Raw genomic sequence first — 68558 nt, forward strand, 5'->3', positions numbered from 1 at the left:
CAGCCCCTTACTTCCAAGTCCCTGGTCCCCCACCCTCCTCAGACCCTGGCCACCGAGGTAAACAGAGGAGATAATGGAAGAGGAGAGGATGGAGAGGAGGGCAGTGAAGAAAAGAGGAAAGAAGGAAGCGGGGAGGTGGGTGAGAGGCAGAAAGCATGTGGCTGGGGCCCCACGCCTCTGAGGAAGGAGGGTGAGGGTGACCCGGGATGCTCTTCCCTCCCCTCCCCCTCTTTCTTCCCAGGGGGTTTGCCCCCATCCGGCACAGCCCAGGCGGGATGGGGGAGGGGAGGGGGCGGCGCCGAGGGGAATGAATAATTGAAGTAGAGGGGAGGAGGAAGAAGAAGAGAAGGAGGAAGAGGAGGAGGCAGGAGCCGCCCGCACAGGGTCCTCCCCACTCCGCACCCCACCCCCTCCGCCGCCCGGAAGTCGCTCCCCGCCTCCTGCTCCGCCAACATGGCCGCGAAGTCGGATGGAGCGGCGGCCGCGGCCGGCCCGGGGCCGGAGGGGGCGGCCGGAGGAGCCCGTAGCGGTGCGGGCGGGCGCGGGGAGGCGGCGGCGGCGGCCGGGGGCCCCGGGGTGACGGGGGCGGGAGGCCCGGGGCCTCGCTACGAGCTGCGGGACTGCTGCTGGGTGCTGTGCGCGCTGCTCGTGTTCTTCTCCGACGGCGCCACGGACCTGTGGCTGGCGGCCTCCTACTACCTGCAGGGTCAGCGCACCTACTTCGGCCTCACGTTGCTATTCGTGCTCCTGCCCTCGCTTGTCGTGCAGCTGCTCAGCTTCCGCTGGTTTGTCTACGATTATACGGAGCCCGCGGGGGCCCCGGGACCCGCCGTCAGCACCAAGGACAGCGGCGCCGGCGGCCCCGCCATCAGCACCAAGGACAGCGCCGTTGCCTTCCGAACCAAAGACGGCAGCTCGGAGCTGGACCCCCCGCCAGAGCCCTCCTCGGCCACAGCCTACCGCCGCCGCTGCTGCCGCCTCTGCATCTGGCTGCTGCAGACCCTCGTCCACCTCCTGCAGCTCGGCCAGGTCTGGAGGTAGGAGAAGCGCAGGTGAAGGGAGCAGAGTTGGAGGAGTGCCGGTGGCAAAGGGCTGCCTGCCGCCCCAGCCCTGCTCTGACCTCTCCAGGTTCCCCTCCTGTCCTGACTTCTGCCCCACCCCACCCTATTGCAGTTCTAATTTCTTCTCTGCCAGCTCCTCCTTGGCCTCTGCCCTCAAACTCTGACCAACCCAGTGTCATCCTCTCTGATCTGGCCATTGAGGGAGGAGGGGATGGGGCAAGAAGAGAGAGAAACAGATCCTCAGGGATGTGTGAATGAGGAGGGCCCAGGGCTGATTGGGATGAGTGTGAAGCTTGGAAGAGGGCCTCAGGGCTCCCTCCATCCCCGACCCACTCGCCTCTGCCTGAGTGCCGAGCCCAGACTTGGAAAAGATCTCAGAAGTCCTTCCTTGCTCTCAAAGATTCTCAGTTCGGAATTATGGTGCATTCCCAACCTCCCCGGAGAAACAGAATTTGAGGCAACTAAATGAATATCCCACTCAAACTTTTTGGACTTTTGGGAAGGGGGTGCTGGAACCCACTGAGAATGTCTCTGGCTTCTTCTCTTTTCCAGGACTTCCCCAGTGGCCCCTCTCCCCAAATGGAGCCAAGGGGATTTGAGATCTTGAATCTGAGGTTAGATGGCCGCTAGCTGTCCTTTAATCTCAGGACAGTAAGACAAAACTGAGGCTTTGTAAAAGCACTTCCAGGCCTCTTCCTATGCCAAGACTGACGGTGCCTGCTGAGCTGAGCTAACTGGAGAGAGGGGGAATTCCAAACCTAGGGTTCCCCTTGAACTAGAATTGCTCTAATAGCTTAGGCTGTACTGTGCACTGACAGAATGAACTTACCTACTATATAATCTTATGCAAAGCCCCTCCTGCCTCCAAGACTCAGTTTCCTCACCTGTGAAATGAGAGAGAATCCCTACTCTTCTTATCTCATTGGTCTACCATCACATCTTCCTTACCTGTTGGGATGGTCAAGTGAGAGGTCTGTGTGAAGGCCCTGCAGACTTTAACATATTTTAGGAATGTAATAGATTATCGTGATTATCACAGATGTCAGGCAGGAAAGCTTGGAAAAGGTCAAAGTCAACTCTAGAGATGTAAAGAGTGGTTATTGCTGTTGTTATATTTATTCTGGTACTTGTTAACACGTTCTGCCTAACTCAGAAGATTCAGTTCTGGGCTGCGGGTTGGAAACAGGACTCCCAGGGTTTGTCCCAGCTGCTCACTTGCTGTGTCACCCTTGTTGTGTTGCCAAATCTCTCTGCCTTGGTTTCCCCATCTACGCCTTCCAAGATGATGTGTATATTCCATTTAGCCCTGGGGAAAAAGGGGGGTGGAGCTCTATCCACACAAGGTGGTGTTATTATTATTAGCTTGACACATAAAAATATTCATGTCTACATCCAGGAACTAATCTGCATTTATCATTCTGTGCCGGAGTGGACAGATGGTGAAAGATATTTTTAGATTCTGAAATGGTAACTTCCTATTCTTGGTAGCCAAAGCTTCATTCCCCTTTCCCTTCAGCCTAAAGTGGGCCAGCTGCCCCTTGACTCATTGGCTATCTCAAGCCCCCTTCTTCCGCTTGTTCAGAATCCACCTACAAGAAACTAATATTTCTTTCTTTAACATTAACTGAATTTCCCTCAAACAGGGCAAAAAATGACCAAGGGGTGGGGGTGAGGGTCTCAGGGGAGAGGCTGAGATTGCTGAGGGTCCATTGAGCTCCCTGGTTTCTTAGATAAAAGGACTAGCTATTTCCACTCTCCCGTATTTGTGAAATGAGGGGGTTAGGATGAGATGATTTTGCAGGAATGACAAACTAATGGCCCTTGAGTTGAACCTGGCCTATGGAAGTGTTTTGTTTGGATTGTATAGTATTTTAAAAACCGACAGTCCCAGCTTCTCTCTTGAAAAAAACTGAATCTAGCAGTATCAGGCCAGTAACAATTTAGACAGGGTTCTATATGGTCCAGTTTGTCCAGTTCCATTCCCTATGATCACATCTGGACCATTTCACTTAGGCATTAGGGGCACAAGAACCCTAATTTACAGTTCTATAACAATTATTTTTTTAAGCACTCACTTTGTGCCAAGCCTATTGGTTGCCTTTTTAGCTGTTTCATCTCTTCTGTCTCTCTTAAGGACCCTGTGATGTGGTTAGTATTATCATTCCTACTTAATAGATGAGAGAATGGAGGCTCGGACAGGGGGCATCCTTGCCCAAGGTCACACAGCTAGGGAGTACAAGAGCTGAGACTGAAGACTCTCTGTCTTCAAAGCCCAAGTTCAATTTATCCACCCTGCAATTCTGCCACTAAAGTGTCCCCCAAGCTCAAAGAATTATGAGTCTGAGATCCCAAGATTCCAGGATGATAGAAAGTCAGGGCTTCTGCTGCACTGAGATAAGAATGTGAAAGGAGCGGGGGGTGTGGGGAGTGGTACTATGTGGATAAGGATGGGGAGACAGTGTGTCTTGTGGGGAAAGTACTGGATTCGGGGGTGGGTAGAGTGGGATCAGGAGACCTTCATCTTCATCCCAGTTTGTAATTAGCTTGCTAGGTGACCTTGGGTGAGGCTCTTCCCATCTCTGGACCTCAGTTTCCCTATATGTGAAGTGAGAAGGTTAAATTTGATGACCTTAAGAAGCTTCCCTTTTCTGGAATTCTAACTCTGGGTCTGGTTGTCAGAGATAAAACCTCTGGGCCTCTGGGTCCCAAAAGCTTTGGATTCTAAAATGGCTGAGGGCCTGGCTAAATGGAGGAAAATCCAGAGAAGGTACAGAGAAGCCACCAGGGCTGGCATTCCTAGAAATTCAGCAATGTTGGCACAACATGCTTGCTTCCCACATGAAATGTTGCCACAATGCACAGGTTCGCTGTTCAGCAGGACTTGGTGCAGATGTTCTGAGGGTGGAAGCTGGGGTGGTGAGGAAGGAAATGTGTGTCTGAGCCCTCTAGGACCAAAGCTGGGAGACTGGCCAGTCATTCACCTTCTGATCCCACGCCCTCAATTCGGAATAAAATAATTTGAATCATAAATGTATCTTTCAACTCCTCACGCTTGTACAATGCCATAAAGAAGTCGAATGCTTTGAGGAGGCAGGTAACACAGACCTGTGTCAGTAGATGGGTGTCAGACAAGAGGACATTATGGGCAAGCAGTGTCCTCGAGAAGGGGAAGCTGCCACTCGGCTCAGCTGACAGTGCCATGAGAAATCACGGACCCAGTATTGTTAAGGCTTGATTTCTCAAGAGAAATGGGAAATTGGGATTTCTTTGTGAACCCTGTCCATTTTCAACTGCTAATTAGGATTTTTTGAAATAGTGTCAACCAAAGGAAACACATTTGTGGGTCTGTCCTCTTTATAACCTCTGGTCTAGCTCTTCACAATTGAGAGGTCCTTTCTTATTCTATTCCCAAACAAACCTGTGAGATGGGTGGTGTTATTATTTTGAGTACAAAATAGGGCTCTGAGGAGGGAGAAGAGGGAAGGGGGTTCACAGACACTGCTCACCCAATGTGTCCCCAGGCCCCACGTGAGGTGCTCTAGGCTCATAATTTCTAGGCTCTCCTTTCACCCTAAAACCTTCTCTCTGGTGACAGTTGACATATCCATTTATCAGACAGGAAAGTGAGGCTCAGAGAAGTCGAGTAACTTGTGCAAGGTCAGCCGCTGAGGAAGTTGGGGAGAGGTGAGGTGCCAGCACAGCTTTGTCCAGTTCACGAGCCCAAGCTCCATGCCTGGACCAGCACACTGGCTGCACTGGGGGCACCCTGAGCAATGGCCCCGGCAGAGGCAGATTGATCCCTGAGAGAAGAGCACACAGATCCTTTGGTGGGACATGAAGCTGGCTGCAGGCTGGGCACCAACCTATGTTTTCATCCCTCCCCACCCCTCTACCCTGACCCTCTGAGCTGTTAAGCCACTCAGGGCTGTTAAGCCAATTAAAGTCCTCACCCTGTCTCCTCTGACCCTGTGGGCAGCAGAGCGGTAAGCCATAGATCCTGCTATCCCTAATCTTGAACTCACTGGGCTCCAGCTTTGCCCAGATAAGCATGGTTTGCTAAGCCAATTAGTGGGAGATGATCTGGCATGGGATTCCTCCCAGGCTGTCAGAATCTCGGGACCCCGGAATGGAGAGGGAGGGAGAGAGGCACACTGGGCTTTGAAGGCACTGCCTCTAATACCCCCTCCATATCTAGGCCCCAGCACTGCTCCCTCTGCCTCCTCACAACCCTGCACTCAAGAGAAGTTCTGAAATGAATTAGTGACCTGCCTGGTGTGAAAGTCAGGCTCTGGGTCTCCTCTCCAGGAAACTATATTCTTGGCGTAATGGTTAAGAGCGTGGACTCTGGATTTAAATGTCCTCAGTTCAAATCTTGACCCTACCACTTCCTATATGTGATCTTCACAAGCCATATAATCGCTCTGTGCCTGAGTTTCATCTCTTGTAAACTAGGGACCATAATGGCACCACCACTTGGCTCGTTTCAGGGTTTCATGAGATAATGTGTACCAAGCATTTTGCAAAGGACTGGTCCCATCTTCAAGTATTCAGAACTGTTGGCAGTGATTAGTGCCCTCAGCCTGGGCTTTATTCCTGCAGAAGGAGGTTTGTTCACTGAGCAGGTGGCCGGGGAGGGAGCAGGAGGGCAAGAGGGCCTCGGAGGCCCCTGAAGCCACAGGGACATGGCTGCTGTTCATGTAATCTTCAGTCATTCATTCAGCAAGTATTTATGGGGCGCCTCATGTATACCAGGTATACGTGCCATATACTGTATACTGAGTTAAATGCTGGGAATAGAATTGTCAACGAGAGAAAGTCGCTGCCCTCGTGGAGCTCAATAGTCTGATGCGGGAAACCAATACACAAATAAAATATAATATGTATCATATACATAATATAAAATATAATGGGTCAGATAGTGGTAAGTGCCATGGAAAAAGGGAAACAGGGCAGGGAGCTACAGAGTCCCAGGGAGGAGGGTGTGTCTTTTTGAGATAAGGTGGTCAGGGCAGGGAGGTGGTATGTAGGCAGTGGACGAGGCAAGGGCGAGCTGTGTGGAGGTCTCGGGAAGGGTGTTCCAGGCAAAGGGAGGGAGAAGAGGGAGGAGGAGACCATGTGGCAGGAACAGAGGGCGGGGTGTAGGAGAGGATGACGGACAGGTTGGCTGGGCCAGATCATGCAGGGCCTCACAGGCCCCAGGGAGGACCGGTGCTTTCCCTCTGCATGAAGTGGGAGCCCAAGAGGATTTGAGCAGAGGAGGAACAGGGTCTTGACTTACATTTGACAATGTGTGCTGCGGCTGCTGGATGGACTATAGACTGCAGGGAGGCCAGGGTAAGCCTAGAGACCCACGAGGAGGATGCTCGATGATCCAGGGGAGGGAATCTGGGGGCTGGACCAGGGTGGTAGCAGCCAGGGCAGGATCTGTCTGGGGCAGAGCAGACAGGATGTCTTTTCTTCTGTGGTCAGTTTCCCCACTGGGGCCGGAGAGATAATGGTTAGGAACTCTTACCCTAGAATCAGCCACATCCTGTGTCTGCCACTTTCTGTGATTTGGGGCAAATGGCATGACTCACCTGTGCCTTGGTTTTCTCATCTGCAAAATGGACATCCTAATCACATAAGGCTTGGGGAAGTAGTATATTAAATACTGTATAGATAGTGTTTAGGACAGTGCCTGGAACATAGGAAGTGCTCAATTCTCATTAGCTGTTACTGTTTGTATTATTGTTTATAAAACGGGTCATGGATTCGATTCCATCATGTGATACCATATATCACAGCCCTCTCACCATCATTTCAACCTGAGTATCTCTGAGTTTCTCTTTTTTGATATGTTGGTTACGTGTCTAAGATTTTGTTTTGATAGTCCTTCAGCTGAAACAAGTTTTCAACCCCGTGAACTCTGACTTTGCAGGGTTGTTCCAGTGTGGCCTCACCACGCCCCTCCTGGGAGACCCCTCTCCAGGATGCTCTCCACCCCTACTGCCCCCCTCATCCGGCAGCAACCGGCCATTAGAGCTGCTCCTAACAGACACAGCGGCGGCAGTGGGGCCCAGCGTCCCCCGTTTGATCTATAAAGACCACACAGGAGAAGCCCTAGGGGCAGGAGGGAGGGCTGCCAGGAAATGGCTTTGAACCCCCGGCAGCTGGGGCGAAGGACCCCGGGGAGAGGAAAGAGGATGGGTTGGGATCTACTCTGGCCTCTCCATTCACCACCCTGCCTTTGTTAGGGCCTCGGAATTCCTCCTCTGGGAAATCCTATCGGCCTCCAGTTCCCCCCACCCCACCCCATCCCGCCTCCACCTGCAGTCGCCATAGTTCTAAAGCTCGGGGCTGACTCTGCCACTCTGGAGCCAGAGGCCTGGCCCTGGCTGCCCTCTGCCCCTCAAGTGAGTCCAAATGCTTTAGCCTGGCATCGAGGCCCTTTGCCTCTCCCGCTTTCATCTTCTCACTGCTCTGGCCCCCCAAACACTAGCCGCACACTCCTCTCCTTCATGCCTCTGAGCAGCTGCTACAGTCCTTCCTCCAGCAACACCCTGTCCCGTTCTCCTCCCAGCGAAATTCTGCACATCCTTCAAGGCCAAGCTCAAACGCTACCTCCTCAGAGGAGCTTTCCCTGAGCAAACCCAACACATGCCCCTCTCCACCCCCAAGACCCACCTCCCGCTCTCTCAATCGGGCAAATTGTTGTTTTTAATCTAAAGTGGAAATCGCTTGATTGTTTTGTCTGTTTATAAAGGAGCTCTATGCTCTTGTTGAAACCTTGGGCAGCACAGAAAAGGGAGAAGACTCCCCTCACTCATTATCTCCGGGGGTGGAGAGGTGGGGTTCGAGGAGATTTCCACTTACTCATTAGATACTTCCTGTATTGCTTGAAGATTTTACTCTGATTTTTAATTAACCAAGAAATACAGGTATACATTCACCTGGTTTTAAACAGTCAGATATTACTGAAAAGTATAGTTGCCATTTATAGAGACTTAGATTAGATCATTCCTCTTTACAACAATCCTGTCAAGCAGAGAGTGTGGTGATGAAGAAGCACTGTAGAGCCCAAATTCTGGCTCTGCCACTGAAGAGCTGTGTGACCTTGGGCAAGTCACTTAATCTCTCTGGGCCTCAGTTTCCTCATCTGTGAAATGGGATAACAATGTTCCTACATAAATTGCCATTGTGGAGGCTTATTGAATTAATATTGGAACATCTTTGCACAGTACTCAGCATATGGTTAAGGGATCAATTAGCATTAGCTAGCAATATCGGCCCACTTTACAGATGCAGAAATTGATGCCTAGAGAGGTACCAGCCTCCCAGTTAGTAAGTAGCAAAGCCAGGATTTGAAGTGATGCAGTCGGGCTCCCAAGCCCACATGTGTAACCACCGAGTGATACTGCCTTCTGCTAGTTAAGTGTATTCTTACAAAACAATCAATCATGAATTCCTCTGGGAAGAAGGAAAAAAAATTCAGAAAAGTATTTTTAAATTTTTATTTTCATATAAAGTACCCACTGTTAACATTCTGGGTTCTTCCTCTCAGACATCCCCCCTGGGCACGATTCCTCTGCAGCCCCACAGACCTGATCATATTCTGGTGTGATCCTCTGCCCACCTGGCTGGTTTTCCCAACAGATTCCAAGCGCCTGGAAAGTTGAGGCCTCATCCTTTCTTCTCTCTGTCCCCCATGGTGACTGACCCAGAGCAGATCCTCTGTTGCTGTTGGTGGCCTTGCACCCAGCCAGCTTTGGCAAGGTCCATAGCAGGTTCTTAGAACGTGAAGTCTGTTGAAGCAGGCTCTGTGTCTGCAGCTGATGTGGGGGGCGCCAAGGCAGTGTGGGAGCCCAGGCTGGGGCTCAGTTCCCGGGAGGAAGCAGGTGTGGCTGACTTAGAAGATGGAGGAAGTCAAGTTTCTCGTATGCAGTAGGTGCTCCATAAATGTTCGTGTGAACCGAATGGAATCTTTGAAATCAGAATCTTAAGCAAGACGCTTCACTGCCTTCAGTTGCCCCAGCTGTAGAGTCCAGCTGGGAGCTTGAGAACCCTGGATGAGTTTCCCCAGGAACGGACAAGAGAGCAGAGCAGCCGAGACCTTGGGGCACTGTCGCTGCTCCTGGCTCCATGACTTCCCAGCTGTGTGCCCTAGGCAAGTTGTTTCACCGGCCAGAGCGCTAGTCTCATCTGTGAAATGGGGATAGTGAGACTCCCCACCTTTTAAGGTTCTTGCAAAGATGACTCAAGGTAATATAAATGCACAGGACTTTTACATACTATACACTCAGAAAATATTTACTACTGTGACTATTGGCCCAACTGGCAGCCTATCCTACTTGCTTAGTAACAAGAGGGTGGGTAGGAGAGGGGCATCAAGGGTCCTAATGCTTGCTAACCCTCACCCATGGACCCCCCCTTTCAAGGGAGGAGACTTGTTCTGTGGCTGCAGAGATGGTGTGAGGACAGATGACAAGCCAAGGTTGAAGGGAGGCAGAATCTGTCTGAATAGAAGCAAGAACACCCTGACAATCAAGCTGCCCAGCAGCAGAGCAGGCTGTTCCCCAGGGTGCGGCCTCCATATTGCAGATGTGTGCAGACAAAAGTGGCTGACAGTGGCGAGAACGCTGGAGCAGGGGCTCCTGCTTTCAGTTTGGAGGATAAACTAGGTGCCCTCTAAGGCCACAGAGTCTTTAAGGGTCTGTGGATCTATCTTGGGGCCTGTATGTATGATGCTTAATTGCCAGACCACAGGGTGTGAATCAGTGGCCCAAGGGCAAATCCAGCCTGAGGATGTGTTTGTTTGGCCCACACAGTATTTTGTTCCCTACTGTTTAATGAAACTTTTTATTATGGAAAAAAATTTAAATATACAAAAGTAGAGGGAACAGGATAATGATCCCCTACCGTACCACCATCCTGCTTCAACAATTAACTCCTGGCCAACTGCATTTTCCCTAGGCTGGCACCATGCAATGGAACTTTCTGCCGTGATGGACATGCTCTGTCTCTGCACCATCCGAAACAGTAGCTATGAGCCACACATGACTATGGAGCAATTGCAATGTGGCTAGCGTGACTGAGGAACTCAATTTTAAATTTTGTTTAATTTTAATTAAATTTAAATAACCAGATGTGGCCAGTGTAGGGTGCATAGGTGTGGGAGAGCATTGGTCTAGACCTCTCCTCATTTATTTCCCTTCCATGTTATTTTGAAGCAGATCTCAGACATCAAATCATTGCATCCATAAATATTTCAGTATGTCTCTAAAAAGATAGACTTTAAACATATATAACTAAAATATGTAATACTGTTATCACACCTAAAAAAAGGAGTAATACTTTCTTTAAAATTCATAGGGTAGTTTTTGAATTAGTTGCCAACATTTCCAAACTGGGGGGGGGGGGTTTTGACATAAATATCCTAATTTCTACATATTCTTGAAAAATTGAAATACCAACCACACTGACCTCCCAGGCTCCCAGGGCAGCAATTAGCTGGAGTGGAGGGACAGCTGGCTTTTTGGACAGGGCACTCCTCTATTCTTCCCCAGAGTCCCTCGTAACGATATGGCTCTGCCCCTCTCCCATCTAGGAGCTCACACCCAGACTCTGCCACCTAGGATGTCACACCCAGACTCTGCCATCTAGGATCTCACAGACCAGGGGCAGATACAAGTGATGCCTTCTCCCTGCCTTGATCTCCAAGTATCTTCCGATGCCATCAGGAGTCTAGAATCCAACCGCCTCTCCCTCACTGGCTCATGACCTCCCAACTGGACATAGAGATAACAGGAAAAGAGAGAAAGGGGGGACAGAGAGCCTTGAGCTAGAGTATGGGGTCCTGGGTTTTAGTCTCTGCTCTGTACCCACTTCAGAGATGTGGAAAGTGAGGCCCAGAGAGGGGAGGAGAGCTGGCTGCACTCATACAGAGAAGAACATAAGAGGTGGGAACCAAATGCTTTGCTGGAGAGGGGCTGCCTGCCTCCCTGCTGGGAGCAAAAGCAGCACTGGCAGGGGGCTGATGGTGGTTGGTGAGATGGGAGAGGGTCTTGGCTTTTCAGCCAGAGCCTAAAATTAGTGGCAGGGAAATATTTGGCCTTAGCCCAGCAAAAAAAGAGGCGCTGTGACTCTGTAGGGGGCTTTCTGGAGGAGTGAGACAGCCCAGCTCCCAGCACCACGCGAAACGGGAGCCAAACGTGTAAAATCGCATTCTTTACTGACATTTATGACTCATTTGGCTGCCAATCCTGGGAAGGTCCCATTTTGCATCCTTGCAGGAAGGCTCAGCATGGAGGCGGAGGACTGATGGGGAGGAGGCCTCAGGGCCATTCCCCCCAAGAGCTTCCTGGGCTACATTGCAGGTGCAGGTGAGGAAGCTGTACAACTGGGGGCCCAAAGTTTCCCCAAGAACCCACAGATTGCATCTGGGGCCCCATGGTCTGGCTCAGCTGGATCCGTACCCTGTGGTAAAATGGGGGCCTCAGCCAGTCCTGATTTGAGATGCAACTCTGTTGCCTCTGGCTGTTGACCTTGGGTAAGTCACTTGTCCAAATGCCCGTTAAATGTCTCTAGAGTCCATCCCCTTCTACCTGGGCCATCCTCACCTCTCACCTGGCAACTGGTCTCCCACCTTCCACCCTTGCTTCCCTCCAATCTGCTCCCCACAGCCAGAGTACTCCCTCTAAAATGTCTAATCCCATGGCTCCCTTGTTTAAAACCTTTCTGGGACTCTCCATCTTAAGATAGAGACCAAATCCTCCACCATGGCCCACCTCATCTCCTGCTTTCTCACCTCCTTCTCTGGGCCTCAGCCTTTCTGACCACTCACTGCTCCCTCCCAACTCGGGACCTTTGTCCATGTCGCTCTTCTGCCGGAAACTCCCTTCCCTCTCTCCTTCACCTGGCTAACTCCTGTGCCTGCCTCAGATCACGGCTCAGTAGCCACCTCCTTCGCAAAGCCTTCCCTGACCGCCACGGCCTCCCCGAGCTGGGCCAGGCCCTTCTCCAGTAGCACTGCCTTCCTCTCTGCTGGAGCACAGAACCCTGTTTGGAGCATGTCTGCCCATGGAAGGTTTGTTATTACATGTTTACATGATGATTTAATTAGTATCCACGTCCCCCACTAGACGGGACCAGATGAGCTGGATCTGTCTTGCTCCCCATTGTGTCCGCCAGCATTGTAGCACAGTTCCTGGCCCATAGTAGGTACTCAAAAATGCTGGGTGAATAAATGTCAAATGAAGCTCTTCTATTCTGACATTCAGTTTCCTCATCTGGAAAATGGGGACAATGCCCACAAAACCTCACCGGGCTGCAGTGAGGATGTCAGTGAAGCACATACGGAAGGTCCTCGATGAGTAGCAGTTATTCTTAGAGAGAGGGCGGAGACCCGAAAGAAGACTCTGCCCTGTGAACTTGCCCCAAAGGGAGCCCTCTGACCTTCTGACTCCTGGGGAGTCAAATTTAGTGGCACAGGGACAGCCAGCCCAGGAGTGGACCTCAGTTCTACCAGAAACTACACTAGAATGACAAGGCCTCCTCTTCCTGCTGGGACCTCAGAGCCACACGACTCCTTATAACCTCCCATTGGTTGAGTGCCCAGCACCTGGACGGGCACTGTGTACATATCACCACCTTCTGACATCATAGCTACCCTGGAAGGTGGGCATTGTGCCGAGGGCTTCAGAGAGGGAAGCAACTTGCCCAAGACCACACAGAGAGTAAATGAGGAAGCCAGAATCTGAACCCAGGTCTCCCAGTCTCCGGAGCCTGGGTCCTTTCCCTCTGCCCTTGACCACCTTTCCTCGGGGAGCTTATAAAGTACATTCACACTCTTCATCCATCCACTTGTTCAAGAAACAAATATGTGTGGAACATTAACTATGTGTCAGGCACCAGGGACATAGCAGAGAACAGGATGGCCATGGTCCCCACACCATTGGGGAGACAGACGATAAATATGCAAGCAAGTAAACTAGACCATTTCCGGTTGTGATATGTGTTACTAAGAAAAGAAAACAAGGTAACGTGACAGAAAGTGATCAGAGGGGTGGGTAGAAGTGCTTTGGAAGGGGGATCTGGGCAGGGCTCTCTGAGGAGGTGACACTGAGCTGAGATGGAAAGAATGAGAATTTGCCAGGCATTGGGGAAACCCTTTCCAGGCAGAGGTCCTGAGACTGGAGTGAGCTTGGGGTTTTGAGGAAGCAGCTGGAAAGGTGCAAGATGGGGAGGGCGGAGGGAGATGAGGTCCTAGACGTGGACACACACTGGATCGCACTGGGCCTCCAAAGGCGTGGTGGGGATTTTAGTCTAAGGGCAGTGGGGACTGGCACGACCTGACCTAGGATTTCACAGGATCCCTCAGGCTGCTGGGTGAAGAATAAACTCTAAGAGGCCACGGACGGAAGGAAGAAGACCGGGGGAACGGAGGGGCTGCTGCTTGGAGTTGGGTGGCCTGGACCAGTGTGGTGACACCGGGGTGGAGAGAAGCGCTTGGGTTCAGGACACAGCTGCTGGGCCTTAATATTTTCAGAACTGGATGGGGGGAAGGATGGGCCTGAGGAAAAGTCCTTGGGGAGGGTGAGGGTCAGGTTACCTGGGCCCTTTTTGTAGAGGAGGACTGAGGCCCACAGAGGGTCGGATGTTCCCAGAAAGTCCAGTGAAAGACTTGAGCCTGGGCCCCCTCACTCTCCAATATGGTATGTTTTCTCTAAACCCACATGATCCCAGGCAAAGCTTTTAGGTCCAACTCTGTCCAACATGGGTCCTCCGTGGCAGCCCTACTGCATGCCTTCCAGGTAAGCGAAGCTGCCGTGGTGGGCAGCTGGGGGACGGAACGGGCATGAGACTTGTTGACCTGCCCATCCCTTCTCTGGCGCAGGTGCCCGTGGAGAGCCAAGTCTGGGTCCCAGGTCTGGCCCTAACTTGCTGTTTGACTTGGTGCAAGTCCTAGTCCCTTTCTGGGTCTCAGTTTCTTCATCTGTAAAATGAGGATGATAATAGTACCCACCTCAAAGATTTGCTCTGAGGGATGGATAATATGTATAAAAAGGCTTAGCACAGTCTGTGATCCAGTTAGTGCTCGATAAATGTGAGCTACCATTATTATTAACACCTGCACACTGTCCCCCTCCGGACCTGCAGAGCGGTAATGGGCTCGGCTGGTATGGGGTGTCCAGCTCCTTCCCCTCAGCTCTGCCTGCCCAGCTCCCTGCTGGTCACCCTCCAGAGGTCTGCGGGCCTGGCCCACGCTGGAGACCGGAGAGCTGGCCAGGGTGGGGGTGGTTCCTGGATGGAGCGGGGGAGCCGCTGGAAGCTGCTGTGTTTTTGGCCCAGAGCTGTGAGGGGGAGTGGAGAGGGGCGAGAACACACACTCGGAAACGCCGAGACCGACAGATGGAGGAGCTGAGGATGTGAGAGACACAGACAGACAGAGAGAGACCCAGAGCTGGGGAGAGGAGGAGCAGGCAGGGGAGGACGGCCGGAAAACTGGTAGGCACGCTGAGCCACGAGCTGAGCAACAGACCAGCAGATGAACCAAGCAGCCTAGAGACTGAAAGGCAGACAGACAGACCAAAAAGCAGACCCAGAATCCAAGGGGACAGACAGGCTATCCTGACATCCAAGGGACAGACAGAACGACGTTCCTAGCTTCTAAGAGCAGACAGACAGGCTGACCTAGGACCCCAGGTTTAGGCTGACTAACAGACAGACAGAGAGACAACGTGACCCACAGTCCAAGGGACAGACAGGTGGACTGACCCAGGGTCCCAGGGTGAGACTGATTGACAGACAAATAGATTGACTGACTGACAGTAACTGAGGAACAGATAAATACATAGGCTGACCCTGCATTCAAGGGGTAGACACAATGACAGGCTGATCTGAGCCACAGACAGAGACAGTGATCCAAGATTGAGGGCAGAGAAAGGGACGGGTCCAGGCACGAGCCCAGGTCTTACCGTCTGCATGGAAACAGGCCCAGGCCAGAAACCCAGCCTAGTACCAGAGACTCAGGGTGACCCCGCAACAAAGAACAGGAGAGAGACAGGGACCCAGATGCCGGGCCCAGAGGCTTCCTGGCTTCTCAGGGCCATGGGATCCCCTCATCTTTCTCTCTTCCTTCTGCCAATTAGAGAGGGGCCCCCAACTCTGGGGGATGCTGGGAGTTTCCTGGATCACAAAGGCAGCCACTCGGGGAGAAAGGAATGAGCTCTGCCCATCTCTTGCCCCTGCTGCCTGCTCGTGGAGACAATGGGGTCCAGAAGAGAGAGCTTTTTGGGTCCTTGAGAGGAGAGATTTCACACCCTAACTGCTGGCTTCTCTCCTCTCTAGGCTTGGCTTTTTTGCTCCTAACCCCACCCTCAACAATACACATTTATCTGCTCTTCCAATTTCTCCCTGGACATCCTTTTTCTCTGAGCACAAGACTGGGAGTCAGCAAATTAGATCCAAGGTCGACCTCTGTGCACCTCTGTTTCCTCACCTGTAATATGGGTGGTAGAAGCTGTCTGTTAGCTCCCAGCTCATGCCAGCCTCAGGCAGCTTAAGGATGGGAGCTGTCAGAGTTGGGGAGGCCCAACCAGGCTGAGGAACATCAGGGAAGGCTTCCTGGAGGAGGAAGTACACAAATGAGTCAGTGAGGATAGGAGTTGCCCGTGAGATGTCCTGGCTTTATGCAAAGTCAGGCAGAGAAGCCCCAGGGCTTCCAAGGTCAGGAGGGAGACACATGCACACACTCACATTTATTCACTCAATACATATTTATTGAGTGCCGACTACATGTGCTAATACTGGGGACACGGTGGTGACCAAGACAGACAAGGTCCCTACCCTCATGGAGCTACAGTGGTAAAATAGAAAATAAATGTGTAAATTGATAAGTAAGATTACTGGATAGTGTATGTTAAGAAGAAAATAAGACAGGGCAATGTGGTAGACAAGAGTGATTTGACAAAGGTGGAGGGGATGACATGCGATGGGTGGCCTGAAAGGCTTCTCTGAGAAGGTGATGCTGGAGCTGGTGAGGAGCCAGCCACAGGAGGATCTGGGGAAGGGGGGTTCCAGGCAGAGCAAGTGGCATGTGCAAAGGTCCTGGGTCAGGAACAAGTTTCACTGGGTTCCAGGAACCCCCAGGGCATCTGGAGTGCTGGGAACAAAAGGAAAAGAAGTCTGAGATGAGGAGAGAGAAACAGGCAGGGCCAGATGGTTTAAGGCCTGCAAGCCAAAAGGAGAAGCTTGGATTTTGTTCCAAGTGTGATGGGAGGCCCTTGGAAGGTTTGGGGAAGGAGAATGACATGATGTGACAGATTTTAAAAATACCCCACTGGTTGCCATGTGGAGAATGGACTGCAGAGGGGCAGGAATGGAGGCAGAGAGCCCACCAAGAAGCCAAAAGATGACGATGGCCAGGACCAGAGTGGTGGCAGTGGAGAGAATGGACAGCCTGGGGATGCGTTTTGAAGAAGAGCAGACCCCCACGTCTGGATTCCTTTCCCTGAAATGGAGCATCCTTCTCTGGGTGATATCGGTCCCATTTGTGGTAAAGCTCAGCTTCTTCCAGGGTTGGCCCGGTGGCCCAGCGGTTAAGTGCGCATGTTCCGCTTCTCAGCAGCCCGGGGTTCGCCGGTTCGGATCCCAGGTGCAGACATGGCACCACTTGGCAAAAGCCATGCTGTGGTAGGTGTCCCACGTATAAAGTAAAGGAAGATGGGCACGGATGTTAGCTCAGGGCCAGTCTTCCTCAGCAAAAAGAGAAGGATTGGCAGTAGTTAGCTCAGGACTAATCTTCCTTTAAAAAAAAAGAAAAAAAGATTAGCTTCTTCCAACTTCCTTTCAAATGGAGTGGAATAGGGTAGGCTTCCTGGAGGAGGTTTCAAGAGGGGCTACTTGGTGATCAGGAGAGCCAGAGGCCTCCACCTAGCATATGCTCTCTCTCTCTATATGCACATCCCTCTACAGTTTACAAATGTTCACAAGGAGGAAAATGAGGTTCAAAGAGGCAGAGAGACTACCCAAGGCCACACAGCAGTCCAGGACAGGGCAGGGCAGGAAACCCACAAGCCCAGCATATTACCATCTTGCCTTTCTGATCTTCACCCTGGTGGCTGTGATGTAGGCAGGATGGCGAGTACTGGCCCCTTTTTGGTGAAGGTAAAACTGAGGCCCAGGGAAATTAGGTTGCACGTCCTGGGCAAGGCTGTTTTAAGACCTTTATAGGCCCCACATCTATCAAGCATATTAAAATGCAGCCACATCAGACATCAAATGTAAATTATATATAGCCAGATAAAAGCCAAATTACAATTGACTGGCTGATATCGTGTTCTGTTTTGCAGACATTTAATTAAACATTTATTAATTTTGATTCTGCAGTTTTTCCCTGTGTTTTGGAGCCAATTTTTTTTTTCCAGGCCTCAAACATTTTCCTAGGCCCATAAAAAGCTTGCAGGCCCTTGGCAGCGAGCATTAGTGCCGGCTAGAAGGAACAGCCACAGTTTTGGGTCCTGTTGCCAAAAGGGGCAGAGGCCGAACTCAGGCCCTTTCATCCCCAGACTGTGGTGTGGTCTTTCCACACTCCCTGCTGACCCCACGTCCTTAGGACTCAGAGCCCTCCTTTCTTCCCACGTGTCCCCCAGCCACCCGCCCCGCTCCAGCCCACAGCTGCCCTGGCCTGGGTGAGTCCTTTGTCTGCGGTTAGCTGGGGTGTGGGGCCTTGGAGCTGGCAGAGGAGGGGGCAGGAGTGGGCGGGGAGGTGGGCAGGCAGCCTGTCAGGTGGTGATGGATGCTGGCCGGGCCGGGGCCTCCCTCATGCTGACCTGCGCCAGGAAACAGATGGTCTTCCAGCCTGAGAGAAACTTCCAGGGTGTTGCCCTCCCCCAACTCCCCAGGCCCCTTCATGTTGGACCAGCTGGTCCTTCCTTCCTGTTCAAAGCCAGAGCCACAGGAATGGGGTCAGGGGGAGATGGAGGCCCAGAAAGGTGGTCTGTGTTCTGGGCCCCTCAGAAGCTCTGGGAGCCATCTTGGTCTCTCCCCCAGACTCCTACCTCTGGCCATCTTCAGCTGTGCTCTCTGTGTCTCCTCTGTGCCCTGTCATTTCAGGCCTGGACCAAATCCCAGCCTCTCCGGGCTTTCCTCCAAGCCAGCCTCCAGAGTGCGCTTTCTAAGCCACTGAGCTGATCACATCACCCCTGATTCTGGGATAGAATTCAGATTTAGAATAAAATATAAACTCTTCAGTCCAGAATTTGATGCCCTTCACACCTCTAGTCTTCTTATGCCCCTGCCCGTGAAAACCCTCCCCTCCAGGCCCAGCAAACCACTGGCCATTCCCCTAAAAGGCCATGTTCTCTCTTGCCTCTATGCCTCTATGCGTTTGCCTTGGCTGGTTCTTCCCCCTAGAATGCCCTTCCACCTCCTGTGGGCCTTCAAATGTCTGCCCATGCTTTAAAACTGAGACCAAATGTTTCCTCCTCCAGGAAGTCTTGCCTGACCCTCTCCCCCAGCTAAAGTTACCCCTCTGTTCTCTGGGTTCCACAGCATCTTAAAGCATCTGTTTCAGCTCTTATCTTGTCTCTCTTCCATGGGACTGTGGGATACTTAAGAGCACAGCCTGGCACATAGCAAGTGGTCAAAATGCACTTGCTATGTGAATGAATGATTCTGGCTGCAAGGATCCTTATGTGGGGGATAGGCAGGGCCAGCGAATGGAAGATACAGGGAGACAAATTTCTGCTCATCAGGAGAAACATGACCCAGCCCTGGAGCTGCTCAGAAGCTGAAGGCCCTGCCTCAGGACATGGGGACTCCCTATCCTGGGAAGCATGCCAGCAGAGGGTGTAAAGTGCTGATGGAATTCTAGCATCGGACGGGAGAGTCAGACGTAGGAGCCTTTGCATTTCTCGAGTCAGCTTCTGAGGGAACAGGCCTCTTCCCCCTCCCAGCTGCCAGTCCCATACTGTGTCATGTTGAGGGTATGTCTACACCATCAACTGTGCTGGAAAGACCCAGGGATGGGGAGAAGAGCCCTAAATGGGGCATTTCCAGCCACATTTTGGGAGGCGAGTTTGGGTCTGGAAGGATCTCCGAGTCATCAAGTCCATCCCTCTTGTTGGCAGATAAGAAAGTGAGTCCCAGAGAGGGCCACACCATTGCTAAGACTAGGATACTCATTTGGGGAAACTCTGGGTAGCTGCTGATCCCAAATTCCAGGGAGCACTGTGGTTCCTCCTTGGGCTGGCAACACACAGTTGAATACAGTTGGTCCCCAAACAACATCCTGGCAATGCCAGCACTTCACATCTGGGAATAGATCCCCCCACCCCCAATCCCTGGTTTCCCAATTTTGGATTCAGGCAATAGGGTCACTAGATCTGTTGGGATTTTCCCCCCTTGTTTCCGGGGCGATCACGTCTAGAGGAGCCCTCTCTATGCCTGCCCCTGAATCAGAGAATTGGGAGGTTGGGAGGGGCAGGGTCTGTGGCTGCAACAGCCAGGGCAGAGCTGCTGGACGAGGAACCAGAGCAGAGGGGAAATCAGACCTAGAGATCTGCGTGGACAGGTCTCTTGTCACCCTAATGGGCACTGCACTTTAGGGTTACAAAGTATCTTCTCATCCATTTAATCGTCACAGCCACCTTGGGAGGGATTAACGAGGTCTCGGAGAGGGTCATGCTCAAGATCACACAAGAAATTAGAAGCAAAGTCAGGAATTGAACTCAGGACTTAAGAATCCCTTCCATACCCTCTGCAGGGTTACCAGAGTTCCGTGCAATTAAACAAACTTGTGATCGTGTGCGAATTCATTCATTTAGCCAATACAGACTGAGCACCTACTGTGTGCTAAGAACCGAAGGTACAGCAGTTAGCAAGCTGACCCAGTCATCCTCACGGAGTTCACCATCTGGGGGGGATGGATGCATAACCAGGAAGTTACAACCCACTGTGACAAGTGCTGGGTTACAGGAAGCCTGGGAGAGGCCCCTACCCCAGGTAGAGGGTGGTAAGCAGAGGCTTCCTGGACACAGTCATGTTTAAAAGGTGAGCCTTGGAAGAAATGCAAGAGTTATCCAGGTTTGGGACTGGGGTGGGGTTGGGGGACAGGGCAGGGTGTTGTTCCAGGCAGAGGGAACAGTAGGTGCAAAGGCCCAGCGGTGAGGGAGAGCGCTGTGAGCTGGAATCTGTGACCTGTACAGGGCAGCTGGAGCCATGAGGTTTGATAGGAGAAGAGGCCCAAGAGGAGCAGCAAAATCTTCCATGCCAGGGGATCTGTGAGCAGCTTCCCTGGGCCCTGTGGGGAGAACTGTCACTCAGTGGTGGGTCTGAAGAACAGCCCAGGGAGCTGCTGGTGGCAACAGAACGGGGGGTTGGCACCAGGGACTGTCCCTGAAGGAACCTTTGTGTGGATGAACTCTTTATGGCTTATGGCGTACAGTGAGAGGCAGTGTTGCCTAATGGTTAGAGTATGGGCCCTGAGGCCAGGCTGCCTGGGTTTGAATCCTGGTTCCACTGCTTTCTAGCTGTGTGACCTTGGACAAGTGACATACCTCTCTGGGTCTCAGTTTCCTCTTCTATAAAATAGGGATAATCATAGGGCTACGGTAAGCTCAGTGCGCTGTGAGGTGTCAGGAACCCTGCACAGAAAGCAGGCCCCAACCTGCCCTGGCAGTAATGATGAGGACGGTGCTGTATTAAGGGCTTACTCTGTGCCAGTGCTTTAAGCTAAGGAGGCCATTCGGAGCTCCCCAACAGCAGCCCGGGGAGGTGATCCTTTCAGTAGGCCCATTTACAGCTGAGGAAAGAGGGTCAGCGCAGCGAGGGAATACACACTGCGCGCTCGCCTTTCGCTCTTGCTGGGGGCCAGTGGTGGGCTGGGAGGGGGGCGAGGGGGCCGAGCGCGCGGGAGCCTGAGCACGGCGTCCCTCCCGCAGGTACCTGCACGCCATGTACCTGGGGCTGCAGAGCCGCTGGCGTGGGGAGCGGCTGCGGCGTCACTTCTACTGGCGGATGCTGTTCGAGAGCGCCGACGTGAGCATGCTGCGCCTGCTGGAGACCTTCCTGCGCAGCGCGCCGCAGCTCGTGCTGCAGCTCAGCCTGCTGGTGCACCGCGGCGGCGAGCCCGACCTGCTGCCGGGTGAGCCCCGCCCCCTGCACCCTCGCCCCAGGGCTCTGGGGATGCCCTGCGCCCCTGCCCGCTTAGGGCTCGCTCACCTTCAGTATCCTGGCGGCCCCACTTGTCCACTCTCCCCGCTTCAGGCACCCTGGGGACGCCCCGTGTAGCCCCCAACCTCCCCCAACCCCGCCCGCTCACTGTCCGGGTTTTGGAGGCCCCGCCCCTTCTACTCTCACCACCCTCCAGGCCTCTGGGACGCTCATGTGCCCTCCAATGGCCCACTTACCCTCAGTGTTAGGAGAGACCTGGCCCCTCCACCCCGTCTCCTCCTCTCAGGCCTCCCCGCCCCGGGCGCTCCCCCCTCCTACCCTCCTCCCGTCCCATTGCCAGGGCAGACCAGACCCCATTTCTGCCAAGTCCAAAGAGGCCCTCACACTATCACCACACCTCAGACCCTCTGGGGACTCCCTGCCTCATTGACCTGTCCAATGACCAAAGGGTTCCAGAGAGCCTGTGCATCCACCCTGTTACTGCTCTTCAACCTCCCAGGGACTCCGCCCAGGCCTGGTCCTGGTCCCCATGCACCCACCCCCCACTTTGCCCCTTCCCTAACTCCACAGACCAGGTGAACCCCTTCAGTGACAGAGAAAAACCATGCCTCCAGTCTCCCTGGAGCTCCCCATGGTCCTCCCACCCAGACACTGCCCAACCCACCCTCCATGTCTGGAAAGACTCTGTCACCCCCTCTTGGCTCCCTGGGGATCCCTTGCCCAGGATATTGGGCCCCAATCAAAACTCTTCCCACCCTGGATTTTCTTCCCATGCCCTCAGCTGTGCTGAGCTTGGCCAGCCCTCTCCACAGCCCAGTCTCATCCTGGTGGCCTATAGCTTCTAATAGTCCCCTCCTGGCCCCTCCATGCCCTAATCCTGACCCCCCTACTCTTCACCTCCTTTTCTACTCCCAGAGTCCTGGACCCTAATTTCCCCCACCCACCAAGACCCCTGAACCCTACCACCCCATGCTAGAGACCTGGACCTGCCCATTATGGAGTCCCAAATGACCCCCCTTCCCTCTCCCTCTGTGCTCCCACCTCTGCGGAAGTACCCAGTCCCGCCCCCTCTCACCCCCAGAAATTGCTTTGGAAGACCACCCACCCAGACCCTCCTCACACCCCTCCTGATTTGTAGACCCTCCCCTCACACCTCCTCAGAACCCAGCTCCTGACCCAGAACCCTCCCCCTCTCCCCAGACCCCTACCCAGACCCACCCCCTAACCCGCCCACCCCACCCCCACCCTGTCTCTGCAGCCCTCTCCACCTCCGCCTCCCTCGTGTCTCTGGCCTGGACGCTGGCCTCCTACCAGAAGGTGCTGCGGGACTCGAGGGATGACAAGCGGCCGCTGTCCTACAAGGGTGCTGTGGCCCAGGTGCTGTGGCACCTGTTCACCATCGCCGCCCGCAGCCTGGCCTTTGCGCTTTTCGCCAGCGTCTACAAGCTCTATTTTGGCATCTTCATTGTGGCCCACTGGTGCGTCATGACCTTCTGGGTCATCCAGGGTGAGACAGACTTCTGCATGTCCAAGTGGGAAGAGATCATCTACAACATGGTGGTGGGCATCATCTACATCTTCTGCTGGTTCAACGTCAAGGAGGGCCGCAGCCGCCGCCGCATGACCCTCTACTACTGCATCATCCTGCTGGAGAACGCCGCGCTCACCGGCTTCTGGTACTCCAGCCGCAACTTCGCCACCGACTTTCGCTCACTTATCCTGGTCTGTGTGGTGGCCTCCAGCTTCGCGCTGGGCATATTCTTCATGTGTGTCTACTACTGTCTCCTGCACCCCAACGGGCCCATGCTGGGTACCCAGGCACCAGGCTGCATCTGCCCTGAGTCCCCAGGGCCCTGCGGCCCACCAGCCGATGCTGTCACCAGTCCCCCGAGGTCCCTGCCGAGGACTACAGGCGCGGAGCGGGAAGGGGCCTCAGTGGGAGGCGAGCGTGCCGGGACCCCCACGCCACCTGTCTTCCAGGTGCGGCCTGGCTTGCCTCCCACACCAGTGGCCCGCACCTTGCGGACAGAGGGGCCTGTCATTCGGATTGACCTGCCTCGTAAGAAGTACCCTGCGTGGGATGCTCACTTTATTGACCGCCGGCTCCGGAAGACCATTTTGGCGCTGGAGTACTCCTCACCCAGCACACCCCGGTTGCAGTACCGGAGCGTGGGGATCTCCCAGGAGCTGCTGGAGTACGAGACCACGGTGTAGGCCACAGCCCCCCCAAAAAGGGACAAGCTTTGGCTGACCCCACATCGACCACAGTGTTGAGCCCAGAATTTCAGGGCCACCAGGCTAAGGGGGAGTGGATCTGTTGGTCCAAGGGTAGAGTGGCCCCACCATTGGGTTCTTTCAGGGGAGGGGGCAGCCTGTGGAGGCCCCAGACCTAGGCCCTGTTTTCAGCCCTGTGGCCCATTTCCAAAACTCCCCAGAACCAGGGCCCAGGGAATCAACTGGTGCTACACTCCTCGTGAGCTGACCCGCTTCATGGAGGCCTCCACCTCATGTCTGGTGCCAGGCGGCCCCACCCCTCTCCCCTGCCTGGAGGTGCCCACATGTCACCCCCTGTGGACCCACCAGAGAAAGGACACTGTCTGGGGTCCATGACCTAGGCCCTGTGCTCCTCAGGGGGGTGGGGGTGGGCTGCCTCTGTGGTGGGACGTGATCTCTGAGAAGGAGGGAGGAGGCCATGGAAGGAAGATGAGGGGTGAGGTGGGAGTGTCTGGTGGACAAGGCTGGTACAGTTCTTGTGAGGTCCAAAGTCTGGAGCCTGGGCAAGAGGGGGATTGAAGGAGGGAGTTGGGGTGGGGTGGGGAGTTGGGGGTGGGGGGCTGACAGTGCTGGAGCTGGACAGGAGAAAGAACCCGGAGACATCTGAGGGGTCCAGGCTGGCAGAAGCATGAGGGCCACAGATTTGAGGGAGGGGAACCCTCCATCCAGAGTGTAGAGAATGTTCCCAAAGTGAACTCCTCAGGAGACACTTTTTGTTAATGGGCTCTATTATGGATGAGGTTCCAGACACCTCAGGTGAAATGTTTCGAGGAGCCATTCTTTGTTCTAGATGAGCATCTAGAGCATTTCTTCTAGATAAAGGTCTTGAATACAACAGATAAAATGTCTAGGGAGATACTCTGTCTAGTCTCAATTATAGATGAGGTTCTAGCACATTTAGCAGAGGAATTGTTCTAGAGAGACATTGCCGGTTCTAGATTAAGTTCTAGAACACATCACTGATAAAACGTCCTAGGGAGAGGACATCCCTGAGGGAGTCACTCTGATCTGGATTCTGTTTAAAGGGTGAGGGCACTGGAGCGCTGCTGCTCTGCTCTGGAGGATTGAAGCTCCTGCCATAATGGTGGGGGAGGGGGCTCTAGAACCACACACGAGTGGAACATTCTAGGAATGGGTATCCCAGTTCTAGACTTCTGGGGTTTATAGGAGTTCTGTGCCCCTGTCCACCTTGCTCCACAGCCACCTTCCCAAAAGGAAATCATCCTCAGAACACCTGAGCCATTTCAACTGCCAAGTGGTTTCCAGCTGGAAAAAATTAGCTCTGGGGATGTGACATGAATCTCGGCTCTCAACCACCCTGCAGATGCAGCTTCCTGGGGCGGCAGATGGAAAACTGATTTGTTTTCCCTCACACCTGACAACCCTCCATTCCCAGGGCCTGAACATCCTCGGGTGCCCATGAGACCACCCACCCAGGGCCCCCCTCTCCACTTGGGACAACCAGTCCTGAATAGGGTGGGGGAGTATGGGAGTAGGGGTTCTGTAGGGTGAGGCGACAGAGCCTCTAAGCAGAGCTTGGAACCTGTCCCCCCGCACCCTCCCCCCGCCATGTTCCCACACCCCCAGGCCAACCTAGGTGCGTTCACTGCAAGGGCACAGCTGGTGATGTTAAGGACAGATGTAGACCTGGGGTGGGCATGAGGTGGACCATGAGAGTCCTAGACTATGCAAATTGGAGGGGCACTTAGCCCTCTCTGATTCAGCCTCCCTTGGGTTATAGATGGGAAACTGAGGCCCAGAGTAGTGGCTAGTCTCATGAGGTCCCAGACTCCTGGCTGTCCCATCAGATAGTGACGGGTGACAGTGAATTTGCTGAGGATGCAGGGATGGGGCCATGCTCAGGGTGCAAGTTGACCCCAAAGGCAGAGAGGGCAGGACTGCCCCCATTCACACATATACACAAGCACACATCACACCCGTGACGCAAGTCACCTCACCCCCTGGCACACAGGCAACTGCACAGACCCCCACACAGGCCGAGATGGTGTGTGCATCCTCTCACCAATGCGCCAAGAATGCTTTTCCTTCTTTCTCCTACTTCTCTGATCTCTAAGAAGCCTCAGGAACCAGGCCTGAAGGTGCTGGGTGGTGGGGGAAGCCCAAGGCTGACCCAGACCCCCTCTGGTGGCTTCAACTGTCCTCCTTGTCCTCTGCCCAAATCTGTCTTCAGAGACTGGATTCCATGGCCAGTGACCCACACGTCAAAGGTGGGAGCATTGAGGATGTGGTCCCAGATCCTGCTGATCGTTTCTCCAGGGCGGACTGTGCCAGGAGTTTTCACCCCATGTGGTTTCTCTTAAATGCCCCCCTGCTTGAAACATCCCTACAAGAGAGGTGTTATCAACCCATCTTTCAGAGGAGGAAACTGAGGCTCAGGGATGACATGAGGGTCACCCATGGCAAGTTGTTTTACTCCCCAGTGTCCTAGAATGGCCCATCCGGCTGCCCCATTCTCCAGCATCCTAGAAGGAACTGTTAAAAATCTCCTCCCCAGGAGCTGGGAGTCCTTACAGCTCCAGGAGATGCCCAGGGAACCAGGGAATAGGAACGAGGAGGCAGAGCTGGCAGGCTGAGGCGTGGCTTCAGGCTCTTGGGGAAGCCAGGGCCACATTTTTGGACCTTATTCCATCCCCACCCACCACATTCTCATCCTACAAAACCTTCCCTCAGGGCCTCTGCCTGCAAGGACATCTGAGCACGGGAAACGGCAACAGTCAGAGGGCTCTGTGGCTAAAGGGCCGGAGGAGAGGGCTGCAGGCACCTTCTCCTGCCTCACCCTCAGGAAAGAGCTCAGCCCCATAAGGACCCCCCACATACACCCAGGAGCTCAGGACCCCATCCCTCCCAGGCCTGAGGTCCCCCTCTCCACTGGCCTGTCCTCCACTTCATCCGGTCCCTGCCAGTCCCCTCGTTTCACTGGAATAGAGAAGTCAGTGTGAGGAAGGGGCGCCATCCATTCGAGCTGTTGTTTGGTTTTCCTTTCTGTGACACAATCTACCTCAGCCATTCTCTCCCCCCTGCTAGGATTGGACCCCCCGGGTTCCTGCCTCCTGCTCCCCATTCATTCCCTGTCCCCTGCCCCAGCCTGGCTGCTCAGTCCTCCCCAGGATCCCTACAGGGTCCCTGCAGTGAGAGAAGATTCCAGAACCACAGCCCAGAGGGGCCCTTGGGGCCCCCTAAGAAAGCTGCCCTCTACATCTACTATAGAGGAGAAATGAAGGCCCAGAGAGGGCCAGAGACTTGCTCAACATCACACAGGAAGTCAGTGGTAGAGTTAGGCTTTTCCTGGGAATGAGAGGTAGTTGGGTCTGTCTTAATTTTGCCAAGAATAGAAGAAAACAGGACCAAATATGTCAGGCTCTGCCCTTCCTTCAGTATCTCTACTCCTAGGAGAACTTGTCCCCATTCCCAGGACAGACTTCTGTCTCCCAGTTTTCTTGACTGATCCCCAAGGCTGCTGACTGTGCTCCCCAACCCTCTCCAGGCACCACACCCCTCTCATCGCTCTTCCATGCACTGATTACCACGTGCCTTGTAACTGTCACCCTGGTTGGACAGCACAGCTCTCCACCCCTCCCCAGCAGGGGGCTCCCTGACAAGGAAGACTTTCTTGGTCCCCTCCTCTCATCTGCCTCATCCTTCTGTCTCCCCTAAACCTGCCTTACCCCCAGCCAGCTCCCTGCTACATCTGTGTCCCACAGAGTTGTGTCACCCATGAGAGTCAGGGAAAGCAGAAGGCAGGGAGGTGAGGCCTGAGGAATGTCCAGATCTTGAGGTAAGGGCCAAGGAAGCTGGGAGTATCCAGGGAAGATCTTGCCTGGCAGCCCCCAGTGCCCTCCTAAGTGCTGAAGTTCCACAGGGCCTTCCCTTGGAGCTCAGCTGGGCTTGGCATTCACAGAAACCTCAGGCAGGGTGGGGAAGATTTTCTGGGGCAGGGGGGTGCATGGGTTGCAAATTCAAATACCTTCAGGTAATAAAAGTGAAAGAAGTGGAGGTGCTAGACAATAGGGAGTGGTGAGGACTGTGGCAAACAGGGGAGTACACGACCCGCCCATAGGCCCTAAAATTCAAATTTTTGAAAAACCCTGTGCTGGCCAAACCGAATACTCATATTTGGCCCATGGGCCACCAGTTTGAAACCTCTGGTTCAGAATATTAAAAAGGTTCTACTGCAGAGTCCAGAAACCCCTCTGAGGAAGTCAAGGACAGGGGCTCTGGCTCCCTCTGAGACTTTTCTAGTCCAATTCTAAACCCTGTCTACCTGGCCACCTGAGAACAGGCCCACTGCTCTCTCAGCTAAAAGGGGAGGGAGGTCTGGGCGTCCACAGGGTCCCTGGTTTGGAAATCATCATCTGATAAGGGCTACAGCCCCGCAGTGCCTGAGGCGGGCAGTTTAGGGGCTGAGGTCTTCTCCAGTTTGGGGGACCCTGGTTAAGAGGAAAGCGCATTGGGTGGGAGGAGAATCCAGGTACAGGATGAGGACTGAAAGCCAGGACCCAGCTGCCCCCATCCTGTGCTGGCCGCTGCCACTCTTCGGCTGCTGTCTCCCTCCCAGATAAAGCTGGAGACCACATTGGGGTGGGGGCGGGGAGGAGCTGTCAATTTCTGTACTAACGTGCTTTGTGATGTCTCAGTGAAAGGGACTGAGTGCCAAGCCACATGGGCAGCCGTGGGGATGGGGCCTATGTTCCCTCTTCCCAACCAGAGGCTTCTGAGACCCTGGGGCTGGGACAAGGGACTGTATTGTGCCACTCTGGTTGGGGAGGGGCTAGCACATTCCTGGGTTCTTCATTTCTGCAGGTGAGGGGAGGAAGAGCAGGAAATTGTGGAAGTGAGAAAGAAGGCCGGGTCCAGGGCTGGCATGGTTCCTAGAGGCAGAAAACTCCCAGGGGGTAGAGGGTGATCCTCTCATGCCTGGCCTCATCCACCCTTCCCTTCTCACGGCAAGGAGGGGGTGCCCTCTCCCCAGCAACCCTGGCCTTTATTCTATGCACAATCATTGTAAGGGCACCCCCAGGCCAGGCTGAGGGGTGGGGGCCCTGGGGAACCTGCAATAATCCCAGTGGAGGGTTAGCCTGAGACCAAAGGAGGTGAGACAGGCACCAAGTGGGAAAAGGCTATTCCTCCATCTTTCTTTCGCCCAAATCCCAGAATCCAAACCGGGCCTGTCTTCACTGGGCTAACCCACCCAAACCTGGGAAGGCCTCATGTAAACACAGCCCCTAAAACCCCCTTGGTTTTCCAAACCAGTCATAAAACAGCTGGAAGGGAGGGGAAGGATTCCCAGAGCTCCCTCTTACTATGTTCACCCCTGAGGATCCTATAGTTTGGGAGATTTTTCTCCCAAACAGGCCTCACTTCTTGAAGAATAATTAATTTTCCCACATTGAATTAACTCAAGTGGATCTTCTGATTGCAGATAAATTTCGAGGCCGCATGTTGGCTTCTAGGGCTTGAGGGAGGGGCAGTCTCTGTATTCTATTGGAATGTTCAATACACAGTTCTCAAGAGCACTCAGTGGGCCCCCATTCCTGCCTCCACCCAGGTGCGAATCAGTGGTTTAATCATCCAGCGTCTGTTTCACTGAAGGGGAAGGCCCAGCGAGGCAGCCTGCTCAAGGTCACAAAACGAGTTGGTGGCTGGGTGGGGCCAGAGCCCAGGTCCTTTGGGGTCCCACCAGAACACCCCCAGCCCTGATGCCCCTCTTCCACTTGTTCTCCCACTCCAGGAACCACTAGCCATGCCTGAGGGGCTGATTTCCCTCCCTCAGCACAAATCCGGGGGATTCTTCCATCCCTAATTGGCCCCCACCCCTGCCCACTTCTGCTCCTGTTCCTGGCCCACCTCCTGGTATTGACTACATCTGTGCCATCCTCAGTCCCACCCCCGCTCACCCCTCTGCGCTTCCCCCAGGAGGGGGAGGGGGCTCCAAGCTGGGGCTTCTGTACTGAGACTCTTTTGTACACCACAAACTTTTTGTATATTTTTAATTTTGCTGCGACATGAGATATTAAAAGTCATTTCAGTACGTGCTGTTTGTGTCCCATTGTGTTGGCTGTTCTGGGCCACAGGAAGATGAGGAAGGAGGGAGCGGGGAGGAAGGATACCCTCTGCCACAATCCCTGTGGTTCCTTTAAGAGACAGAGGTATTTGGTTGGGAGAGGACAGGCCATTACACAAAGTTCCCTGTTGATTGGACAGAGCCTCCATCAATCAACCAAAATCTCAGGGCCAAAGGTTTTTAGGGATTATCTCCAAACTCTTCACTTTACAGATAAGGAAAAAAGAGAGTTGGGGGGTGGGGACAGACTTGCCAGAGGTCACAGAATGAGTCCATGACAAAAATCAGGAACCAGACTGAAGTTCCTAACTCCATTAAAACAAATATTTATTGAGTGCCTACTATGTGCCAGACACTGTTCTAGGAACGCTGAACAAGAAAGATATAAAACAAGCATTGCCCCTGACAGGTCTCCCTGCCTCCAGGGTCTCCACCCTCTAATCCAGTGGTTCTCAAACTTCAAGGTGCCTCTGAATCACCTGGGGGCCAGGGGGCTTGTTGTTGTTGTTTGGTTTTTTTTGAGGAAGATCAGCCCTGAGCTAACATCTGCCGCCAATCCTCCTCTTTTTGCTGAGGAAGACTGGCCCTGAGTTAACATCTGTGCCCATCTTCCTCTACTTTATATGTGGGACACCTACCATAGCATGGCTTGCCAAGCCGTGCCAAACCATGCTGTGCCATGTCCACACCCAGGATCTGAACCCGCAGACTCCGGGCCACCACCGAAGCAGAACATGCGACATGCGAACTTAACTGCTGCGCCACCAGGCCGGCCCTCAGTGGGGCTTGTTTTAAATGCAGATTTCCATCTCCATAACCAGTGTACAGAGCATGCCTGGGAATCTGCATTTTAAAGGTTCTCCAGGGGATTCTGGCACAAGGGGTCTGAAGACCTCACTTTGAGGACTACTGCTTGAATGCCTCTTCCCACAAACCTGATCATGACATTTCCTTGCTTTGGAACTTCCCATGGCTCCCCTGGGCCTTCAGGATAAAGGGCAAACCCTTTGCCTGATGCTGCCTTTTCACAACCTGGGCCCAAAGTACCTCTTGAGCCTCCTCTCCAACATTACCCCGCCCGGCCCTCATAGCCTCTCCAAACCACCCATCTCCCTGTATCTGTGAGCCTCCCCTGGCTGCCACCCATGGGCCTTTCTCACTATTCTTTCGTGCAGGTGGAACCCCAATCCCTAGGGGCCACCAGCCCAAGCGCTCAGGGAATGTAGCGCCCCACCTGGCTCCAGGACGCAAGTCACAATTGGCCTAAGACAGTGGATCTCAAAATGTGATCCCCAGACCAGTAGCACCAGGGAACTTGGTAGAAATGCTGATTCTCAGGTTCCACCCCCCAGACCTACCCAATCAGCCAATTCAGGAGCAGCAAGTTCTCATAAGCCTCCCAGGTGATTCGGATATCCACCCAAGCTTGGGAACCATTGGTCCAAGATCATTCCCCTGACTGAGGATTGGTGGAGGCAGGGGCATGTGACCCAAATCTGTAAGGCAGAGACTGCCATGTGTCTCCAGTATCCATGCTCCCTTTTTTCTACAAGGTGATTTTTACCTGGGCACATGGCCACCCAGAATAGAAGACTACATTTCCCAGCCTCCTTTGCAATTTAGGCATTGCCATGGAAACAAGTTCTGGTCAATTGGAATATGAGCAGTAGAACTTTGTGCTACTTGCAGATCATCCCTCCCTTTAAGGGGAGGAGTTGTGCTCACCCCTGGCTGGGTTTACCCTTCCTACTTACTGGACTGCAGCTGTGTGGAGAGCCATCTTGAAGTTGAGAGCAAAACCTTGGTATGGTGGAGCAACAAGACAGGAAGCCCCTGGGTCCGGGACACATGGAGCTGCCGTACCTGCCCTGGATTGCTTATGTAATGGAAGAGAGAAACTACTATCATGTTTAAGCCACTGTTATTTGGGCCTTTGTTACAGCCGAAATACATCCTGCCTAATACATCTGGCTCCTAGATTCCTAAGGGAAGTCTTTTGAAGAATCTCTGGGAAAGATTTTCCTTCACAATAAAAAGACGCAGGAGATGGGAAACCCTTGGCCTCATCCAGGGTTGCTGGCATCAAAAGCAGGCTGATGATGGATGGCGTCATGTATGCATTACTCCTAAAGCCACGGCCGCCCTCTCACCAGCTGGGCTGGTTTGCTAGGGCTGCTGTAACAGAATACCACAGACTGGCTGACTTAACGGAAATTTATTTTCTCACAATTCTGGAGGCTAGAAATCCAAGATCAAGGTGTCAGCAGTTAAGTTCGCATGTCGCATGTTCTGCTTCGGTGGTGGCCCGGAGTCTGCGGGTTCAGATCCTGGGTGTGGACATGGCACAGCATGGTTTGGCACGGCTTGGCAAGCCATGCTATGGTAGGTGTCCCACAAATAAAGTAGAGGAAGATGGGCACAGATGTTAACTCAGGGCCAGTCTTCCTCACGTGCGCACCCCTGTTGCCTCTCTGGGTGTCCAAATTTCTTCTTCTTCTTTTTTTTTTTTTTTGAGGAAGATTAGCCCTGAACTAACATCTGCTGCCAGTCCTCCTCTTTTTTGCTCAGGAAGACTGGCCCTGAGCTAATATCCATGCCCATCTTCCTCTACTTTCTTTGTGGGACACCTACCACAGCATGGCTTTTGCCAAGTGGTGCCATGTCCAAACTGGGATCCAAACTGGAGAACCCCAGGCTGCCAAAGCGGAACGTGTGCACTTAACTGCTGTGCCACCGGGCCGGCCCCAAAATTTCTTCTTCTTAGAAGGACACCAGACTAGATTACAGCCCACTCTACAGCCTCATTTTAACTTAATCACCTCTTTAAAGGCCTTATCTCCAAAAACAGTCTCATTCTGAGGTACTGGGTGTTAGGGCTTCAACATACAAATTTTGGGAGACACAGTTCAGCCTATTGCAGCATTAAAGCAGAAAATGTACGTAACTTGATTCCATTTTTGAGCTGCTCGATTAACCAGCCCTGAAATCACCATTGGACTGCTTACCTTGAGAGAGAATAAATTTTCCTTGTTGTCTAAGCCAACTTTGATCAGATAGTCTATTCTTCGCAGCCAAAAACATCGCAACTCACACACCGTGTGTGTTTGCTCAAGCTGTTCCCTCTGCCTGGAGTGACCTTCCTTCCATATGCCCTTCAAGGCTTGGCTTGACTGCCACGGTCTTGGTGAATGGCTCCTGATTGTGCCTTCCGCAACAGGTCGCTTGCCTTGTATCAAAGTTCTCTGCTTCTACGTCTTTCTCTCTGAGCAGATCAGGGTCAGCATATGCACTGTACACCTGCTGCCACATTGCCCCCTCTGGTCCCATGGCAGGCATTGATAATCAATCCCTTTTTCATGCTGGGAGTAGATCTGGTTTTTATAATCCTCTACACAGCACTCAGGCAGCCCCTGCCAGTCAGCTGGAGGTGGTTCAAAAGAGATGAATTTTATTTCCCGCAACTGTTAAGTCTTTGAGAGCAGGGACTTTATTTTACTCATCTCTTTTTTAATTCACGAGCTAATTTTAATAATAGATATTACCATTGTATGCTTCTGTTCCCATTTATTCCCTGCAGCAGCCTCCTGAGACAAGCACCATCATTATCCTTCTTTTGACACGAGACTCTGAGGCTGCGAGAGATGAACTACCTCATTCAAGGTCATGCATATTTGAACCTGGGTCCACCTGTTTCCACCCACTTCCACTGACATTTACTAGGCACTTGATCTGCTCATGGCCCCGGGTGGGCACTGCAGAGAATACAGAGATAGTTTGCTCTTTCAGTGGCATTTGGAATGCTTCTTGTCCTATTTCAGATTCTCAGCAGTTCAGCAATGTTTGGAGGAAGTCCAGGCATAATAGAATTCCCCATTTTACAGATAGGGAGACTGAGGCTCAGAGAGAGGAAGAGACTTGCAAGAGCAAGAGACCACCTTTCATCTCCTGCCGCCACTCTGAGGGTGGGAATTTGGGACTTGCTCAAGGGGTTAAGTGGGAGTTATGATTTCCGGAGCAGAGTCGGGGACTGGGGCCCACATCCTGGCCTCTTCCTGTTGGCCGGGCAGGCTGACGGGGATCTCACTTCCTGCTGCTGGGAGGTGGCTGGCAGGATGTAGGGGAGCAGGAGGGAGTGGCTCTGTGAGTTTGCACCAAGCAGCCTGGGCCATTTCCCCTCCCTGAAGGAGGGAAGCAGGAAGGCTGGTGGCTGGGAGTCTCCTGCGGCCCTCACACCCAGGGAGCTCTGACCCTCCCTCCAACGGGCACTGACCTGGACACCCAGCTTCCAGAAAAAACTTTAAAAACAGTCCTCTGCGCTGGCCCCTGCTCTTCTCAGTTGAGGGCTGCTATCTCCTGCACGGCCTGACGTCTTTCTTGCCACACCTCGGACTGCAGGGCGGAGCTTTGGAATTATTGTTCCCTTTGGAAAGATGAGGAAGCTGAGGCAGAGAGGTTACAGTAAGCAGCCTGCCCTGGATCATACTGCAGATCAGTTCCAGAGCTCGGGTCCCCAGAACCCAGGTGTCATGGCAACGGGAGGATGGGTCAATTAGGACTTTTCCAACTGTCCTGGGGGGTCCTGCAGAGCACACAGGCCCTGGAAGTAAGGAACTAGGCCTCAGATCCAGACCAGGCAGAAATCCCAGGTTCTCCTCCTATTCACTGTGTGACCTCCTTGGGCCAGCCTCGGCAGTGGAGTCTGTCTTTAAAATCTGTATGGTAGGTATAATAATGGTACACCAATGTTATGAGGAATAAGGGAGATGAAATATGTCAAGTGCTCAGCACAGAACCGCAAAGGGAGCCTTGCCTCCCTAATAGTCTCCCAAGAGACAGCAAAACAGCCCAGGACACACAGACACACAGATAGGGAAACAGTTAAGATTTACTGAGTGCTTCATATGTGTCAGGAGCTCTTCTAAGTGCATTTAGTCCTTACAAGGTCACCAGGAGGTCAGACCTGGTGTTATGCCCATTTTATAGACAGGGAAATTGAGGCAAAAGAGGTTAAAGGACTTGCCCAAGGTCATAATCTTAGTAAGTGGCAAAGCCAGGATTCAAACCCAGACAGCTTGTCTCCAAAACCTGTGCATACTGCCGCCCTTAGTAGTAATGATTCATTGTTTAGATTCATAGCTTGCTTGGACACAGTATTCTATAGTTTATGAAGCATTTTCCCACCCACTCTTTCATTTATTTCTCACCACAGCAGCCCAGAGAGGGAGGCGATGTTTACTCCCAATTTATAGAGGGGAGGGGGAAACTGAGGCTGTGAAAGGGGCAACTATTTCATTTCCAAGGTCGCACAGCAAGGTCAGTGGCAGAAGTAAGGGCGGAATTCGGGATTTTCTGACTCTCAATTTGGGGTACCCTTCCCCAGCCTTATTCAACTCCCAAGCCCCCGAAACAGCAAGCCCTCTGCTGGAAGCTCGAGGCTCTCTCCCCAGGGCAGGTGCTATAGCTGGGCTTCCACTTTTCAGCTGGAGAGTCCCAAGGCTGGTCCTCCACCCCCTCCCACCTCTGCTCACTATCAGACGGGAGGGGCAGGAACTCCGGGGCTGGTGGAGTTTCCGACTAGGCAGGAAAAAGAACAAAGGAACTGTGTGGGGGAGAGGGTGGAGGGGGTGTCCAGGAGGGTAGCAGGAGTGGAGGGGACGCTTCGCCATGGAATATGAAGTCAAGAAAGGGAAAAAGGTAGGTGGGAGGTTGGGAGGGATGCAGGGTAGAGAAACGTGCCTGGAGCTGGGAAAGTGGGAAGCCTGGGGTGGGGGCTGAGCAGTGAGGGGCAGAGGAGGGGCTTTCTTCTCATTTGGAAGGATCTTCCTCCCGACCCTGGGGTAGCCAGACATTTAGGCTCCAAACTCCAGAACCTGTCCTTCCACTCTCAGCGGCCTCTGCCGTCCCCGGAATGGACAGACAGGTACCGTCCAGGGAAACCCAGCCAGATACATCTGTCAGAAGACACTCTCAACCTGCTTTCCTGGTGTTCCTGGTGGTTCCTCCCTGCAGCTTTTCAGACAGAGGGACATTCAGACACCCAACAGACCCATTCCCCTGTCTCCCCAGACAAGACCTCAGCCAGGGCAATTCTGTGCCATGAGGCTGCCATCCAGGCTTGAAACGCCTACCTACTGCCCTGCTGCGTTCCAACCCCTGCCCATCTTTATACAAAGGCCAGGTCTAAGGCCTCAGCCTGCAGTCATTCCCCCACCCCCTAGATCCTCGCCCCCTCCTGACTCTCAGAAGTTTTCTAGTCTGGTTCTCTGGGCACCCTGCCTGGTTGTCTTTGTGGTTCAGGGACCCCCTCGGGTTCCAACTCCTATCCCCAACGCCACCCGCATGGAGCCCTCTTCCCCCAGGAAACCTAGCTCAGGCTGTTCTAAAAGGCTCCCACGGGAATCAGGAGGGCTCAGAAGGGACTTAAGACATACGTGCACACTCTCTCGGTTCTTTCCTTCTATGGGTATTTACTGAGGACCTATTAAGTGTCAGGCACCGTGCCTGGTGCTGGTGGTGATGCAGAGGTGAACAAAGTCAAACAGGGGCCCTGCTTCCTCTTTGGAGCTCACAGTCTAGTGGGGGAGGCAACTACTAATTTTTTTTTAAAGCAATTAATGTAAAATTGCATAAGTCTCCATACACAGTGCTGGGAGACAGAACATTAGGGGATTCATCCTTAGACTGGTCGGTCTAAGCTGAGATCTGATGGGTGGAAGGAAAGGAGGTAGGGAAGAGTGTTTCAGGCAGAGGAACAGCATGTGCAAAAGCCCCATGATGTAGCAAGGAGGAAGGCCTGAAAGATGGCCCTATAGCCGGAGGGCAGGAGAGAGGGGCAGTATGGGGTAAGATGAGGCTGGAGAAGTGGGCAGGGCTGGACCATTCACGGCCACAGACAAAACATTTACCTCCCCATCCCACTCGCACAAACACACACACACACACACAGGATAAAGTCCCAGCTCCATAGCTGGCATTCAAGGCCTCTCTGAGTTGTTCATCTCATAATTCAGCCACAGTGGTCTACACATAGCTTCTCCAGGCTCATGTGCACCGGGCCCTTGCAGCCTCCAGGGTTTTGCATATGCTGTGCCCTCTGATTGCAATGCCCTTTCCAATGAGATGTTTTGTTCTCATTTCTCAGAGCTTCCATATGCCTCATCCAGGCTACACGATATTAGTTTTAAAATGAGCTGGGCATGCATCAGAATCACCTGAGTGCTTCTTAAAACACAGTTCATGAGGCCAGCCCGGTGGCGCAGCAGTTAAGTTCGCACGTTCCGCTTCTCGGCAGCCTGGGGTTCGCCAGTTTGGATCCCCGGTGCAGACATGGCACTGCTTGGCAAAAGCCATGCTGTGGTAGGCATCCCATATATAAAAAAAAAAAGTAGAGGAAGATGGGCATGGATGTTAGCTCAGGGCCTGTCTTCCTCAGCAAAAAGAGGAGGATTGGCAGCAGTTAGCTCAGGGCTAATCTTCCTCAAAAAAAAAAAAAAAAAAACAAAAAAACAGATCATTGGGTCTCACCCCCATGTTGTGATCTAGTAGGTCTAGGATGGGGCATTTCAGTAGGTCTGGAAATGTGCATTTCTCTCAAGTTCCCAGGTGATGCTGTGCAGCTACTGCTCGTGACCCAGGAACCACACTGGGAACTGCAGCTCTAGAGTAGTGCTCACACTTTCCTGGGAGAGGAGATGCCCGTTGGGCTGGGCTGGGGCCCTGGGATTTGCTCTTTTCCCTTGCTCCAGGCCATTATCATGCATGTGCCGCTGGATTACATTAAATGTACTTACTACTTCTAATTTTTAGGAAAGTATAGGGAATAGCTTAACAAATACCTTTGCATGCACCACCCAGCCACATTGAATCCTAATGTTTTTCTGTACTTGCCCCAGACTGGCCCATTCCTTAAGCCTGGGCCTAGGCAGGGCCTCCGCCCTTACCTGGGTGTTTAGAATGGAGGCTTGGGAGCCAGGCTGCCCACGGGGAACTATTGGTTCTACCCCTACTAGCGGGTGAACTTATCAGCCAGTTGCCGCTCAGGGACTCAGTTTCTCCATCTGTAAAATGGGGATCACAGAACTCCCTTCTGCAGACTTTTTGTGAGAACTAAATGAGGTAAAGTAAGGAAAACACTGAGCGCGATAAGCGCTCCATAAAGTCCGTTGCCTGTTACTGATTTTATTTGTTATCTCCTCGCTCCTCCCCTGCCCGCCCCCAGGGCTTCGTATCCCCCATCCGGAGGCTGGTGTTCCCCAAGGCCGGGCGCCGGGCAGCCTGTCGGAGCAGTGTGAGCCGCCGGCCCCTGCACTCCATGCCCCTCTATCCCCCGGACTACCTCATCGACCCCCAGATTCTGCTGTGTGACTACCTGGAGAAAGAGGTCAAGGTGCGTGCGGGATGAGGAGAAGCGGTGGCAAGGATCTTGGGGTGAGGAGTGGAGCGGAGGAAAAAGTTTTCCTCAACCCTCTTAGGGCCCCTGACTGGGTCTGAAAATTAAGCTGACAAAGACAGATTAACAGGAGAAAAGCATATACACTTTATTAAATTTTTATATGTACAGGAGAGCCTTCCCAAGAGAATCAAGACCCCAAGAAGTGACCCAAGCAGGAAGCTTTTATTCCTTTTTGACAAAGAAACAATAAATCTGTGAGCAACTGACAAGGCAGAGGGCTTTGGGCGTGGGGTAGTAGAGGTGAAGAAGTAACAGGGTTTGTTTATACAGCCTGCCCGGCCCTAAATCCCCTGTATCTGGTGACAAGGACGTCTCCCTTCCTCCCCGTACAAGGGAGGGCACCTTTCACATGGGAGACTTATCTCCTGGTTTTCAGGGAAGAAGGGTGATGGGGTGGAGGTCAGAGCGAACTTCCTGCTTCTGACACTTTCTCAAAGTCCTTCAGCTTAAGATATTCAGTATGCCAAGGTGCCACATTTTGGGGTAGCACGTCCTGGACCCCATCCCGAGAGACCTTACCTCTCCCTGACACCAACCTCTGCCCAGCCCTGTCTCACAAGGGGAGGCTCCGGGGAAAGAGGCCTGGGTTCAAGCCAGCCTCGCCCCTGCCTTATGCTGTGGACCCTCAGCACGTGACATCCCTCTGCTCAGCCTCGGTGCTCCCATCTCAACATGGGGCTCAAAACCTACCCCCATGGGACAGCGATGGGGGCAGTGCACTGTGTACTGAGAAGCCCCATCTTCCTGTGAGATTTTACTGTGGTGATGTTGTTACTTAGACAGTGTCCGGGATAAAGGAACCCAGTTCAGCAAGCCCCAGGGGACTTAGACCACTCAAGGGCTTTACTTTTGCCTCTTGAATACCATGAAGGAGCAGCAGAGAATCCTCATTACCCAAGGAAAATTGATATGGTGGTAGGAGGGTCAGACTTAGCAAAAACAGGCTGCCCCATTAAATTTGAATTTCAGATAAGCAATGAGTACTTTTTTTTTTAAAGATTGGCACCTGGGCTAACAACTGTTGCCAATCTTCCTTTTCTTTTTTTTTTTTTCTGCTTTATCTCCCCAAACCTGCCCTGTACACAGTTGTATATCTTAGTTGCAGCTTCTTCTAGTTGTGGGATGTGGGGCACCGCCTCAACATGGCCTGACGAGTGGTGCCATGTCCATGCCCAGGATCCGAACTCTGGGCCACCGCAGTGGAGCGCGCGAACTTAACCACTCGGCCACGGAGCTGGCCCCGCAATGAGTACTTTTGTAGTATTAATATGTCCCAAATATTGTGTGGGACTAAAAAAAAAAAAAAAACCTAAAAAAGTATTCATTGTTTATATGAAATTCAAATTTAAATGGCATCTTGTATTTTATCTGGAACCCTATATGGAGGAAAAAGATAACAAATCCACTTAAAAGCTGGGGACTGAAATCTCAGAGAGAATGAAAAGAAAAGGTGTGATTGGTGGAATTCACCTAGAAGATTAAAACCAAAAATAATGAAAAAAGTTAATTCTCATATTAAATAACCTCTAAGTTAAGTGATAACATTAAGTTACAACTAAGAATGAGTGAAGAACTAATTTATCGATTTGGAGCATCATTGTTCTGACAAAATTGTATAGCAATTCGACAGAACATTCTTCCCTTTCCGTTTAACTTCTGCAATGAGATCATCAAGAGCACAAGTGACTTGCACAGTCAGGTGACACTGGTGCTTGGGGTGGACAGAGCCACTCAGGCCAAGTGGAAGTTCACAGGCGGTCAGTTCTTTCAAGCTAGTATAGTGACTTTTGCTTCCGTCCTAGCTAAATAACTGTGTTCAGGCAACATAAGCTAGCAGCAGGGTTGTGGGCCCTGGTGGGGGGAGTTTAGTTTGGCCCTTTCCGGCTATATAATATTGGGCATGTTATTTAGCTTTGCTGTGCCTTAGTTTTCTCATCCTTAAAGCCGAGATGAATGAGTGAATGTGCATAAAGCTCTCAGGACTGTGTCTGACTTCTACGACCACCTTAATATCAGTTATATCAGGTTATTATCATTAATTCAGAGATTTCTATCTTAGTCTGCCCGTGCTGCGGCAGTGAGGAAGTCAGGGTCCTCCAAGCCTTCAGGCTGACCTCTCTCTGCCCTTCTCCCACCCCAAACCCCGCCCCATTTCCCATCCAGTTCCTGGGCCACCTCACCTGGGTCACCTCCTCACTGAACCCCTCCAGCCGGGACGAGCTCCTGCAGCTGCTGGACACGGCCAGGGTGAGGCTCTGGGGAGCAGGGAGGGCAGGGTCTCGTTCCCTTCTCCCTCTCCCACCCGAGGCCCCTGGGGACTCAGGAGATCCGACCCACCCTGCAGCAGCTGAAGGAGCTGCCGCTGAAGACCACAGCGGAGCAGGACAGCATCCTGAGCCTGTCCGCCCGCTGCCTGCTGCTCACCTGGCGCGACAACGAGGAGCTCATTCTGCGCATCCCCACGCACGAGATCGCCGCCGCCTCCTACCTGCAGGACGACGCGCTGCACCTGCTAGTGCTTAAGACCGGTACGGCGGGCCGGGCCTGGCCGGGGAGCAGGGCCGGGAGGTGAAGAGGAAGAGAAACTGCCCAACGGTCTAGCCTTGGGAATGGGCGTGACCTAGGGAAGGCACGGAGCCTGAGGCTGGATGATGGGGTGATGGATAAGACCTGACACCACTCTGAGACTAGGGCCGGGCTATGACCATATGCAGGAAGACGGAGCTCAAGGTTGAGGATGAAGAGTGGGCGGCCTGACCCACCATCCTGAGGCCAGGTGGCGGAGCCTGGGAAGGGTGGAGAAGCCAGAATGCCAATACCTGAAGTGAAAGGGCGTGGTGAAGGGGAGCAGGACTGGGAGGCCCTGAGGCTGGAGGGAGGCTCGGGTGAGGGGCGGAGTCCGCTCTAGGGGCGGGGCCATACGCCGGGGAGGCGGAGCTCGCGGCTGGGGCAGCAGGTGGGAGAGGTCTGACCACGGCAAACTAGGGGCGGGGCCTGAGGTCGGAGGCGGGGTTGAGGGGAAACCGAATCCAAGGAGGTCGCCCTGAAACCAAGGACAGGGTCCGAGTTAAGGGTACAGAGGTAGGGGACAGCTTGACCACTACCCTTAGACCAGATGACAGGGTTCGGGCTGGCTGGTGGGAATGGGCTGCGGAGCCAAAACCAGGGGTGGAGCCTGAGGCCGGGGGCGTGGCCCAAATATAAGGATGCTGCGTGGGGGCGGGTCTGGCCGCATGTCTTCGAAGCCAGGGGCCGGGCCAGGCGCGGGTGGACCTTTGGGTGGCAGGGTCGGGCACCCCAACTGGCCTCGGCAGGCGGCTCTTAGGCCGGATCTTCTGCGATTGACGGCCACCGGCTTCTCCTAGGTCTGGGCGTGGACCCGGTGCCGGCCGGCGTAGACGCCAGCCCCGGCGGCGCGGGGCGCGACCCGGGTCCGCCGGGCGCGGCGCCCGAGAAGCGGCGGGTGGGCACCACGGAACGACGCCACACCATCTGCAGCCTGGACTGGAGGATGGCGTGGGGCGGGGGCGCGGGCGCCGAGGCCCGGGCCGGGGGCGGCGGCGGCGGCAGCCTGGAGCGCCAGCGCGCCGGGGCGCGGGCGTCTGGCAGCTGGGAGCGGCGGCAGACGTTCAGCGGCAGCTGGGAGCGGCGGCACGGCGGCGGCGGCGGCGGCGCGGGCAAGCTGGGCGGCAGCTGGGAGCGGAGGCAGGCGGGCGGCGGCAGCTGGGAGCGGCGCCACCCGGGCCCCAACCCGCTGGACCCGCAGGACCCCAGCCCCGACGCCTACTGCAACCTCGTCATCCTGGCAGTGGCCAACAGGGTGAGCCCGAGGGCACCCGGCGCCCCTGCGCGCTGCCTCCCGGGCGTCCTCCCACTCCGCCCCATTCACGGGGTTCCTGAGGTCTACCCCGACCTCTTTCCTTCTCCCTCCTTCGGCCCTACCCAGGTCTACCCTACCCTACCTACCCAACGCAGGTACTACCTGTGTGCCCATCAGGCCAAACGGTTTCTAAACTCCAGCCCTGGACACCTCCCCCTTGCTGTCCCAAGGGGATGAAAAAAAAATGGTCAAAACAGCCTTGATCTAACCCCCCCTCCGGCCCTGCTCCTTCTCCAATGTCGTCATTGTCGGCGCTACCACAGTAACAATTATGATGACACTAATCACCAGCAGGAATCGTATGCCAACCCATGCCAGACACAGAACCAGCATTAACCCTTAGAGGCAGATATTTCAACCATCCCCATTCGATAGAGGAAGAAACTGAGATCCAGGGGCTAAGTAATTTGTGCAAGGTCACACAGGAAGCACGTGGCGATTTCAACATTGGGACCCAGGAAGTTCAGAGCCTGTACTCTTGCTAACTATGGCAGTCACCCAGGGCAGAAGCCTTTCCACCATTCTTACCTTCCCTATCCTCCCCTCCCTCCCATCCTCCACGTTCAATTTTGCTTTTATTTATTTGACCATGTTTACTGAGCGGCACTCTGTGCTAGGCATTGGACTAGGTGCTATGGATACAGAGAGGAACTAGACACATTTGATGTCCCCCTTAGGGAACTCACAGTCCAGCAGACAGCCTCCAGCCCTGAGCCTTCTAAGCTTTTCCTCTGACCCAACTCCCTCTTTATACACACTGTGGTGAAGAAGACAGACAGGTGCCTGGCTAGAGGGAGAGATGGATAATAACCAGAAACTCAGACTCCGGAGCTGACAGGCTCCCCCTTGAAGCACTCTCTTGCTCGGCGTCCAGCTCTCTGCATTCTCCTGGTTTTCCTCCTACCTCCCAGGCTGCTCCTTCTCAGGAGCTGGTTCGTCCTCTTCTCTCCAGCCTCTTAAGGTTAGAGTGCTCCAGGCTTAGTCCTTGCTCCTCTTCTCTCCTCTACACTCGTTTCTAGGTGATCTCCTCTAGGCTCATGGCATTTAAAGCACTTGAGAACTCCACGTTGTATCCTACCAAATCTCCGGGCGAGTTTCTCCACTCAGTCTCTCATTCGACGGTCTAATGATCATCTCACACCTAACGCATCCGCAGCCGAGCTCCCATCTTCTCCCCCAAACCTGTTCCTCCCCTGGTCTCCCTGCCTTCGTTAATGGCAGCTCTGTCCTTCCGTTGCTCAGACCAAAACCTTACAGTGATCCTTGGCTCCTCGCTCTTTCTCTCTCTCTCTGTCTCTCTCACACACAGACCCCTCATATCCACTCTGTCAACAAGTCCTGTTGTCCCTATTTTTAAAATATAACCAAAATCCATCTTCTCCCCACCCTCCACTGTTCCCACCTGGGTCCATGCCCATCCCCTATCACCTAGATTGTGCAGTCACCCCTCACTGATCCGGTCCTTGCTTACAATCTGTCCCCCACATGGTCAGAGCAGTCCTGTTGACACATGTCACATTGTGTCACTGCTCAAGATCTTCCAGTGGCTCCCCATTTCACTCCTTACGGCTGCTTATAAGGCCACTCACCTTATCCACCATCCCCATTCCCTCTCTGGCCTCATCTCTTTCTACTCTCTCCTTGGTTCACTTCACTCCAGCCACACTTGGAGAGTGCGAGAGACCCACGTGCTCTGGATAGTTCACTGTGTATCTCCGGCACCTAGAATAGTGCCTGGCACATAACAGATGCTCAGTAAATAGTGAATGAACGGATGAATTACTGCACATTATATTATTACGCTTTGCAATGGGGAGCAAGAAGAAAACAAGCAGGTTATGGTGATAATGAGGGAGGAGATCCATTTTCCATAGGGAAAATGAGTTGGTGCCTTTTAAGCTGCAATGTGAAGGAAAAAATGGAGTCAGCAGGGCGAAGAGCCAGGAAAGTGAATTCTAGGCAGAGGGACCAGTGTGTCCTGTTTATCCCACTCGCCTGTGAGGGCTTTGAGGTACAGACCTCATCTAATTCACCTCTGGGAGCCCAGAGCCTAGACCAGTGCCTGCCAAGCATTAGAACTAAATGAGAATCTGTGGAATCAGTAAATAGAAGTAGAGTAGTTTTCCAGGAGTATCTGAGCCTCTGGCCTCCTACCTAAGGCATCATGGTCCCAAAAAGAGTTCAAGAGTTAGCGTCAAAACCTGGATGCAGTCTTAACCAGTGCTGTGAGCCTGCTGTGAGCTGGGCAAGTCACTTAAGCACTCAAAGCCTCAGGGTCTTTAACTGTGAAATAAGAATCCTCTCTTCTCTGTCCCTTTTGTAGGGTTAAGGATCAATCCTGCTTTAATGATTAGGACATTCCCCATTCCAAAATGCCTATCCTGGGTTACATTTTTTTAATTGAGGTCGTAATTTATAACACTGTGAAACGTCAGTTGCACATTCTTGTTTGTCAGTCACCATGTAAATGAGCCCCTTCACCCCTTGTGCCCAACCCCCAACTGCATTGCCCTCCGGTATCCACTAATCTGTTTTCTTTGTCCATGTGTTAGTTTATCTTCCACATATGAGTGAAATCATACGGTGTTTGTCTTTCTCTGTCTGGCTTATTTCGCTTAACTTAATACCCTCAAGATCTATCCATGTTGTTGAGAATGGGACAATTTTGTCTTTTGTAATAGCTGAGTGGTATTCCATCATATATATACCACATATTCTTTATCCAAGCATCCATCGATGGGCACTTGGGCTGCTTCCACATCTTGGCCTTGTGAATAGGGCTGCATTGAACATAGGGGTGCATAAGCCTCTTTGAATTGTTGATTTCAAGTTCTTTGGATAAATACTCAGTAGTGGGATAGCTGGGTCATATGGTATTTCTATTCTTAATTTTTTGAGAAATCTCCATATTGTTTTCCATAGTGGCTGCACCAGTTTGCATTCCCAGCAGTGTATGAGGGTTCCCTTTTCTCCACATCCTCTCCAACATTTGCTATTTTTTGTCTTGGTGATCATAGCCATTCTAAGGAGTATAAGTTGATGTCTTAGTGTAGTTTTGATTCACATTTCCCTGATGATTAGTGATGTTGAACATCTTTTCATGTGCCTATTGGCCATCTGTATATCTTCTTTGGAAAAATTTCTGTTCATATCTTCTGCTCACGTTTTGATCGAGTGGTGTGTTTTTTTGGTGTTCAGTTGTGTGAGTTCTTTATATATTTTGGAGATTAACCCCTTGTTGGATATATGATTTGCAAATATTTTCTCCCAGTTTGGTGGGTTGTCTCTTCATTTTGTTCCTGGTTTCCTTTGCTTTGCAGAAGCTCTTTAGTCTGATGAAGGCCCACTTGTTTTTCTTTCTTTTGTTTCCTTTGTCTAAGTAGACATGGTATTCGAAAAGATCCTTCTAAGACTGGTGTCAAAGAGTGTACTCCATATATTTTCTTCTAGGAGTTTTATGGCTTCAGGTCTTACCTTCAAGTCTTTGATCCACTTTGAGATAATTTTTGTGTATGGTGAAAGATAATGGTCTACTTTCATTCTTTTGCATGTGGCTGTCCAGTTTTCCCAACACCATTTATTGAAGAGACTTTCCTTTCTCCATTGTATGTTCTTAACTCCTTTGTTGAAGATTTGTTGTCCATAGATGTGTGGTTTTATTTCTGGGCTTTCAATTCTGTTCCATTGATCTGTGTGCCTGTTTTTTGCACCAGTACCATGCTGTTTTGGTTTCTATAGCTTTGTAGTATATTTGAAGTCAGGGATTGTGATGCCTCCAGCTTTGTTCTTTTTTCTCAGGATTGCTTTAGTTATTTGGGGTCTCTTGTTGCCCCGTATGAATTTTAAGATACTTTGTTCTATTTCGGTGAAGAATGTCATTGGGATTCTGGTTGGAATTGCACTGAATCTGCAGATTGCTTTAGGTAGTATGAACATTTTAACTATGTTTATTCTTCCAAGCCGTGTGCATGGCACATCTTTCCATTTCTTTATGTCATCATCAATTTCTTTCAATAATGTCTTAGAATTTTCAGTGTATACGTCTTTACTTCCTTGGTTAAATTGATTCCTAGATATTTTATTCTTTTTGTTGTGATTGTAAATGGGATTGTATTCTTGAGTTCCCTTTCTGTTAGTTCATTATTAGAGTATAGAAATGCAAGTGATTTTTGTAAGTTGATTTTGTACCCTGCAACTTTGCTGTAGTTGTTGATTATTGCTAATAGTTTTCTGATGGATTATTTAGGGTTTTGTATATGGAGAATCATGTCATCTTCAAACAGTGAGAGTTTCACTTCTTCATTGCCAGTTTGGATACCTTTTATTTCTTTTTCTTACCTAATTGCTCTGGCCCAAATCTCTAGTACTATGTTGAATAAGAGTGGTGCGAGTAGTCACTCTTGTCTTGTTCCTGTTCACAGGGGGATGCTTTTCAGTTTTTCCCCACTGAGTATGATGTTGGCTTTGGGTTTGTCATATACGGCCTTTATTATGTTGAGGTACTTTCCTTCTATACCCATTTTATTGATAGTTTTTATCATAAGTGAGTGTTGGATCCTGTCAAATGCTTTCTCTGCATCTATTGAGATGATCATGTGGTTTTTATTCCTCACATTGATTGATTTGCAGATGTTGAATTATCCCTGTGTCCCTGGTATAAATCCCCCTTGATCATGGTGTATGATCTTTTTAATGTATTGCTGTATTCTGTCTTCCAAAATTTGTTCAGGATTTTTGCATCTATGTTCATCAGCGATATTGGCCTGTAATTTTCCTTCCTTGTGATGTCCTTATCTGGCTTTGGGATCAGGGTGATGTTGGCCTCGTAGAATGTGTTAGGGAGTGTTCCACCTTCCTCAATTTTTTGGAAAAGTCTGAGAAGGATAGGTATCAAATCTTCTGTGAATGTTTGAAGGAATTCTCCACAGAAGCCATCTGGTCCTGGACTTTTATTTTTGGGGAGGTTTTTGATTTCTGTTTCAATCTCTTTACTTGTGATTGGTCTATTCAGATTCTCTGTTTCTTCTTGGGTCACTTTTTATCCTGGGTTACATTTTAATTTACACCTTAGGCTTTTTTTAGAGACACAAAACAGGAAATGGCTTCATGAAGATGGTCTCTTCATCAGTTATTATCTTTTTGTGTCTCTTGCTTAAAGACACAAAGAGATAAATTAAAAAAAGCAAATTCCTCTTCAAATTTGCAATCTCAAAAAAGTTCCACCCAAGGACTTAAATTCCTTCCTTCTATTGGAGACTGAAGTTTCTATATTCATCCTGCTTCCATTGTTCCCTTGGTGCCAGGAAGCTCATATCTAAATATAGCATCCAGCAACTATCTTGAGCCTAAAATTTTCATACATTTAATTCTTCCTCCTCCTACTAGGTATTAGGGGGCCTGGGTTCTGGTCCTAGCTGATCACTTCACCTCTCTGGACCTCAGCTTCTTACCTATAAATTAAACTACATTAGGGCTTATTTTAGATAAGCTTCAGGAGGGCCGGTGAATCCCCCAGAAATTTGGGGTGCACGTGTGCATTTTTCAGGGCAAAGAGTTAGAGCTGTTGCTGGGATTCTGTAAATAGGTCCAAGACTCAGAGAATGGCCATATAACTTTGATGGGAAATATCCTCAAAGTTGATTTAAAGGCATCCACAGGTGTGCGCGCGTGCGTGTGTGTGTGTGTGCACGCGTGCCCCTGTGAGCCTCCTCACACAGTGTTTTAGGAAGCAGGGGCATCCTGGTCACTAGTGAGGGCCTGAGCTCTCTATCCTCCTCCCTGGGCCAGGATGCTGCCGAGGAGTCCTGTGCCCTCATCTGTCAGGTCTTCCAGATCATCTATGGGGACCAGAGCATCGAGTGCGTGGACCGGGCTGGCTACCACTACACATCCACACCCGAACGGCCCTGGCTCTGCAGCCGCAGTGAGTACTCGAGCTCCTGGCCACTCCTCCTACAAACATCTCAGAAGGCTGGGAAGGGGGGATGCCCCAGGACTCAGGCCGATCAAAGCCTTTAGGGGTCCTGATCGCTACCATGATTACAGTGTACCCCTGCTTTGTAGTTAAAATAACATGCCGACTTTCAAAGTGGCCTCAAACCTGGCCTCTTCATAGAGGTTCTGGTCGCCAGATTGAGAACAAGCCCCGTCAGCTGAACTTCTCTCCCCTTTGTTTCTAGTGTCCCTGCTCTGCAGAAACCTAAGCACATACATTGTCTGTTTACTCAGCCATTTAATCCCACTAGGACTCTAGGTCACAACCACGATTTCCAGACCGGAAATTGAAGGTTTCCTTGAATGCCGTCAAGGGCTGGAACGAGAATGAGACTAATAGAGGCATTTATTGAGCACCAACTATGTGCCAAGTCTTATTGAATCCTCATAGCAACCTTGTCTGTCCTGTTGGCCACTGTATCACCTGCGCCCAGCATGAGACCAGGGACAGCACAGATGCTCAAGAAGTATTTTCTGAATAGATGAAAGACCCCTCCGAGACCGTATGATTTCAATTTTACAGATAAGGATATTAAGGCTCAGAGTAGTCAATAAATTGCTGAAGGTCACACAGCTGGGAAATGGCAGAGTCAGGATGCAAACCCAGGTGTGTCTGATTCTAAAGCTTCTGTCTGCAACAGCTTCACTCCCCATGCTGCCTTCAAGGCTATAGTAAACTTCTTCAGCCACAGCGCCTCAACGTGGCCCCTGTTTGCATAGTTCCAGCAACAGGGAGCCGGCTCCTTCCTTCTGGAGGCGCTCCCATCTGTGGGAAGGTGGGATAGCTCATTGACTCTCACAGGAATAGTGGACAAATCAATGAGATAACTGAACAAATATTTCAACAAATTCATTCATGTGACAAATATTTATTGAGCACCTACTATGTGCCGGATCCTGCTAATCCCCAGGATGTACTGGTGAGCAAAGCCAGACGTTGCCCTGCCCTCACTTGCATTACTGAGGTCGGCAAAGAGTACTTAGATCTTACACAGATACAGTGTAGCCACACGCTGTGTTGTGAGGAGTACAGGCGGAAGCTCCTTGCCTGGGAAGTCAGGGGAGGGTCCCAAGGCAGTGACACTGAGGGAGCCAAGATGCGAAGGGTGAGGAAGTGCCTGCACTCAGTGAGATCACAGGGCTGGGTGCAGACCAAGTTCTCTGGAAATGGGGCTTCTTCTCAAGATTTTGAGTTCCTTCCCCCTTCCAAAGCTCTTTTTTTGTCTCGCCTCAAACACATACTGTTTCCAAGATGCTCCCTCACCTGTCCTCTAGCCTGCTGTCCCCAGGACCCCCATAAGGCAGGCAGGAGGTGGTACTGTCCGGCGTTGAGGACGTTGAGGGCCAGGAGAGGGAAGGCGAGCTGCCCGAGGTCAGCTGTGTGTTGGTGGGGCGGGAGTCGGGGTCAGCATCTTCCACCGGCCGCCCGTTTCACTCGGGGTAACAGCTCACACCCTCACCATTGCTTCCAGTGCCACCCAGCCTCCTGCCTCCATCCCGACCCCAGGGTGGGGAGGAAGGTGGGGCCTCCGGGGAGCCAGGGAGGCTGGGCCTTCTTGGCTGCCTCTGACAGCCTCTCTGTCTGCCGGCCGCAGGTGACAGCTGCCGCACGGACGGGACTTACGCCTACGACGCTGACTTCAGCTGCTGCAGCTCCTTGTAGGTACTGCCCTTGCCAGGGACCCCACTCTTGCCCCCATCCCCTGCACAAACAGGGTCGTTCTCCTTGGCATTCTTGAGTCCCATGTGGGCAAGAGAGCGTGGGAGAAAGGGAGCCTACCTTGATTTGTGCTAAGACACTGAGCGTTGAGGGTGGGGTAAACTGGGATCCTAGGAGCTCATAGGATCCAGACCTCAGAGAGGCCCATGGGGCAACCAGAACCCAGAACTGCGGTCCACGTAGGCCTGCGGTTCTCTCCCAGTCATCCTGACACGGTGGCCTGCAGAGTCCAAAATCACAGCTAGTGCCCACAAATAATCTTGGTTTACTTTGGTTTTCATTCTACATAATAGAAAACCCTAAAATAGAAGCTTAAACGGGATAGAGCACTTTTCCCCCTATCTCTCACACAAAATAGACCAGGAGCTCATGGCCTTATGGTCATGGCGGGCCCAGGCTTATCTTTTCCTCCCTCCTCAGCACTTGCTTCAATCCTCGAGGTTACCTCATGAACCAAGGTGGTGGTCATAGCTCCAGCCATCACAGTAGCATGCCAGTGCCTCTTTAAAGACTTTGCTGGAATTCCCACCTGACAACTTCTGCTTACATTTCATCAGTCAGAACTTGGTCACATGGCTACAACTAGCTGTAGGCAAGGCTGGAAAATGTAGGATTTAAAGGAAAAAATTTCTCCATTGGGAACATTGTCCGGGGTTCTGTTTAGTGTGACCAACCACACCCTAGTTTGCCCAGGATTGAGGGGTTTCCCAGGACACTGGATTTTCAGTACTAAAACCAGGAAAGTCCCAGGCAAACCAGGACGAGCTAGTTCTGTTATTAAGGCCATTAGCTTGACAAGTAGTAGTCTCTGCCAGTGATAGATGCCCTCTTTTTTTTTCATTTTTTTCCTTTTTAGTGGCAATATATTTGTCTTCCTAATCCCGTGTGCCTGGGGCAGGTCCTTAAACAGCCTGGTGTCTCCTGGAGAGATGACAATCATGATAATGACTAATCGAACTGTGTGCCGAGTACTGTCCTATGAAGCATTTCACTCTTTTTAATCAATACAGCAACATTACAGGGACTGCTGTTTACTTATTGCTTATAGTCCATGACTCTGAGTGCTTTACAAATATGAGCTCCTCTCATTCTCACGACACCGATTTTTATCATCCCATTTTACAGATGGAGAAACTGAGGAATAGAGAAGTTAAGTAGCTTGCCAAAGGTCAAGCAGCTAGTAAGTTGTAGGTCTGGGATTTCAACCCACACAGGCTGGCTCCAGAGTCCACACCCTTAACCACTAAGCCAGACTGCTTCTCTGCAGGTGATAATGGAAGATGGTTCTGGAACAGTTTAGAGACCAGGAAGGAGGCTGACATTTTATTAAGCAATATTTATTGAGTCCCTACCACGTGCCAGGCACTGTGCTGTGTGCTAGGGCTACAGTGGGGACAAGACGAGACGAGACCTGCGCTTGGCACGTAGCGGGTGCTTAACAAACAAAGGAAACCAAGCTCCCTGCTCTTGCCTGGTTTACAGTCCAGCGGCGGAGACAGTGAAACCATTACTTAACAGGAATAAACGCTGATGGTAATGAGCACGGAAGAGAGGCTCAGAGTGCTCAGAGAGGCTCCCCTCATCTGGGAGTCAGGAGGGCCTCTGGGGCGATGACCCTTGAGCTGAGACCTGGAGGAGGGAAGGGGAAGAGCGCTGGGGTAGACGGAAGAGCAAGAGCGAGGATGCTGGGGCAGGATGCAGCTCGGTGTGTCGGAAGAACCGTCAGGAGGCGCCACGGCTGCGGCAGAGAGTGGTCAGGGAGGACATTTGCTAGGGGCATCTGGAAAGGCCTTGCATATAATGGGTAGATTTATAGACTCTGTGACCCATTTGACAGAGGGTCTAACCCAGTCTGGGGGAATCAGGGCAAACTTTCCTGAGAAGGCAACATTTAAGATCCAACAATGACTAAGAATTAGCTGAGTAAAAGACAGGGGGAGAGAGGCATTCCAGGCAGAGGGAACAGCATGTGCAAAGGCCCAGAGGTGGGGAAGTACTTGGAGTATTAGAGGAAAAGGGAGAAGGCAGGGTGGCCTGAGCATAAAGAACAAGGGAGAGCCCAGCGAGAGAGGAGGCTTGAAAGACAAGGCAGATCATGTGGGGCCTTGAATCTGGATGAGGCCCCAGGCCCAGAGCATCAGCAGCTGTGCCCTCCCACCTTCAGTCCTCTGCAGGGAGAGGAGCTGGAGTGAGGTGAGTGAGGGCCCCTGTCTGCCTATCCCTGCAGCAATGGCTCCCAGGACACATTTGAAGCATGTTACAGCGGCACATCCACACCCTCTTTCCATGGCTCCCACTGCAGCAGCAGCGACCACAGTGGCCTGGGCCTCGAGCAGTTGCAGGATTACATGGTCACGGTGAGCTGGGACAGGCAGTGCAAACAGCACAAAGGCCTGGAGGCTGGAGAAAACGTGGGGATATTTCAGGAATCATGTAAGCCTGCACATAACGGAAGCATAAAACCTCAGAGGTCAGGGTGGGACATGAGGTTAGGAGAGGAAACTGAGGCTAGCTTAGCAAAGGCCTTAAATAGTGTCAGGTAGCATTAATTGAGTGCTTGCTGTATACCAGGCACTGTCCTAAGCCCCTTTTGTGCATCATCCTTTCAACAACCCACGAGGGAGTTTCCATCATGAGCCTCACTTCACAGATAAGGAAAACAAGGGTCAGGGAGGTTGTCACCAACCCAAGATCACAGAGCTGCTCAGTGAAGGGGCCAGGGTATGAATTCAGGCAGCTTGAGTCCACATCCCATTCTCAGATGCAGCCCAAGGGGTCTGGCTGTCCCCCCATAAGCCATGGAAGGATTTTCAGAGGAGGGCTGAGCCAAATCTGCCCTTCGAGAGGGCTCCGGGTCTTTAGGCAGGGGTTGGGCGTGGGACCTCCCTGGGATTGACCTCACGTGGTGTTCCCACAGTTGCGGAGTAAGCTGGGGCCGCCCGAGATCCAGCAGTTTGCACTGCTGCTGCGGGAGTACCGGCTGGGGCTGCCCATTCAGGACTACTGCGCGGGGCTGCTGAAGCTCTATGGGGAGCGGCGAAAGTTCCTCCTTCTCGGTGAGCTCTCTGCCCCACCCACCAAGGGCCGGCCAAGGCACCAGCCTGGGAGTACTTACTCCTTATCCCTCAGCCTCCAGTAAGGCCATGATCATGAGGTCCATGGGACATATGAGGAGACAGAGAGGGGAAGGAACGTGCCTGCAGCCACAGAGAGCTGATAAGAACAGAGCACTGGTATAGCCATTTCACCTTCACAGCAAAGCTGGGAGAGGGAAGAGTTCTTCCCATTTTCTCCATGAGGAAGCTGAGGCTCAGAGAGGCTGAGGAACTTATCCAAGATCACATAGCTAGTAAGGAAAGCTAATAATAACAACAGGAATAATAATATTAAATAAGCTCACATGTATTTGGCAGTCACCGTGTGCCAAGCACCATCTCAACGAATGCCTCAGTTCTGGGAAGTAGGAACTATTACCTGCTCCCATTTTGCAGATGAGGAAACTGAGGCTCCGAGAAGCAAAGTACAGTACTGAAGTCACATAGCTAATAAGTAGAGATGGGAACAAAACGAGCTGCTTTCTATGGGGCACTTAGTGTGTGCTAAGGACCTTATTTAATCCTCACACCCCTACCGGGAGAACAGGTGCAATTATCTCAGTTTCACAGGGGAGGAAAGTACGGCTCAGGTAGTTATTTAATGAGGGTCAGGCAACTAATAAATGGGAATGTAACAATTGCAATAATAATAACAACAATAATAAGCGAGCATGTAGTGAGCATTTACTGTGTGCCGAGCATTATGTCATTCTCGGGCTCACAAAGTGGAGCAACTGGTGCAGGGCCACACAGCCAGTGAGTGGCGGGGCGGGGATTCGAACTCAGATCTCCCGAAAAGGTGATTCCTCTGTGGGAGGGGAAGGGCTGAAGCCCAGGAGTCACCCTGCCCCTCGGCGCGCAGGGATGCGGCCCTTCATCCCGGACCAGGACATCGGCTACTTCGAGGGCTTCCTGGAGGGCGTGGGCATCCGCGAGGGTGGCATCCTCACCGACAGCTTCGGCCGCATCAAGCGCAGCATGAGCTCCACGTCGGCGTCGGCCGTGCGCAGCTACGACGGCGCGGCCCAGCGGCCCGAGGTGCAGGCCTTCCACCGGCTGCTGGCCGACATCACGCACGACATCGAGGCGCTGGCCCCCGACGACGACGACAGCACGGACGAGGAGGCGCGGGGCTCCCCCGGCGGGGATGACGCGGCCGAGGACAACTACCTGTAGCCTGTAGTCACGCCCATGCGCAACCCAGCCTCTGGGTCCCCTCCACTCATTCTTGCCCGTGCGGCCCCCTCCCCAGGGGCCCCTCCTCACACCCCGACGCGGGGCCTGCGCTCTCCCAGGTCTCGGTCCCCGCCCTCGGGGCTCTGGCCCCTGCAGTACCGAGAATGTCCTGCAGGGGGCGGGGCTATAAGCCCTGGGCAGTCGCCCGAGGATCAGCGGGCCCTCTGCCCCCCGCAGGTGGGCTGCGTCCTTCTTTGTCCCGCTAGTTCGTAGGCTCGGCCCCGGACACCGACTCCTCCCCGCGACTCGGCGCTTTCTAGAGGCCAAGGCAGGGATGAAGAGTGGGCTCCACCTGCTGGCCGACTGAGAAAACAGTTCCAGAGACCTCTGCTCCTCCCGGTTTACAGCTGGAGAAACTGAGGTTCAAAAGAGAAGGGACTTGAGGGGATCTCCTAATATCTTATTACCTCGAACTGGCCATGCTAGTATAGACGGTCTTTATAAGCCTCTAAATGGCAGAGTCTCCCCTCCCCTGATGGCAGGAATTGGATCATCAGAGTGCGATGGAGGTTTTTCTCTACTGAGAGTTGACCCAGAGGTGGTGACCTGGGGTCCTGGCCCGAGGACTCTGAGCAGGTAGATCTTGGACTGGGAACCAGGCAGACCTAGGCCTCCTCCTGTTGTTGTCCTGGCCTCTCTGTGCCTCCTGTTTCCTCATCTGTCTGGCGAGATGGGCCCACCTACCTAAAGGGTGGTCATGGGTATTAACGAAGGTCAGGACCTTCGTGCTGGGTCTAGCATGTGATAAGTGCTCAGTAAATGCCCCTCTCTTCCACATCTAACGCTGTCTGACTCAGTTTACCTGTCTTTACCCTGGGTGCACTGGGATGGGAACTGAGATGGGGTGAGATGTAAGAAGACACTCAGGGAGCTCCCGCTTTGGGAAGAGGAAATAGGACTTCTCCCTCAGGGCTCTGTTACAGCCTGGCTCCCTGCTCAAGTCCCAAATGAAAAGTACCCAAGACTCCTCAGGCAGCCATCTCAGGGGCCTGGGGTGGTCAAAGACATCTGAAGGCAGGGTGGAGAGGGAGAGAAGTCAGGATAAGGACAGCCTGAGTAAAGGCTTGGAGGCTAAAAGGAGTAAGCCCTGAGAGGAGGCCAGAGACTCATAGGAGAGCTAAAATGTATTTGTAAAACTTTACAGAGACCTCCATGGCCAGAGACATGGTACTTACCAGGAGGCAGGTACTATTAGCACCAATTGTTTTTTTCCAGGGAAAGATTTGCCGTGAGCTGACATCTGTCGCCAATCTTCCTCTTTTTTTTTTCTTTCCCAAAGCCCCAGTGCATGGTTGTATATCCTAGTTGTAAGTCCTTCCAGTTCTTCTATGTGAGCCACCACCACAGCATGGCAGCTGACAGATGGGTGGTGTGGTTCCCCTACTGGGAAGCGAACCTGGGCCGCCAAAGCGGTGGGCGCTGAAGCTTAACCGCTAGGCCATCAGGGCCAGCGCCTATTATCAGCAATGTTAAAGTAAGATTACTGTTCTTGGGGCTTCAGGTCCAGAGAGTTCCATGATTCACACTCAGTTTGTGGCAAATGGCCATCCCATCATAATGGGCCCATGCAAGCCCCTTCTGGCGTTTTGCTTTATTTTCCCACTCCATCTACACATTCCCCACACTCCTTCCCCTCCCCACCATGGGCACCCGCCCCTATGTGTTGATATATGTTCCTGGACATACAATACACAATGCTTTATATATGTGTTTACACCACATAAATGGTATTGTGTAAGGATCTCATTCTATTGCTTCCTTTTTGTCACTCTATAAAATGGTTTTTAATAATCCATGTTGCTGTAGGAAAAATCTAGCTTAGTGCATCGAACAGCTGCAGAATATCCCAAGCTGAGCATCCATTGTTTTATTTATCCATTCCCCCAGTGATGGACACTCGGGTGGCTTCCAATTCTCTCTTACCACAAACACCACCGGGATGAACATCTTTGTACACAACCCTTATGAACTTAAGTGAAAATTTCTTTGGGCTCTATACCCAAGAGTGAAATTGCTACATCACAGGGCATATACGTTTTAAATTTCACTAAATTCTGCAAAATGGCTCCACTAGCAGCGTGTGAAGGCCACTGTGTCCCCCCATTTTCATGAGCTTTTACATTCTCCAACTTGGTAATTTTTGCCTGCAGTTTGGGTGTAAGGTGGCATCTCAGTGTTGTTTCAACTTGCTTTTCTCTGTTCAGAACCTCCTTCGATACATGTTGGGCATTTGGGCTTCGCCTTCAATGAATTGCCTGTTGGTATGTTTTGCCCATTATCTGTTGTGTTTCTTGTCTTTCTCTTGTTAATTTGCAGGAATAGCTTATACATTTTAGATATTAATCCCTTGTTGAATTCTGATGTCCCAAAGATCTTCTCCCAATATGTTGCCCATCTGTTCGGTTTATCTATGACAGCGATTCTTAAACTGTAGCATGCATCAGAATCTCCTGGAAGGATTGCTAAAACGCAGATTGGTTAGCCACATCCCAGAGTTTCTGACTCAATAGAGCGGGGGCGGGGCCTGTGAATTTGCATTTCTAACAAGTACTAGAGTGATGCTGATGATCCGGGGACCACAGTTTGAGAACCACTGACCTATGGTGTCTTCCTTTGAGCAAATTTGTTCCATTGAACAAATCCTTAATTTTGATGTTTTCAAATTTGTTTATCCTCACTTTATGGGTGAGAGAACTAGAGCTCAAGGAGGTGAAGTGAATGACCCAAGGTCACACAGTGAGCTGGGATTCTGACCCTTATCTGGCTAACCCAGAGTCCATGCTCCCCGCTGCTCTGCCCTCCTGTCTACCAGCCTGTGGGATGTAGCGATTGCAGGCTGAGGCATTTGGACCTGAGGCCGGGGCAGCCTTAATAAGTTCCCGAGTGAGGCAGTCAGAGTGGGAGAAGTCAGTTGGCTAGGGCCAGGAGCCAAAGAGATAGGCCTAAGGGCTTTTACAAGAGGAGCAAGCTCAGAGATTGCCCACGGTCCTAGCCAGGGCAGAGTGACAAGGCTGCTGCGAGGGACAGTTCTTACCCCACAACTCCGGGTGAAGCAATTTCCCTCACACCCTGAGGAAGTACCCACCCACCCTGGGACTACCCTCTTACCAAAGCCGTGTAACCCCTTAGGTTCTAAGGTCCAAAGGGCCCTGGCTGGGGCGGCCCAAGCTCTGAGCATGGGGGCTCTGCCCACACTTCCTCCTGCAGCATCCAGAGATGCTGCCATCATGGTTCAGTTCCTGGCACTGCAGGAGGGGAAAGCCCCTGGGGGTGGGACAGCTGGTTCCCAAAGACCTCTGGGGGTAGTGTAAGGATGAAACTTCCCTACCGCCTGGATCCCCTGAGGGCAGTCCCAACACATGGACAACTGGTGAAGTTAGTGAAAATGTCTTCAGCTGCCCCTTCACACAGAAGCCCCTCCAATTTGGGGGCCCTCCAACCTCCCACTCCCTCCCAGTTTCCAACTGGAGACACCCAGCAATCCTTCACAACTGTGTTGGGGAGGAGTCCTGGGGCCACTGTCACTCAATCGCCATCATTTAGAGAGCACCCACTCTGCGCCAGACGCTAGAGGATGACATAGAACAACTCCTGCCCCCCAGGGGACTCCCAGCCTGATAGGGAAGACAGGTCCCCAAATTACCACAGCACAAAGTTGTTAATTGTAAAATGAAAGGATGAGAAACCAGCTCTTTCTGCGGAAGCCAGAAAAGGCTTCGCAGAGGAGGTGATGTATGAGTGAGACCCTGAGGGATGAGCAAGATTTTTGGTGGGTAAACAATAGAAGAGAGAGCCCTCCAGGCGAGGCCAGCGTGAGCAAAGGCAGGCATGGCACTCTCCAAGACTGGTAACCAGTTAGCTCTAGTGCCGTGGTTAGGCACTCCAGCCCTGGGGTCAGACTAAGTGAGTTTTGAATCCCAACTCTGTCATCTGCTGGTTGGGTGACCTTGAGTAAGCCCCTAAATGTCTCTGGGTCTTGGTTTCCTCATCTTTAAAATGAGGATAATGACAGCATCACCCTGATAGATCTCATAGATTGTTGTGAGGCTTAAACAAGATAATCCACATAAAAGTACATATGGTAAGTACTCAATGAACATGACCGTTAGTATTGCTGGAGGAACATGGGGTGTCAGGTGAGCAGGGCTTGCAGGAGAGGAGACCAGAGAAGGGTCAGATTGAGAAGGGCCTCAAAGGGAAGGCTAGGAAGTGTAGGCAATGGGGAGCAACCTCATGGGCTTGCGTCTTCTTGAAGTGAATCTGGCTCTTTGGAGAGGAGGGTTGACTGGAGAGTCAGGAGGGCCTGGGCACCGGGGCAATGGGGCAGGAGCCTGGGGCATGGACCAGACGAGAGATGCTAAGACCTGACTCAGAGGGGGTCAGAGGAGAGAAGAGAGGAGGGCGGCTTCCAAGGGAGAGGGAGGGGAAGAAGGCTCCCTGCTGGCTCAGAAACAGCAGCCTCTCGAATCATCTTTTGATTAGACTCATTCATTCATTCATTCATACATTCCACAACTATTTATTCAGCACTTGAACCTGGCCTCATGGATTTACATTCTAGGGTGTTTATATTACTATAAAATAATGCTATTTGGAGCTTCCAGATGCAGTAACCACCCAATCAGGCCTAAATGATCAAAAATTGATAGCCCTCTTGGTGTGTCCTCCCATTCTGGACCTGTCTATCCTCACACATTTCAGATGATGGACAAAGGGTCTTAGAGCCAGGCCAACCTGTCTTGCCCCATTTCCTGTGATGGGGACTTCACTGTTTTCTGTGACAGCCCTTTCCACCTAGTGCAAGAGCTAACAACTGCCTCCTTGTCCACATCACCTCCCGCACCCCCCCACAACCATCGCCTTCTAGAACTCTCCACGGCACAACTGCTCCCTTAGCCCTTGGCAGCCTTGCAGTGATGTGCAGAAAATGATGCGACTTGCAGAAACTTCTCATTTCTGTCTGAAAGCAACTAGTTTACAAAAATTGTTTTCGACGTTTGTCATGCAAAAGGATAGTGCTCTTGATGTATAAAGAGGACATTCAAATAAATAATAAAGACCCACAGCCCAATAGAAAAATAGGCAAATTATCTCTACAGTTCACAGAAAAGCAAATACAAATGGCTCTGAAACATGTATCAAGATGTTCAACCTCACTCAGAATAAGAGAAATGCAAATTAACACTACATTGAGAAACCACTTTTTTCAAGTACTAGATTGGCAAAGTTTGGGAAGTTCAGTAACGTACCGTGTGGGTGTAGGTGTGAGGAAACAGGCATTCACACATTTTGGGGGGAGGGTAAGTTGGTATAAACCCTATTTAGCAATATCTACAAATATTTTAAATGCACTGACCCTTTGATGCAATAATTCCACTGCCAGAAATTTCTGCTACATTTATACTCATGCAAGTCGAAACGATGAACGTACAAGGAAAATTATTGCAGTGTTGTTTCTAGTAACAAGAGATTAGCAATACACCAGCTGTTCAGTGATAGAGGACTGGTTAGATAAACTGTGGCTCATGCAGACAATAGAATACCATGCAGCCGTAAATAAGAACAAGGTAAGCTTTCTATGTGCTGATATAGAATTGTCTCCAAGATACAGAGTAAGTGGGGAAAAAAAGTAAGGTGCAGAATGCACTTTGGAGAGTGCTGTCTTTCTGTTTAAAGAGGGTGGGGGGGGGTATATGGATGGAATCGTTCTGGAAGGATATACAAAACAGGTTACAGTTGTTGCCTCTGAGCTGGAGGAGTGTATGGCTGTAGAATAAGGAGGGAAGGACACTTTCATGATGTGTCTTACATGTTGTGCTATGAATATGAATTACAGAAAAGCAATTTTTTTTAAACCACTGTTGTGATATTTATTGTACTCTGTAACACCATCTGTTTTCACGTCTGTCTGGCCTCCCCACCCCAACCCCCAACACACACACACACACACACACACACGTCTTCTGAGAGGAAGGAGGAGGGCTGGTTCTGACTCATTCCTGCACTCCTTTAGCCCAACACAGAACCCAGCTCAGAAAGTTTGAGTACATATTCATGATGACCACCTTCTCCAAGAAGACCCCAACTGGTCTTGTCTGCTGTCCCCAAGGAGCATTCATGCTTGTGTGTAGACCCTTCCCACAGGGAATAGGGATGAGCTGTGTAACCAGAGTGACGCTTCACCTTGCCCCCCTGGATCGCCCACTTGGGGGGAAGCCAGCCCCCCTGTCGTGAGCTCACTCACGCAGCCCTGTGGACAGGTTCACATGATGAGGAACCGGGGCCTGCTGCCAACAGCCGTGTGAGTAAATCGTCTTAGAAATGGGCCCCACAGCCCCAGTCAGTCCCGCAGATGAGTGCAGACCAGGCTGACCTTGACCGCACCTTGTGAGAGACCGGGAGCCCGAACCGCTGAGCTCAGCTGCTCCTAGATTCCCGGCGCACAGAAACGGTGTGCGGTAACAACTGTTTATCATGTTTCAAGCTGCTGATCTTGTTTGTTACACTGCAGTATATAACTAATACAATCAGTAAGTCTTTATTAAGCATTTACTGTGCGTCAGTTCTGTGGGGGATGCAAGAGAAAAAGACATGGTCCTGCCCTTAAGGGAGCAGGTCGTGTGCACATTCATTCCTAGACTCATTTGTTCCTTCAGCTAATATTTATTGAGCACTTACTATACACCTGGCCCTGTGTTGAATGCTGACTCATAGAATATTGGCAATTAAAATACACTGTAGCACAAGAGGGAAATTTCTGGAGTGATAGAAATGTATATCCTAATGAGGTTGAAGTTACATATTACATATATATATATAAAATGAATTTGTAAAAATTCAGCAAATGAACATTTAATCTTGTGTACTTAGTTGTATGTAAATTTTATATTAAAAATACTGTAAACAGGGGCTGGCCCCGTGGCCGAGTGGTTAAGTTCGCGCGCTCTGCTGCAGGCGGCCCAGTGTTTCGTTAGTTCGAATCCTGGGCGCGGACATGGCACTGCTCATCAGACCACGCTGAGGCAGCATCCCACATGCCACAACTAGAAGAACCCACAACGAAGAATACACAACTATGTACCAGGGGGCTTTGGGGAGAAAAAGGAAAAAATAAAATCTTTAAAAAAAAAAAATACTGTAAACAAACACTGAACTCTAGTTAATAATACGTGTGCTGCAGTAATTTACTTTGATATACATTTTTAAAGATGACTTGATGGACCACTAGACAGAGAGACACAGACAGACGTGAGAAAGCAAGTGTAACGTTAATGGTAGAACAAAGGCGGTAAGCACAGGCGTTCTGTTGTAAAAGTCTTTCAATTGTGCCATGGGAATTTTCAGAATAAAATGGTTGGTGAAAAAAGACCCTTAATAACTATATATACCAATCCTCTCATTTATTATTATTGTTTTAATTACACAAGTAAAAACAAATAGTTTACAGTTTAAAAAAAAATAGAGAAAAAGTCACCATCTCTTTCTCCCAGATTCCCTTCTTCTTCAGTGGTCCCCTCTGTTCTTGTCCGCTCCGTAGTTTCTGGACCTCCCTCGATGCATTTACATACATATATAGGTAAATACAAAACCATGTTATTTTTTGAAATGAGTGTACCCTCTATGCTAGTCCGCAAGTATGTCTTGGGGATCTCTCCGTGTTAATTGATGCACATCGCCTCAGCTTTAAAGTGCTGAGTAAGGGTGTGCCTCGCATTCAGGATGCCAGGCTCAGAGACGTCTTGCTCAGGAACACGCAGCGAGTCAGAATTGCTGAGACTCGACCCCATTCTCCTAGCTCCCAGGCCTGGGCGCACCCTGCAGGCTCGTGGCCACCGCTGACCCGGGGCCGGGCGGGAACTGGGGCCCTTTTTCCTGGCAGAGTGCGGGAGGGCGGGCCGGTCCCGCTCTGCCCCGCCCACCCCTCCTCGCCTGGGCCGGCCCGGGCTCTGCGCACCCGGACCCAGGAGGAAGTCCGCTAAGCGCTTCCTCTTTTCTCGGCCTCTGGGGACACTGGGGAACGAAAGGGGGGTTGTGAAACCGAACCGTTCCCCACCCCCCAGGGGGGACCCGTCAGCTGGAGGTAGCCACGCAGCTGGAAGCAGAAAAACAACTTAAGGGCACCCCCAGCACTTCCACGCCTGCCCAGTCCCACCACACCATTGAGCGGGAGGTCAGCTGCCTCTAGGATGGTACCTGGCATAGGTAAACTTACAAGACACCCATAGGCCAGTCTCCCTGGTTACCCACACGAGAAAGCCCCATCTCCTTATCTGCTGCTGCTGCTGCTGCTGCTGCCACCTCCAGCCTCATCAGCTACCTGTCTATGCCTAGGGCTTCAGGCACCAACAACACAGAAGGTCTGAGGTTCCTCAAACAGCCTTGAGGGCTGTTCCTCCCTCAAGCCTTTGTCAGGGTGCCCCTTCTGTCCGGAAGACCCTTTGCTGTGATCTTCTACTAGCATCCTTTAAGCCTCAACCCATCTCCTCCTCCAAGAAGTCCTCCTTGATGGACCCCAGGCTGAATCAGTGTCCCTCCTACTTGGTCTGACAACATCATGGGCCTCTCTTTCTCTACCACAGCGTTTTCCTTTCTGTATCTATGTTATTGATCTAGGTTGTTGTCTCCCTAATTGGATTGGACATTGCTTGAGGGCCAAGACTATCTTGTCCCTTTTTGTGCTCCCCGCCCCTGGCAGAGAGGCACATAGTAAGCCCTTATTAAATTTTAATAGAATTAATCAAGGAATGAAGGGTTCGGATGCCAGCATTATCATTCACTGGCTGTTCATAAAGTAAGTTCAGTTTCTTTGTCTGTAAAATTGGCATGTGACTAGTACCTGCATGGGACTTGCAAAAAAGTAGAAGAGACAGACAATAAACAGATTAACATGTAAATATGTACTCCAGTGCCCGGTGGTGGCAAGTTCTCCGGTGAAAAATAAGGCGGGGGGAGGGGTGCTGGAGAAGGTGGAAGATGGAGGAGCTTTTTAGGAAGAGCGGTCAAGGGCCTGCTAAGGGCTGTTGGGAGTTTCGCAGGGGCTAGTCTTCTCAGATTTTCATTTGCCTCCCTTGGAAAGTGAGGGCAGCCGTGACCTCCTGCCTGGAAGGGTGTAGCTGTGAAATGAACATTGGCTACTTTGCAAATAAAAGGGGAAATATCCGAGCCCTGAAATAAAGATGTGGCTCTCTTCCCCATTCCCCATCCTGTTTTGAATGTAGAATGATCAGCAGTGGTCCCAAAGAATTTGAAATATGAAATTCAAATGCCCCTAGAAATAGGAAAATATATGTTTGAAAGAGCTGCCCTCTGACCCACTGTAAAGTGAAGGCTGCATTGTTCCCTAGCTCCTGCTCTCCCCCGAGGCCTGAGCCCTGTGCCCTGTACTCCAATCAGCAGCTCTCTCCCCAGTCCTCAATCTCCAGGGCACACTCACTGAGTTTGTGTAGTGACAAGCCTTTGGAGGTCCACTGGAGGCTCACAGACCTGGGCTTGAATCCCAGCTCTGCTGCTTGCTGGCTGCGTGACCTTGGGCAAGTGTCTTTATCTCTCTGAGCCATCCATTTATAATCATCCCTATCTCAAAGAGATTAAATGAGACGACGTCAGTGAGGGCACAATAATAAGAGCTTTGTATGCCATAATTCAATGACCTGGTGAGGTAGGTGCTCTTATCATTCCGCTTGGCAGATGAGAAAACAAGTCACAGCTAGTGAGGGGCAGTCAGTTCAGCCTCAATGCCTTTGCTTCCATCCTTCCTCCATCACGGACGCACTGTCAAGTGCACACCCAGAACCTTTCTTGACTCTTTTCATCCTGTAGAATAATCCTGCCCAGCCTCAGTTCTATTTTGTCCACGAAGTCTCTGATTTTTCTAATTGACTTTATTTTATTTTTGAATGGTTAATATATTCAAGTGGTTCAAAATTCAAGAGTACAAGGGTATACTAGGACCAGCGTCTCCCTCCCTCCTCTGACCCCCAGCTGCACAGTTCCCCTCGCTGGAGGAAACCAGCGGGCCTCAGCCCAGGCCTGTGCTGGCAAATTCGCACACGTAAAATGCCATAGAAGCCGTCAGGCGCCTTCTCCCCGCCCCTCACCCACTCGTTTTCTATTAATACATAAGGAGTTTCCTCATTCTTTTTTAAAAAACATTTTTATTGAGTTATAATTCACATAGCATACGTTCCTCCGTTTAAAATGTAGAATTCAGTGATTTTTAGTATATTCACAGTGTTGTGCAACAACTACCACAATCAATTTTAGGACATTTTCATTACCCTCCTCCCCCCAAAAAACCCCATACCCATTAGCAGTCACTCCTATTTCTTCCCAACCCCAGCCACAGGTAACCGCTACTCTACTTTCGTTTCTATAGATTTGCCTATTTTGGATATTTCATGTAAACGGAATCATATAATACGTGGTCTTTTGTGACTGACTTCTTTCATTTGTATTTTCAAAGTTCCTCCATGTTGTAGCAGGTGTCAGTACTTCATACCTCTTTATTGCCAATAATATTCCATTGTATGGATAGACCACATTTTATTCATCCATTGATGGACACTGGAGCTGTTTCCACTTTTTGGCCATTGTGAATATTGCTGCTATGAAAATTTCATAGACAAATTTTTGTGTAGACATACATTTTCGATTATCTTGGGTGCGTTTCCCTAGGAATGAGGTCGCTGGGTCATATGGTAACTCCATGTTTAAGCTTTTGAGGAATTGCCACACTGTTTCCCAAAGGGGCTGTACCGCTTTACAACCCTACCAGCAATATATGAGGGTGCTCATTTCTTCATCTTCTCATCAACGCTTGTGATTATCTGTCTTTCTGATTGCAGCCATGGTAATGGATGTGAAGTAGCATCTCATTGCGGCTTTACTTTGTATTTCCCTAATAGCTAATGATATTAAGCTTCTTTTCATGTGCTTATTAGCTATTTTTATAGCTTCTTGGGAGAAACGTCTATTTAGATCTTTTGCCCGCTTTTTGATTATGTTGACTTTTTATTCTTAAGTGTGACTTCTATATTCAGGATACCAGTCCCTTATCAAAACTGTCATTCGCAAATATCTTCTCTCATCTGTGGACTGTCTTTTCATTTTCTTGATTGTGTCATTTGCAGGACAAGTTTTTAGTTCTGATCAAGTCCAGTTTCATCATTTTTCTTTTGTCCCTTGTGTCACACCTAAGAAGGCTTTGCCTAGCCCAAAGCAGGAAGATTTACTTCTAAGAGTTTAATAGTTTTAGTTCATGCGTTTAGGTCTATGATCCGTTTTGAGTTAATTTTTGTGGAGGATGTGAAGTAGGGGCTCAACTTGATTATTTTGGGATTATCTAGTTGTTCCAGCACCATTTATTGACAACATTATTTTTTCCCACATTTAATTGTCTTGGCAGCCTTATTTGAAAATCAATTGGCCATAAATATGAGGCTTTATTTCTGGACTCGCAATTCTGTTCCAGTGATCTATATTTTTATCTTCATGCCAGTACCACACCTTCTTGAATATTGAAGATTTGAAATAAATTTTGTTTTGTTTTTCTTTTAAAGGTTGGCTCTTGAGTTAACATCTGTTGCCAATCTTCTTTCTTTTTCTTCTTCTTCTTCTCCCCAAAGCGCCCCAGTACATAGTTGTATATTCTGGTTGTAGGTCCCTCTGCCTCTGCTGTGTGGGACGCCGCCTCAGCGTGGCCTGATGAGTGGTTCCATGTCCGTGCCCAGGATCCAAACCGGCGAAACCCTGGGCCACCAAAGCAGAACATATGAACTTAACCATTCAGCCACAGGGCCGGCCCCTGTAGCAAGGTTTGAAGTTGGGAAATATGAGTCCTCCAACTTTGTTTTACCTTTTTAAGATTATTTTGGCTGTTCTGGGTTCCTTGCATTTCCATATGAATTTTAGGATGAGCTTGTCTGTTTTTACAAAAAAAAAAAGAAAGACATCTGGGGGTTTGGTAGGGATTATGTTGATCAACGTGGGGAGTATTGTCCTCTCATAGTAAGTCTTCCAATCCATGAAGGGATGTCTCCCCATCCCATGAAATGACTATTTAGCTCTTCTTAAGTTACTTTCAAGAATGTTTTTCAGGGGCCGGCCCCGTGGCCGAGTGGTTAAGTTTGCAGGCTCCACTTCGGCTGCCCAGAGTTTCACAAGTTTCGGATCTGGGTGCGGACATGGCACTGCTCATCAGGCCAGGCTGAGGAGGCGTCCCACACAGCACAACCAGAGGCACTCACAACTAGAATATACAACTACGTACTGGGGGGCTTTGGGGAGGAGAAGAAGAAGAAAAGAAAAAAAAACAAGATTGGCAACAGATGTCAGCTCAGGTGCCAATCTTTAAAAAAAAAAAAAAAAAGAATGTTTTTCAGTTTTCAGAGTATCTTGCACTTGTTTTGTTAAATGTATTCCCAAGTGTTTTATTCTTCTTGGTGATATTGTAAATGAAATTGTTTTCTTAATTTTATTTTCAGATTATTCATTGCTAGTGTATAGAAATACAATTAGTTTTTATACATCTTTATTCTTTTTGACAACTGCTTGGTATTCCATTAATGTACTATTATTTATTTTCTCAGTCCCCAAATGATGGACATTGAGGTTATTTCCAGTCTTTTTCTAGTAAAAGCAGAGCTTCAATGACTCTCCTTGTACATATCCGTGAAGTCTCAGGCATTCTGATCTTTTCTCTCTCTGAGCTCCTACGATTGTCAATTGTCACCACCCTGGCCTCCGCCACTATCATCTTGCCCTTGGATGACTGCCTCAGCCTGCACACTGGGCTCTCTGCTTCCCTCTGCCCCTCCAAGCCATTCTCCACCCAACAGCCAGAGAGATCCCATTAAAACAACCCAGTGTGGCTTACTCCCTTGCTCAGAACTCTCCCAGAGCTGCCATCTTGTGTCAATTAAAATATAATATCAATACCAAGACATTCATGGCCTCACAATCTGGCCCCACTACCTCTCCAACATCATCTCCATCCCTCTCTCCTGCACCCGCTCTGTTCCAGCTACACTGGCCTCCTTGTACATGGGCCTCCAAATGTGGTCTCAGGACCTTTGCTGTTACTATTCCTTCGGCTTGGACCACACTTCCCCCAGATTATCAGGTCACTCAGTCCTCAGTTCAGCGGGTCTCTGCTCACACGCCCCCTCTTCAGAGAGCCCTTCCCTGACCACTCTATCTCAAGTCTCACCATCACTTCCCCTCCCCTCCTTGACACCTCTCCCCTGGCCCTGCTTTATTTTTCTTGTAATCCTTGTCACCCTGGGAGATAGGATGTTAGCTGAGTCTCGCGGTGGCTCACTGAGATGAATACTATTATTATTCTCACTTAGATGAGGAAGCTGAGGCTCAGAGAGGTGACGATTTGTGTAGGTCACTCAGCTGATGCATGGCAGTGCAGGGGGTTGAGCTCTAGTCTGAGTCCAAAGACACAGCATTTAGCACCACTCCCTGTGGTCAGCTACATTCCCCAAGACAATGACTGAATGAAGAGACAACATGTTTGCCACCCCAGATAGTAGTAAGGCAGTGTTTTAGTATAAAATCTGTAATTGTATAAATGTTCGTTGATGCTAATATGCATTAGATGGGAAATTCTTTTCCTAATTAAAAAGAAAAAGGCAAGGATGTGGAGAAACTGGAAACCACACATCGCTGATGGGAATGCAAAATGGTATAATCACTTTGAACACCACTTTAGCAGTGTATTATAAAGGTAGACATACACTTACTACAGGACCCAGCAATTCCACTCCTAAGTACTTACCCAAGAGAAATGAAAAACATGTCCACACAAAGACTTGTATATGAATGTTCATAGCAGCTTTATTCATACGGCCAAAAACTGGAAACAACCCAAATGTCCCTCAACAAGTAAATGGATAAACAAGTAGTGGTACATCTATGCTATGGAATACTATTCAGCAGTGAAAAGGAACAAAAGACTGGAACATGTAACAACACGGAAAATCTCAAAAACAATAGGTGACTAAAAGAAGACAGACATAAAAGAAACATACTGTATGATGGCATTTATGTGAAAGTCTAGAAAAGACAAAGCTAATCTATAATGACAAAAAGCCAATCAGCAGTCACCTAAGGCAATGGTGGGCAAGTTGACTGCAGTAGAGTGTAAGGGAACTTTTCAGAGTGATAGAAATGTCCTATATTTTGATGAGGATGGTGGTTACACAGGTATATACATTTGCCAAAACTCACCAAGCTGAATATTTATAACGGTGCATTTTATTTGTAAAATCAGGCCACAATAAAGTTGATAGGAGCTTTGGGAACATGTACAGGGATTTTTATTGCAGTACGACTTTTTTTTAGCCAAAAAAAAAAACTGGGGGGACATTGGCTGTTAAGAGAACGTTTCAGCCATCTGCGGCCCTTTGCCATCAGAATGGCAAACTTGTGGAAAAAGATGTAGCTGATGCCTGCGATGACCCTCTCATGTCCCCAGAACCTGCATCTCTCTTACTGGAGGCTCTCTTTGGTGGCTGGGGCATGCATGGGGCAGCCCAGAAGTGCTGGCAGATGAATACCCCCAGGGACCATCCCTCATCCAATGTCTGACAGGAGTTGATGTATAAA

General features: G+C 51.0%; 2 protein-coding genes across 3 annotated transcripts; both read left to right on the forward strand.

The window, feature by feature from the left end:
• The first annotated feature begins 379 nt into the window (after positions 1 to 379).
• XKR7 (XK related 7) lies at positions 380 to 29540 on the forward strand. The gene is made up of 3 exons (XM_023626297.2): positions 380 to 1037; positions 20981 to 21183; positions 22471 to 29540. The coding sequence occupies exons 1-3, from the start codon at positions 454 to 456 to the stop codon at positions 23424 to 23426; spliced, it is 1743 nt and encodes a 580-aa protein (XP_023482065.2). The 5' UTR covers positions 380 to 453; the 3' UTR covers positions 23427 to 29540.
• A 5631-nt stretch (positions 29541 to 35171) lies between these two features.
• On the forward strand, positions 35172 to 56223 carry CCM2L (CCM2 like scaffold protein). Of its 2 annotated transcripts, XM_023626298.2 has the most exons (10): positions 35172 to 35262; positions 37787 to 37954; positions 40184 to 40267; positions 40365 to 40548; positions 41386 to 41840; positions 47688 to 47823; positions 49490 to 49553; positions 51842 to 51971; positions 52532 to 52670; positions 53572 to 56223. In XM_023626298.2, exons 1-10 carry the CDS (start codon positions 35233 to 35235, stop codon positions 53883 to 53885), a joined length of 1704 nt encoding a protein of 567 aa, XP_023482066.1. In that variant the 5' UTR covers positions 35172 to 35232; the 3' UTR covers positions 53886 to 56223. The 2 variants fall into 2 exon arrangements, with proteins under 2 accessions (XP_023482066.1, XP_070104118.1); XM_070248017.1 differs by lacking the exon at positions 35172 to 35262 and having other exon boundaries at positions 37871 to 37995.
• Positions 56224 to 68558: the final 12335 nt, after the last annotated feature.

This window comes from Equus caballus, chromosome 22 (assembly GCF_041296265.1).
Source record: "Equus caballus isolate H_3958 breed thoroughbred chromosome 22, TB-T2T, whole genome shotgun sequence".
Taxonomy (NCBI): Eukaryota; Metazoa; Chordata; class Mammalia; order Perissodactyla; family Equidae; genus Equus; species Equus caballus.

What these genes read in the sequence shown, in the direction of transcription:
- XKR7 (XM_023626297.2), top strand. Translation starts at nt 454, where the DNA reads ATGGCCGCGAAGTCGGATGGAGCGGCGGCCGCGGCCGGCCCGGGGCCG. An exon ending in CAGCTCGGCCAGGTCTGGAG is followed by an intron (nt 1,038 to 20,980) that starts GTAGGAGAAGCG and finishes TCCCTCCCGCAG; the next exon opens with GTACCTGCACGCCATGTACC. An exon ending in CGAGCCCGACCTGCTGCCGG is followed by an intron (nt 21,184 to 22,470) that starts GTGAGCCCCGCC and finishes CTGTCTCTGCAG; the next exon opens with CCCTCTCCACCTCCGCCTCC.
- CCM2L (XM_023626298.2), top strand. Translation starts at nt 35,233, where the DNA reads ATGGAATATGAAGTCAAGAAAGGGAAAAAG. An exon ending in AGCTGCTGGACACGGCCAGG is followed by an intron (nt 40,268 to 40,364) that starts GTGAGGCTCTGG and finishes CCCACCCTGCAG; the next exon opens with CAGCTGAAGGAGCTGCCGCT. An exon ending in TGCAGGATTACATGGTCACG is followed by an intron (nt 51,972 to 52,531) that starts GTGAGCTGGGAC and finishes GTGTTCCCACAG; the next exon opens with TTGCGGAGTAAGCTGGGGCC.